This window comes from Oncorhynchus keta, chromosome 6, assembly GCF_023373465.1.
Source record: "Oncorhynchus keta strain PuntledgeMale-10-30-2019 chromosome 6, Oket_V2, whole genome shotgun sequence".
In the NCBI taxonomy this organism is placed as follows: Eukaryota; Metazoa; Chordata; class Actinopteri; order Salmoniformes; family Salmonidae; genus Oncorhynchus; species Oncorhynchus keta.
Genome location: NC_068426.1, coordinates 31,308,261 through 31,380,349, shown reverse-complemented (window position 1 = coordinate 31,380,349; position 72,089 = coordinate 31,308,261). Strand labels below are relative to the sequence as shown.

Sequence of the window (72,089 nt, the reverse complement as noted above, 5' to 3'; positions counted from 1 at the left end):
AGGCTTGACCTCTGTCATTGCCAACAAAGGGTATATAACAAAAGTATTGAGATAAACTTTTGTGATTGACCAAATACTTATTTTCCACCATAATTTGCAAATAAATTCATAAAAAATCCTACATTGTGATTTTCTGGAGCTTTAGGAAGCTATTGGTCTTTTCAACTACTTGTGTTTTCAAATAAAATATATCTGAATACTTACTTCAAATGTATGTAAATAATTGAGATTTTAAGCAGTATTTGAACTCAGGTCTGAGTGGAACCAGTACTTTTTCTCTAGCCAACATCAGCCAGACAGCTAATTTAAAATCTGGCCACACCTGCATTCACTACATGTAGCTTTTATTCACTGCAGCCTCTGTGTTGTAAATTATCTTTCCTGGCATAGAACCAGGTGCAAATACACTTGCTTTCAAGCCCCAGGGTCCCCAACATTATCTATTGTGATTCTCATTGAGTGCTGTGCCTCAAATCAGGTAATAAACCAGGCCATCCCTGTCCGCCCTGTTCATTTGTCTGTCAAGTTTTACAGTCTGTCTCTGTGCTGCACTAAACCAGTGTCCCTCAACCTCTCAGTATACTATGAGGCTGGGACACAGTATACTGACACAAGCTGGGACTTGTTGTAATGACTGACTGACTGACTGACAGGGAGAGAGAGAACAAGACAGAGAGAGCAAGAGGTCGTGAGTTCATGGGCTCCTGAGTTCTTCTGCAAAAAGATAGAATTGTTGAATAAATGTATATAAACTTACATTTTTTCGCAAAGACTTATAAAGGATACTATCCTCAACATCAAAACCTTCAATCCAAATCAAAATTCCATACCTAAAATTGTGATTTTGGTCAAAAGTACCTGAATGGACTATTACTATCAAGGACAGTCAAGAAAAAAACTTCTAACAAACCAAAACCTGCAAAAGAAACACAGCGGAACCTGGAAATACCATCCAACACAAAACTGAGTGAGTAATATTCAGTCTGAACCTACTTCTGCAGCCAAAAAGTAAAAGACAATCTCTAGGTAATTGAATTACAGTGAGGGAAAAAAGTATTTGATGCCCTGCTGATTTTGTACGTTTGCCCACTGACAAAGAAATGATCAGTCTATACTTTTAATGGTAGGTTTATTTGAACAGTGAGAGACAGAAAACAAAAAAATCCAGAAAAACACATGTCAAAAATGTTATAAATTGATTTTATATAAAGATTAATAAATAAGGATACAAAGCTGCTAGGACAGAACTGACCTGGCTTCAACTTAAATTAGAACTGAAGTGTGAATCAAATCAAATAGTCTTTGTCACATACACAACAGGTGTAGACCCTACCATGAAATGCTTCTTACAAGCCCTTAAGCCCTTAACCAACAATGCAGTTCAAGAAATAGAGTTTAGAAAATATTTACTAAATAAACTAAATTATTATTATTTTTAATTAAAACACAACAATGACGAGGCTATATACAGGGGGGACTGGTACCGAGTCATTGTGCGGGGTACAGGTTAGTCGAGGTAATTTGTAAAGTGACTATGCATAGATAATAAACAGCGAGTAGCAGCAGTGTAAAAAACATTTGATGAATTTTTCGGCAGTCATGGCTTGGGCGTACAATCTGTTAATGTTAATTAAAGAGCCTTTTGGTCCTAGACTTGGTGCTCTGGTACAGCTTACTGTGTGGTAGCAGAGAAAATAGTCTATGACTTAGGTGCCTGCCATACCAGGCGGTGATGAAACCGATCAGGATGCTCTCGATGGTGCAGCTTCATAACTTTTTGAGGATCTGGGGACCATTGCCAAATCTTTTCAGTCTACTGAGGGGGGAAAGGTGTGAAGTGAGCCTAACAATGGCAGGAGAGTTTCACCACCCCACTCCCAAATGCAGTGTCCAGTGAAGCCCCCCACGGGTTATCCCTGTGGAGAGGTCATTGCAATACATTACCCCATGGATAGAAAAAATAACACTGCATGAAATAAGTACAAAATAAATCAACTTTTTTTCCCTCACGGACCATCCCCTGGCACGGCACAGTGCTATAAGAGCACGCTACCCCTATGTCAAGAGAGAGGGTATTGGCTAAGGGTGGAAACACAATACGAGACATTAAGGAAACTTAAACAACCTCTGTCAATGTGTACAAGTCTTGGACAGTAATGGTACAGGGCATCCTCATGCAGTCCAAGCAGGACTTTTACGGGATCAAAGAGAGAGCACAGCAGGAAAAGCTCTCTCTCTGTGATGACTCCCCCATCCTGAGTGAGTCTGATCTCTTTAAACTGTCCTGCAGACGAGGATAGTCACCCCCCCCCCCACAGCACTGAACACACCCAAGTCCCAAAACTCCACTACTCCTCCATCCTTGAGAGAGATAAAATCACAGAGCTGGAGAAAGACATGGCGGATCTGAGAGTTAGTCCACACAATCCAGACAGAACAAACCCACAAAACAACACCCCCCAACAAGACTCGGAGGGCATAAGGTGGAGATGGACAGCTATCTGAGAGAGCTGGCTTCTCTACAGACTAAGGTGAGAGAACATGGCACAGAGAACACACTTCCCCCGGAGAAGCCAGCAGAACAGCCAGCCTCAACATCACAATGGGACAGACAACATAGGATACACCAACCAAACAGACCCCCTGTCAGCTCCCCTGATAGCTCTCTTGACAACCGCCAAGCAAAAGCCAGAGATTGTTCTCCTCATTGACTCAAATAGCAAATACATTCAAGTGGATAACCTTTTTCCCAAACACAGTGACTAAACTCTGGTGCCCTAGAGACTAGGGTCCCCCAGCCACATCATCATTCACAAGGGTACAAATGGCACAGCAGACCACAGCATCAACAGCCACACCCCAACTAGCTAAGACCACACCAAGAATACCCTATAGAGGGACCCCATATCAGACCTATACCCCTTCTACCCACCACATACCCCCCACCGCCCCCTGCGGCAAGAACCTCAACATAACAGCAGGACATACTGTATGCCCAGGTTGAGAAGAGCAAAGGGGCCAACCCCCACTATTACACCCGCCCAAGCCCCATCCTGTGACCTAAGAAGTACAGTTGAAGTCGGAAGTTTACATACACTTAGCCAAATACATTTAAAGTCAGTTTTTCACAATTCCTGACATTTAATTCTAGTAAAAATGTCCTGTCTTAGGTCAGTTAGGATCACCACTTTATTGTAAGAATGTGAAATGTCAGAATAATTGTAGAGAATGATTGATTTCAGCTTTTATTTCCTTCATCACATTCCCAGTGGGTTTAAATACAGTCAATTAGTATTTGGTAGCATTGCCTTTAAATTGTTTAACTTGGGTCAAACGTTTCGGGCAGCCTTCCACAATAAGTTGGGTGAATTTTGGCCCATTCCTGATGTAACTGAGCCAAGTTTGTAGGTCTCCTTGCTCGCACACGCCTTTTCAGTTATGCCCACAAATGTTCCTTAGGATTGAGGTCAGGACTTTGTGATGGCCACTCCAATTCCTTGACTCTGTTGTCCTTAAGCCATTTTGCTACAACTTTGGAAGTATGCTTGGGGTCATTGTCCATTTGGAAGACCCATTTGCGACCAAGCTTTAACTTCCTGACTGATGTCTTGAGATGTTGCTTCAATATATAAAGCCCTGCCTTATCTCAGCTCACTGGTCACCAAAGCAACACCCACCCATAGCCCTCGCTCCAGCAGGTATATTTCACTGATCATCCCCAAAGCCAACACTCCCTTTGGGCGCCTTTCCTTCCAGTTCTCTGCTGCCCATGACTGGAACGAACTGCAAAAATCACTGAAGCTGGAGTCTTATATCTCCCTCTCTAAATTTAAGCATCAGCTGTCAGAGGAGCTTACCGATCACTGTACCTGTACACCGCCAATCTGTAAATGGTACACCCTACTACCTCATCCCCATATTAATACTTGCTCTTTTGCAACCCAGTATCTCTACTTGCACATCCATCACTCCAGTGTTAATGCTAAATTGTAATTATTTCACCTCTATGGTCTAATTATTGCCTACCTCCCTACTCTTCTACATTTGCACACACTGTACATATATTTTTTTCAATTGTGTTATTGACTGTACTTTTGTTTGTAACTGTTTATCCTTTTTGGGATAGGGGGCAGCATTTCACTTTTGGATGAATAGCGTGCCCAGAGTGAACTGCCTCCTAATCTGTCCCAGATGCTAATATATGCATATTATTATTAGTATTGGATAGAAAACACTCTGAAGTTTCTAAAACTGTTTGAATGATGTCTGTCAGTATAACAGTACTCATATTGCAGGCAAAACCCTGAGGAAAAATCCAACCAGGAAGAGGGAAATCTGAGGTTTGTAGTTTTTCAACACAGTCCCTATTGAATTCACAGTGAGATATGGATGCAGTTGCACTACCTAGGGCTTCCACGAGATGTCAACCGTCTTTAGAAACTGGTTTCTCATGAGAGATCTTTGAGTCAGTGGTCTGGCAGGGTGTCTCAGGCTTGTGGCGCGTGCTCCCGACAGAGTTTGCTCTCGTTCCACTGATTTTCTTCAGACAATCACATTCTCCGGTTGGAACCTTATTGATGATTTATGTTAAAAACAAAGATTGATTCCATACATCGTTTGGCTCGTTTCTACGACAGAACTTTGTAACAGAACTTTGAGTTTTTGTCTGGACGAAGTGCTCATGAAGATGGGCGGCGAACACACTAACAACAAGTGGCTAAATGATGGACTTTATGGAACTTTATGGAACAAATCAGTAATTTATTGTCGAACTGGGATTTCTGGGAGTGCGTTCTGATGAAGATCATCAAAGGTAAGTGAATATTTAGTGTTTTTTCTAACCTCTGTTGATTCCAAAATGGCGGATATTTCTCTGGCTGTTTTGGGCTCTGAGCGCCGTTCTCAGATTAAGCTTTTTCCGTAAAGTTTTATAAAAAATCTGACACAGCGGTTGCATTAAGGAGAAGTCTCTTTAATTCTGTGAACAACACTTGTATCTTTTATCAATGTTTATTATGAGTGTTCTGCAAAATCACTGGATGTTTTGGAATCAAAACATTACTGCACATAAACACGCCAATGTAAACTGATATTTCTTTATGTAAATATGCACATTATCGAACAAAACATACATGTATTGTGTAACATGATGTCCTATGAGTGTCATCTGATGATAATCATCAAAGGTTAGTGATTCATTTTATCTATATTTCTGATTTTTGTGACTCCTATCTTTGGCTGGAAAAATGGCTGTGTGTTTTTTTGACTTGGCTATGACCTAACATAATCATATGTTGTGCTTTAAAATCGGACATGATGGGTAGAATAACAAGATGTTTATCTTTCATTTGCTGTATTGGAGTTGTTAATGTGTGAAAGTTAAATATATATATATTTTTTAAAATATTTTTGAATTTTGCGTGATGCCTTTTCACCGGAATGTTGTCAAGGGGTTCGTAAGAAAGGTTATGCCCTAGAAAGTTTGTCACACTGCTTGGCTTTATCTTGGCCAGGTTGCAGTTGTAAGTTATTACTTGTTCTCAACTGGCCTACCTAGTTAAATAAAGGTGAAAAAAAATACAAATAAATAAATAAATATATATAAAATAATCGGACTAAGCTTGTTGTCATTGCAGGCAATCTCAACGCTGTGCGTTACAGGGAAGACATCCGCCTCCCTCATGTGGTACCCTTCCTGTAGCCTCACCCTGACATGACCCTCCAGCATGACAATGCCACCATCCATACTGCTCATTCTGTGCATGATTTCCTGCAAGACAGGAATGTCAGTGTTCTGCCATAGCCAGTGAAGAGCCCGGATCTCAATCGCATTCAACATGTCTGGGACCTGTGAATCAGAGGGTGAGGGCCATTTCCCACAGACATGTCCGGGAACTTGCAGCTGCCTTGGAGGAAGAGTGGGGTAACATCTCACAGCAATTACTGGCAAATCTGGTGCAGTCCATGAGGAGGAGATGCACTGCAGAACTTAATGCAGCTGGTGGCCACACCAGATACGGACTGTTGCTTTTGATTTTGACCCCCCTTTCTTGATTTTGACATTATTCCATGTCTGTGGAACTTGTTCAGTTTATGTCTCAGTTGATGAATCTTATGCTCATTCAAATATTTACACATTAAGTTTGCTGAAAATAAACGCAGTTGACATTGAGAGGACGTTTCATTTTTTTGCTGAGTTTACCAATAAATAAATATTCTTACTAGCTTGACATTAGCATTTTGTCAGGTCTTTGTGCCATACAATACCTATGCATTGATGAATACCTGATGTTAGGGAAAGTAGGCTGGTGTTCCGTCAATATTTTCCCTCCAAAATGCACAGGTTTGGGGTCAAGTTCTTTGTCATGTGCGACGTGAAGGCAGGATTTGCCCAGGACATTATTGTTTACACAGGGTCCACCACTGGCATCAAACATTGAGGGGCTTGGGGTGTCCGGGTCCGTGGTGATGACCATGCTGGCTCCTCATCTCAGCAAAGGACACACTTTTTATGTGGACAAATCTTACAGCAGCCCCACACTCTTCAGCATCTGCTCTCCAACAGCACAGCGGCCTGTGGCACAGTCAGGTCAACATGAAGAGGATGCCGGGAATTCGAATGCTTTAAGATGCAGAGAGGGGAGATGGAGTTCAAGGAGAACGGCCAAAAGCTGGCAGTAAAGTGGCATGACAAACGAGACGTCCTCTCCACTGTCCATACAGCAACCATGTCGGCCACGGGGAAGGTGGACGACCTGACTGGGAGAGAGAAACATCTAACCAGATTGTGTGCTTGACTATAACCTCAAAATGGGGGCAGTGGATAAGGCGGACATGATAACCAGCTTTGTGGAATGCACTCGGAAAACGACCAAGTGATTTAAGAAGATCTTTTTCCATCTGATCGACACTATTCACTTGGCAGGTAAGTTAAGAACAAATGTATATTTTCAATGATGGCTTAGGAACAGGGGGTTAACTGCCTTGTTCAGGGGTAGTATGACATACTTTTACCTTGTCAGCTTGGGGATTTGATCTTTCAACCTTTCGGGTTACTAGTCCAACCCTTTAACCACTAGGCTACCCTGCTGCCCTCAATGGCCACATAGTTCACCGCCAACTAACAGGTGAGATGATTACTGAGCAAGGTATTTTTTGTAATTGGGCCTACATGCAAATCACATACAGAAACTATTAACATAAGGCATTTACTTTGATAGAAACGCAGCCTGGATTTGAACCAGGGTGTCTAGTGATGCCACAGAGTGTGATCGCTGTGCCTTAGACGGCTGCGCCACTTGTGAGGCATATGGCCAGGGTAGCTTCAAAATACAAGACAAGCTAATACTTCTGACACAATTACCATTGTTTTACAGAGCTAGTAGAAGAATGTAGCTAGCTACATAAGCACGATTGAATATAACACCATAAAGGTTATGAAATGAGTAACGTAACCTTGCGTGTCCGCAGTTATAAAGAATATACACAAATATACTATGCTCCATACATAGTGAGCTACAGTAGAGACGGCATACAGAAACTTTTATAACATAATAAGGCACTTTGATAAATGCACAGATTTCCAAAGTTATTATTGGGAACGAAAACAACCATGACTGCGATGCGGGCAACAGACAAAAAGGTGAAGACGTGTGCAGATCCTGTTCTGACGGGACATGCGCAAATGTCTGCAGACTTGAACTGCAAAAACAGTTGCGAAGTGCTTGGGTATTTTGTCCGGGTCAGAAATGTTGAAAGAAAATTGTCCGCAAAAGTAAAAATGAGTACTTTTATGTGAATGAATGAGGAGGCGGAACACACCTCAATTCAAAAATGTTCTTAGAAAATAAAAACTTTGAAAACAGCCTATAAAAACAGTGCCTTGGTTTGAGGGCAGCGTGGATTAAATGTACTGTTGCATAACAATCACATTCTGGAATGGAGAGAACATTCTAACACCACGTGCATAAAAATAACTCACGCTGGGGTGACCGTTAAAGATATTTGGAACGCACACAGAAAAAGGATAAGCAGCTCTATGGAGTGTACTCCAATCTCCGCTGTGGAGCTTTGCAGCCCCTTCAGGGTTGTCTTTGGTCTCTTTGTCGCCTCTCTGATTAATGCCCTCCTTACCTCTCTGATTAATGCCCTCCTTGCCTGGTCTGTGAGTTTTGGTGGGCAGCCCTCTCTTGGCAGGTTTTTTGTGGTACCATATTCTTTCGCAATTTATATAATGGATTGAATGGTGCTCTGTGGGATGTTCAACATTTCAGATTTTTTTCTTATATAACCAAACCCTGATCTGTACTTCTCCACAACTTTTGTTTGGAGAGCTCCTTGGTCTTCAGGGTGCCACCTGCTTAGTGTTACCCCTTGCTTAGTGGTGGTGCAGACTCTGTGGCCTTTCAGAAAAGGTGTGTGTATATATACTGAGATCATGTGACAGATCATGTGACACTTAGATTCCACACAGGTGGACTTTGTTTAAATAATTATGTGACTTCTGAAGGTGTGAAGTGGTTGCACCAGATCTTATTTAGGGGCTTCATAGCAAAGGGGGTGAATACATATGCACGCATCACTTTTCCATTTGTGCATGTCCATTACATGAAATCCAAAGAAAAAATCCATTTAAATTACAGGTTGTAATGCAACAACATAGGAAAAACGACAAGGGTGAAGAATACTTTTGCAAGGCACTGTATTGAGAAAGACTGCCATAGGCAGACCTGGCTCTCAAGAGAAGACAGGCTATGTGCACAATGCCCACAAAATGAGGTGGAAACTGAATTGCACTTCCTAACCTCATGCCAAATATATGACCACAGTAGAGACACATATTTCATTCAGATTACACAGACCCACACATAATTTGAAAACAAACCCAATTTTGATAAACTCCCATATCTGTTGGGTGAAATACCACAGTGTGCAATCACAGCAGCAAGATGTGTGATCTGTTGCCACAAGAAAAGGGCATCCAGTGAAGAACACCATTGTAAATACAACCAATATTTCTGTTTATTCATATTCACTATTCTACTTTAACTATTTGCACATAATATGCCATTTGAAATGACTTTATTATTTTGCAACTTTTGTCAGTGTATTGTTTATTGTACATTTTTTGATTGCCAAAGCAAGTGAAATAGAGAAATAAACAATGTAAACATATGGTTCCCATTCCAATAAAGCCCTTATATTGAAACATTTAAATTGAGAAAGAGACTGGAGCGAGAGCGAGTGTAAAGAAAGAGAAAGTGTAACGAGAACTAGATCATGTCAGGTCTAAAATCGTCATCTCTCCTCCTCCTGCTCCCTTGTTCCTCTGTGGATGAGCCATTCTCCTGTGTCTCTCTAGAGCCAACCTTACAAGACTTGTCATGATACGGCCACAGAGTTTAGAAGGCAAATCAAAACAGAGAAAGGCAGGGTAGAATACTGTAACCTGAGGTAGTGGTTGTTTTTAAAGTCACCAAGCTCAGGATAACATAACAACCTAACCAGCTCTGCATTGGTGAGTAAAATGGTCAGAGTGAGCTGTTCCTCTCATTTGTGTCTGGAAGAAGCTAGCCAATTTTAGCCAGTTAGCTTGGGTGCTTGACTGCTGCTGTTAGGTCAGAACGATCCGATCAACCCTACTTGTCAAACAGGGCATCCAGTGTGCGCTCTGAACTCTCCGAGAGCGAAACACTGTGAATTTACAACTGGACAATCTGACAACGTTCTGAGTTTCCGAACGCCCAGAGCACACTGAGCGCACTCTGGCACTCCAGATTGAATTTGCGAACACACCGATTATTAAAAAAGAGCCTTTAGTCTTGAAATATTTTGTTGTTTAGTACATGGCCTCACATGTAAATCCTTAAAGTGATGGGTGGGGCTATGACTTAAGAGGGTTTAAGGATTCACATGTGAGGCCATGTGCTAAACAGAGTTAGTATGGTAGTGCACTAAACAACCAAAGATTTCAAGTTGATACGACTATCGACATGTCTGTAGAGGCAATGGACAATACAATGTAAAGGTGCAAAATGCAGAAATCTTTCTGCAATTTCCTGGCTGCTAAAATTCTAATATATTTCCTAATTTTAGTTTATATATATTTTCAATAACCAAACATACAGCATTTTCAGCTGTTTGATGTACAAAACCTGGTGTACAAAACCTGATAGCAAAAGACACAAAAACAAAACGGAAGAACGGTAAGCATAGAAATAGTACACATAGAACAGGTGTACCATTTCTTAGACTTGCTTTCAATGCAAACGACTTATCCATATCTCAATGTAAATTCGTTCTGGTCTCCCAAAAAGTTACGCATTGCAGCTTTAAGGTTACAAGGCAATATTGACATGAACAAAACATTCATCAATTAATGATCAGAGAGCGAGAGGGAGAGAGAGAAAAGCCTTTGCCTAAAAGGCCATGCCCCAATAGTCCATGGGGAAGAAAAAGAGATCACCAGAGCAGGACAGGAACAAAAGAGAAGAGCAATGCATCTGAGACCCTTTTATAATCACTCTCCTCTCCTTCTCATCTTTTCTCCCTTTTCTGTCCACTCTCAGCAGCCACGTCCTCGCCCCACCGCCCTCTCTTCTGTATAAAATGATCTGCATCTTCCTTATAGTGTATGCAAATGTCCTATTCAGCAGCACGCTGTTGAGCCTGACAGCATGGCAGTCATGGCAGGCCTTTCCTGTTGCCTGTGGGGAGAAGAGGAAGAGCTTCTTTGGAAATTCTGACAGGCTGAACCACTAGTCAATAGTCTAGGTCTGCTCTGTGCCGCATACTGTCTCTGCAAACACCAGGAGAGAGCACTCCCTTACAGAAAAAAAACATGTCAGATTGAATGTTTTCACATCTTGAGCTTAAATTTCACGTGAAAAAATGTACACGTGTATAAAATGTTGAGTTCACATGTTAACACCACCTTTTCACGTGAGGAGAATAACATGTTTTCACCCCACGTGAATTGGAGTTTCAATTTGTGAAAATTTGCGGTTTCACATGTTAAAAACTTTCACGTGTTTGTTTTTCTCCTTACAAAAAGATGGTGTTCACATATTGCAGTAGCAATGGTTGCACCAACGGAATTAAATTGACCACTTCTCAAAATAACAAATGCAGGACAAGGGAATGGTTTTGCGGAAACAGTGGACAGAATAAATGTATTTCCGGATCACATTAAAAGGGAATCATAGTTCTCCTGTATAAAGTTCACTTCCTGCTAAAGGGGTAATCCTTACTTGCTACATCAGAACCCAAGATATGAGCGTGTTTTACTCTGTTTGTAAACAAAGTAAATGCAAACAACCACTGTATAGTCTAAAAACATGGTTACAACTATAATGTTGATATGAAAGAGAGTCAATCCTTGCATCCATAGCGTAGTCTATGGATTTGAGATTGATTGCATTTCTCCAGCCCCATCCCTCAGCTTTTTACTGAAAGTGTGGCGGGGAATACACTTTGTTAATGTTTCAATTCAGGATTGCCACTTTCAAAACCTTTTTAATAGTGTGAACATATCACATCTGAAAAATCTTTTTTTTTTTTTTGATAATAATTCACATGAACAGATTTCGGACACATCTGTGACGTTTCATATGAATTTTTCAAATGACTCAGATGTGGTTTCCAAACATTTCACATGTGATGTTATACGTTTCCCACGGGAGAAGCCATCGTCTTGACCATTCAACCAAGCGGGCCAACACACATTTTGAATTGCAGGCGGGGCTACCTCATCACGTAACCATGAGCAACCATGACCAAATCATGTCCTCTACACTTTCACATGTGCATTTTCACATTTTAATGCCTAGTAGGGCTGTCAAACGATCAAAAAATGTAATCAAGTTTTATCGTAGGATTTGCTGTAATCAGTATTCATCACAAATTCTTAAGTTGCTCAAATTTAAGATTTGTTTATACAAAAAGAATGACAAGAACATTGCCATTTTATTTTGTCCAAAGTAACGGTTAGCAAAATCAGGTGAATTGATAAACACACTTTCTTCAACCTCAAAGTCAAGTTGTCGCCTTGTTGTTTTTTGTGTATTTTGAACTCTTTCAGGCAATGCCCACCTAAAAAATGTGCACAAAAGTTACAAAAAGTTAACTTGAGTTAAAACTTCTTAGGGCTAGGCCCCTTTTTTCTCAATTTCCACCGGACTGACTTGCCCAAAGTTACCTGCCTGTTGCTCAGGCCCTGAAGCCAGGATATGCATATAATTGGTACCATTGGAAGGAAAACACTTTGAAGTTTGTAGGAGACTATAGCACAATAGATATGGTCGGAGAAAATCCAAAAGAATCCAATTATTTTTTATTTCTTTTGAGAGCCCATGCACTTACAATGGAAAGTATAGGGCCACACTGAATTTGTAAGTCGCTCTGGATAAGAGCGTCTGCTAAATGACTTAAATGTAATGTAATGTAATGAATTCTAACTCCCAGGATGCAATTCCTATGGCTTCCACAGAGTGTCAGCAGTCTATGTTCAAGGTTTCAGGCTTGTATCTTCCAAACTAATAAGAAACATCAGTTTTAGTATAGGGACACAGTCTTGGAAGATCGTGTTTGGGCGTACGATGAAGACAAGACACACCTGCTACAATCGGTTTCCTATTGAACATACTTCTTTCCGTAAGAATTATTATAGTTTTATTACATTTTAGGGTATCTAAGGACAGAATAGAAACATATTTTGACTTTTTGAACCAAAGTTTAGGGGTAGATATTCGGATTCCTTTCTCTGCAAGTTGAATGAGTGGATTACTCAAATCGATGGTGCCAATTAAATGGACTTTTTGGGATATAAAGAAGGATTTTATCTAACAAAATTACACTGCATGTTATAGCTGGGACCCTTCTGATGACAAATCAGAGGAAGATTTTCAAAAAGTAAGTGAATATTTAATCGCTATTTGTGAATTTATGAAACCTGTGCCGGTGGAAAAATATTTCGATTAGTGCGTCGTCCTCAATCAATCGCATGGCATGCTTTCGCTGTAATGGCTACTGTAAATCACATAGTGCAGTTCGATTAACAAGAACTTAAGCTTTCAACCGATATTAGACACTTGTATGTACTTAAATGTTTAATATAAAAAATGTTCATGATTATTTATTTGAATCGCGCGCCCTCCAGTACACCAGAAGTTGTCCCACTAGCGGGACGCCTATCCCTTAGTTAACTGATTAACTCTGACATTGCTAATTTTAACATGTTAAAAATGATAAATAAGGAAAGACTGAGTGCTAGCTTCTGTTCTTTTCACTGGGCTTCATCCAAAGATCACTGAACAATGTATGAAGAAGAGAAGTGTCTGCCTGCAGCAGCAACACTGATTTTTTTTAACACTTCAATTATTTTACTTAGATAGACTAAGTTACCTTTTAACAGATTGGCATTACAGAATTGCCAATTCCATATGTGTATATATATATACAGTGGGGACAACAAGTATTTGATACACTGCCGATTTTGCAGGTTTTCCTACTTAAAAAGCATGTAGAGGTCTGTAATTTTTTTATCATAGGTACACTTCAACTGTGAGAGATGGAATCTAAAACAAAAATCCAGAAAATCACATTGTATGATTTTTAAGTAATTAATTTGCATTTTATTGCATGACATAAGTATTTGATCACCTACCAACCAGTAAGAATTCCGGCTCTCACAGACCTGTTAGTTTTTCTTTAAGAAGCCCACCTGTCTCCACTAATTACCTGTATTAACTGCACCTGTTTGAACTCGTTACCTGTATAAAAGACACCTGTCCACACACTCAATCAAACAGACGCCAACCTCTCCACAATGGCCAAGACCAGAGAGCTGTGTAAGGACATCAGGGTTAAATTGTAGACCTGCACAAGGCTGGGATGGGCTACAGGACAATAGGCAAGCAGCTTGGTGAGAAGGCAACAACTGTTGGCGCAATTATTAGAAAATTGAAGAAGTTCAAGATGATGGTCAATCACCCTCTGTCTGGGGCTCCATGCAATTCCAAGATCTCACCTCGTGGGGCATCAATGACCATGAGGAAGGTGAGGGATCAGCCCAGAACTACACGGCAGGACCTGGTCAATGACCTGAAGAGAGCTAGGACCACAGTCTCAAAGAAAACCATTAGTAACACATTACGCCGTCATGGATTAAAATCCTGCAGCGCACGCAAGGTCCCCCTGCTCAAGCCAGTGCATGTCCAGGCCCGTCTGAAGTTTGCCAATGACCATCTGGAAGATCCAGAGGAGGAATGGGAGAAGGTCATGTGGTCTGATGAGACAAAAATAGAGCTTTTTGGTCTAAACTCCACTCGCCGTGTTTGGAGGAAGAAGAAGGATGAGTACAACCCCAAGAACATCATCCCAACCGTGAAGCATGGAAGTGGAAACATTATTCTTTGGGGATGCTTTTCTGCAAAGGGGACAGGACGACTGCACCGTATTGAGGGGAGGATGGATGGGGCCATGTATCGCGAGATCTTGGCCAACAATCTCCTTCCCTCAGTAAGAGCATTGAAGATGGGTCGTGGCTGGGTCTTCCAGCATGACAACGACACAGATTTTTGTTTTAGATTCCGTCTCTCACAGTTGAAGTGTACCTATCATAAAAAAGTACAGACCTCTACATGCTTTGTAAGTAGGAAAACCTGCAAAATCAGCAGTGTATCAAATACTTGTTCTCCCCAATGTATATATATTAGTTTTTTATTTTTATTTTTACGTTTATCCGTTATTTATCCATTAATTTACCCTTAACTCAAACATTCAGAATTAGTGCCTAAACTTACCCCCTTAATTTGACATTTGGAGAAATTGAATGATACAGAGAAGCAGGAGCAACAAAAACACAGAAATTTGATGTTTGGAACAACTTCAAAATGTGACATTTGGAGAATGTGGATGAACATCAAATTCTGCAGTGAGACTGTGAGAACTTGTTGAGATTTTCACATGTGGAGTTTCTTAGATGTGAAACTGCTAATTTGATATTCATATGTGATTGATTTTCACACGAACTTGCAATTTGACATGTGCATGTGAGATTTTCACACGTGAAACTGCATATCCAAATAAGGAGGAAGGGAATGAGCAGAGATAGAGAGGAAGTTGAAGACAGAGAGAGCAGACAGACTAAGAGAGTGATATTGAGACTGTGGAAGTATGAAAGAGAGAAAAGGAGTGGGAGGATTAGAAATTGAAGGAGAAAGAAAGACAGAGGAATAATCAGGCCAATTCCCTCTGTTCTACCCCTGGAGGAGTCGTGTGTGTGTGTGTGTGTGTGTGTGTGTGTGTGTGTGTGTGTGTGTGTGTGTGTGTGTGTGTGTGTGTGTGTGTGTGTGTGTGTGTGTGTGTGTGCGTGTGCGTGTGCGTGCGTGTGTGTGATTAATGATTAATGCAATCTTATGATGAATTTAGAATGAATAATTAATTTTTTTCCTCCTCTGCCTACAAACCCAGTCAAGAAAATAACAGTAAATTATATTTAAATTGACAGATTATGCCTAATATTTAGATCTCCAGAAAACAACCTCAATGCAGATTATATTGCACGTACTGAGACAGAATTTGTATTGCACTCCAAAAGCAGATGTTGGTGTTCTTCTAATGCATGAACAGACACAGAAACGCATGCACGCACACTTGCACATGCAGAAACATACAACGTGACACCTGATTTACCAGACTGTACTTATCAATGTTTTGACACCCATCAATATTTTGACAGTAAGGGGGTGTACGATATTTATAATAAGGGTGACATGGAGAAAATCGGACCTCTCTGAAATTAAAATGGATGGCCCTCTCTTTAGCAAAATATACGCTAGAGGTATCAAAACAGAAAATGTATTTTTGGGGGATGAAACATTGAATATGGCCTTACTGCTAATAGTGCATAGAAACACATTGAATAACAGATTCAAATATGGAGAAATGAATTGTAAAAAAAAATCGAAAGGAAGTTTGTTTTAAAGTGTATTTCCTTTACCTGAGAGCTATTATTTGTATATATTTTTTTACCCATATTTAACAGGCTTGTTTTGGCATTAAACTATTTCCATACATACTTCAATTTTTTTTTAAATGGTACTGGTCTACCTTCAGACGAGGCTTGTGGGCGTCGTAGAGCCAAAACAACCGACATGTACCTTAGGACGATGTCTCGTGGTCTGACAAACACTGCCATATCTCGGCCATGCGGAAGGCCCCTCATTGGCGGATGTGGTTGACTGATACGCAGGCAATGCAAAAAAACATACACAGTACTAGTCAAAATTTTGGACACACCTACTCATTCAAGGGCTTTCTTTAGTTTTACTATTTTCTACATTCTAAACCATGAAATAACACATATGGAATTATGTAGTAACCAAAAATCTGTTAAACAAACCAAAATATATTTTGATTCTTCAAAGTAGCAATCCTTCAAAGTAGCCACCCTTTGCCTTGATGACAGTTTTGCACACTCTTGGCATTCTCTCAACCAGCTTCACCTGGAATGCTTATCCAATAGTCTTGAAGGAGTTCCCACATACTGTATGTTGAGCACTTGTTGGCTACTTTTCCTTCACTCTGCGGCCCAACTCATCTCAATTGGATTGAGGCCGGGCGATTGTGGAGGCCAGGTCTGATGCATCACTCTCCTTATTGGTCAAATAGCCCTTACACAGCCTGTAGGTGAATTCTCTTCATTAATTCTCTTTATTACTCTTGTTCCTCTAAGAAATATAGCCCAAGACACCAGCACCTACACTCCTTAAAAACCCACTATCCCATTCCACTACTTTGACCCTAACTGGCCCTGCACCACGCCAATGGCCTGGGAGGACAGAACACCACCCCTCAACACACCCTATAACTCTTCTGATTGTAATATCCAAATATCTCGTATATCCAAATATATATCTGTAGCTGCCACCACATCTATTTCATGTGATTTACGTTCCATTTCTTTGGTACAGTTAATAACCATTGCTGTGAACGCTAAGAAGACAACCTTTACTGAAGCATAAATCACTCGTTGGCCTATCCCTTTGTTCTGGCACAAATCTACTACTCACTGGATTCCTCTCAGGATCCCCCACCCTTGACCCATCCTCCTCTACTTTCTTCATTGCCTCACCATACGACACCTTCTGCACTATTCTGACTCTGGCCACTTCAACCCACCTGTCTCACACCAGACACATCCGATGCCCAGTAACATGGGCACCCTTACATTTAATACACAAAACTTTATCCACCCGAAACTACACACTCCTCTGTCCCATGCCCTCCTGCACACTATCCACATCTTGGAATCTCCTTCCTACACACAACCCTAAACCTTCCACCTGAGATGACACGGTGGATTCGGCACATAAGCTCTAACAGGATAACTGTTGTAATCTAACTTTGTCAGCTAGAGACCCCCGAGTGCAGCATTCTCACTAATGGGTGCAACAAATATCTTCTTACAAGGCACGGCTCAAAATATGTTTATGAGCCAGAGATTATTTCACGGCCCACAACATTTTCACACTATGAACCATAATTCAGGGTATGCTGCTGTCAATATACAGCAAAACGGGTCATACAGTACTAAGCTGTAAAATTATATTATACAATTTTATAGCAGTGTAGTGGAATGCCATTGAACCCCCATAATGTATTGCTTTTTACAGTACTGAACTGTAATATAACATTACAGGAGCTAACTGTTAGTTTTGCTGTAAATTTACAGCAATTTGTTAGTGTAGGCCTATGCCGTACCCTATAATTCCCTCTCAATTCGATGTCCTAACTTTATCTTAACAGCCCTTCACTAACAAGGAGGTAGGCTATATAAAGAATGCATGGTGAGGGGAGTAATTGGCCGACAAATGTGTATATAGCAGCCTATAGCCTAATTTTGTCTGTCAAACAGGTAGGCCCCCCTCTTATTTCTTAAATAGGAAGAAATAGGCTCCAAAACAAAGCCCTCTTGTTAGTCAAGTTCAATAAAGTAAAGATGGTTGAAAGGAAGTATGCTTACTCAAATGTGCCTACTTTCAGCACCATGAGCTGTCCATTTCCGATTGTGCCGCAACTGCTTCTTCAAGTTTCAGCATCACAATGTAAGGTACTTGAATCTGGTTTATTGTGAGGTCAATAGGACTAGCCCAAATCCTTTGACTCTCCTCCTACACAGGTAGCACATAGGCAGCACAAAAAAAAGATTTTGGTCATCAAGAGCTTTATTTACACCATCCCAGCAGCCATCTTAGAAATCTAACTTTGCCCTGTGCTTCTCCAAGCATGCACATCGTGGCCTATAGCCTACAGGCTATGGATCATTTGATTGAGAACACACTAAATAGTCTATAGGCACACTTGATATAGCGCGCCCAGCAGAGAATCAGCGATGAGGGCCGGCATCGGGCACACATCGATATACTGCATTTAAGTGATAATGCATGAGACACCTGCGTTTGGAGGATACATTGGCATGGGTGTTGTTAGGCCTGAGACAAAGTCGTGCCAATATATGCTCGGCTTCGGTGTTCGGAGCATAAATTGATTGACATATTTTCATAAACATTTTTTATTCATTTATTCATACCATTTCATCCTTCCACAAACTGTAGTCTTGACACATCTAGGGAATCTACCCAAGTTGGCTGGTCATTCATTCTAAATGTTCCATTGCTATACTGTCTGGCAACGTTCTTATCCCTTGCTTGCTAGCTAGCCAACTACAGCTAATTTACAGTCAAATCAAAAAAGTGCAACAAGAATAACAGCAAAATAGCTGCATTTGCATTTGTTTAAGCTGTTTTCTAGAGACATTTATTTGGGTACATCCATAACAATGAGCTAATGAGGCATGATTTCACCTGGCATAGAAAATATGCTCACTTGTCAGTGTTACGCCCCTGAAAACAGGGGAGAAATAATCACGAGCGTGATACTGTGTTGTATTCTCAATTCAACTTTTAGTTCAATGAGAAAAGACCACGATTTCCCCAGGAATATGGGTGGAGACCAGAGCAATCGATCTCCGGCCCATAGATTAAGAGCATTTCGTAGATCACAGATTAACACTTTTAGGCACCACAAAATAAAGTAATCAATATAATGTTTACACATTACTCTCACAATTCGTACCCTTTGTACGCTTGACGGATTTGAACTTTAACACAATTATATGAATGTTATCAATCTCTATCAACTAATACTGGATGCATCTTTTTAAACTTAGATGTTTTAAGATCCTCACATACTATGAACTTACTAATACTTTTTAACGTATAACAGGCTATGAATATTTCCTTTAACCTGTCACACTCTCCCCCGAAAAAATAAATGTTGTCCCAACATTACCAACAGTCCGTATGAACTGGACCTAGAAAATCCTTTTATGTAAGGTAATACTTGAGCAGAGGTCAAGGGTCACAGTTCAAATATAACTAACAAGTTATATTCACAGTCCATATCTGTTGACCAGTTATATAACATAAGCAGTATTTTCTCATACTATTGATCAACAGTCCATCAATTTTATTGATCTATATGCATAGTCTGCAAATGGTCTCTTTTTACAGTCTGTGAAATCAGACAGTAGTCCATGGTCAAACATGTCAACTCTGTAGCCTCATGTTTGCTGAAGCCCATACATGTAAGGTGGCTGAAAGTAACATTGCTGTCCTGGTGCAGAGTAGACAGGGAACAACTGTGGCTGTGGCTGGATACTGGAGCAGGAAGGGATACCAAGCTGATCATAGGTGATACGTCTTGGAGGGTGTCTCTCTCTTTGTGGCAGCTGGTAGGCTGGTTCCTCAGGTTCAGCAGCATCAGTTAATGAAGGAAAGGCACTTGGTGGACGATCATCAGGCAAATTTTCAGCAGGCAAGTTCATCTCCTCAGCAGGCAGGTCTTTAACTGTTGTAGTCTCCTCCAGACGCTTTTCAACAAGAGGCTGTGCTGGTAGCGTATCAGGGACGGTCTGTTTCACTGTTGGGGGCCTGTGTTCCCACTCTCTCGCTGGTTTAGCATTCCTCTCCTCAGGTACTGTAGGAGATGTGGGAACCTGTAGCGGATCATGATGAAGGTCATATTCATCCCCGCTGTCTTCATCAGAATCTAGAGGCTGTGATGCAGGCTGGTGTCTCCTCGTTTTCTGACTTTTGTCCACTTTGGTCATTTCTGGTTGTGTCTCAAAAGGTAAGTGGTCACAGGACATGAGCAGGTTTCTGTGCAGGACCCTGGAGCGTGCCCTACTCCTTTCTGGTCTCAATTCATAAATCGGCAGGGCTGAACCCATTTGTCTCACCACTGTGTGAATTGTATCTTCCCAATAGTTACAGAGTTTTCCTGGTCCTCCTCTTGGTGTCAGGTTCTTAATCAGAACTCGCTCGCCAGGCTGTAGCACTGAACTCCTAACTTTAGTGTCATAGTACTTCTTACTTCTTTCAGCGGCTTTCTGAGCATTTTCATTTGCAATGGCGTATGCTTCTTCCATCCCTCGTTTCCAGTTCTCCACGTAGTCTCGCTGGTTACTGGAACCTGCCTCTGTGCACAATCCAAAGAGCATATCAACTGGAAGCCTGGGTGATCTCCCAAACAGAAGATAAAATGGTGAATAGCCAGTCACTTCGCAACAGGTGCAGTTATAGGCATAAACCATGCCTCATCAGTGACTCTACATCCAGTGGCATCCTTGACAAAGCATCTGCATCACCGTTCTCTCTGCCTGGCCTGTACTTTCACTGCGTATTCATCTGTCTGTTCTGCGCTTAACAGCCTGTATAAAAGCTCTCACCTTGTTTCTTTTGAAGCTTGGGAAAGCTGTTTTTACTGTACTGTATCGTTTTGTCTTTTCGGTCATTGTCAGGATGTGCTCGATAACATTGAAACCTATGATGGGATGAGATAGGTGACAGCCTTTCATTACCAGCACCGGGATGATCAGTTCCTTTGTTTGGTCAGTTTCAGAGGCTAGCCGAAAAGTTGTTTCAATCCATCCCAAGTACGGCATTTCAGTCCCATTTGCTGCAGTCAACCTTAGATCATCAGGTGATCATCAGGTGAGTCCAGGATTTCTGAAACATCTCTCAGCCTTGCGTTTGGGAGAGATTCCTCTTTCCATCGTTCATCAATGACCGATACCTGAGAGCCTGTGTCCCATAGAGCTTGGAGGTTTGGAGGTGGTGGCGATTCAGGTGACACTCAATAAGGCACTGTCTGCCGACTAGCGAGGTGACCTTACGGGGGTGGCAACCTTGAGCTAGGGATGGTAAGGAGTGGGCATTTTCCTCTGTGCAGGAAAACCTTTCACTGCTAGAGTCAATTTTCAGGTGAGTGCATTTTTCCTTATGTTTAGTCCAATGTTGGTTTTGACATACTTTGGAACAGTACAGTGTCTCTTTACATGATGAACATTGTTTCAGGTTCTCAAATGAATCTTCTCTGGCACAATTTGCACATTTCTGGGACTTTTTGGTAGCTACCGTTAACACTCGTTACGCCCCTGAAAACAGGGGAGAAATCATCACGAGAGTGATACGGTGTTGTATTCTCAATTCAACTTTTAGTTCAATGAGAAAAGACAGCGATTTCTCCAGGAATATGGGTGGAGACCAGAGCAATCGATCTCCGGCTCATAGATTAAGAGCATTTCGTAGATCACAGATTAACACTTTTAGGCACCACAAAAGTAATCAATATAATGTTTACACATTACTCTCACAATTCGTACCCTTTGTACGTTTGACGGATTTGAACTTTAACACAATTATATGAATGTTATCAATCTCTATCAACTAATACTGAATGCATCTTTTTAAACTTAGATGTTTTAAGATCCTCACATACTATGAACTTACTAATACTTTTTAATGTATAACAGGCTATGAATATTTCCTTTAACCTGTCACTTCAGGACAGAGGAGCTAGCCAACAACACAATCACTTAATACGTAAGCTGGAAAGACTGCAAACTAACTGTACTTCATTTAGTCATTACATTTTTTTAATTGATATTTCCTTGTACGCATCCATAAAAATGATGATTTTGACTGGTTGAGAAATGCTGCCTGCCTGCCTGTCTGTCTTGTCCCGATGACCGACACGTTCATTACCAGAGGTGGGACCAAGTCATTGTAAGTCTCAAGTCTTAGCACTCAAGTCCCAACTCAAGACAGGTAAGTCCGACTCAAGTCTCAACTCAAGTTTCAAGTCCTAAACAAGTCATAATGTGCTCTTCACCAAATATAATACCATTTCATATTTAAAACCTCTTACAGCTACCCCCTACTTTTTTCAATTTCCGCCTGAAGACATACCCAAATCGAACTGCCTGTAGCTCAGGCCCAGGACCAAGGATATGCATATTCTTGATTTAATTTGAAAGAAAACACTCTGAAGTTTGTGTAAATGTGAATTGAATGTAGGAGAATATAACACAATAGATCTGGTTTAGATAATACAATGAAAAAAAACATACGTTTTTTCATTTTTATTGTTGTATCATCATCTTTAAAATGAAGACGACAAAACAAACATTCACATAGGATGATGGGGACAATTTCAGGGAAAAACATAAGAGGGCAACATAACTTGTGCAAAGTTTCAGAATGATAACTTCAAAATGATTGTGCTACATGACATGTATCATGAAGTCACCCAGGTGTCCCACACAAGTAGCCCAAATGGTGACGTTATACATTTTGAATGGAAAACTATATACAAAATCCCCCCCAAATATATTTACATTTACAAAATAACACTTTCAATATTTGGAAGACCCTCAGTCCTCTACACAATATTGTGCTGCTGATACCAGGTGCCATGGCAGTCACCAAGCATGTGGTGCAGGTGATGGGGGACTTCATTTTGCAAAGAACACAGCGATGCCTCCATGCTGTGCCCTTTTGGCCCTGAGGCACATCCATGCCTGCAGAAATAAATTTGGGCAGATGAACACCACTTGGCAGGAGCTGGATGAACCAGCTTCAGTGGGGGATGGACACCTTGTAACTGGGGGCTCCCATTCAGAGTCAGTGTCACTGTGAAAGAAAATGTTCAGTTAGAATAGTTTCACATATGAGCCCTGTATCAACAGGTAGGTAAGGTAAGGTTGAATATATTATTATAGACCTGCTAGATCTACTGTCTCATTTATATTATGACAGACCAGTTTGATCTACTGTCTATTTTATATTATAACATTTCAGCTAGATCTACTGTCTCTATTATATTATGACAGACCAGGTAGATCTACTGTCTTTATTATATTACAACATACCAGCTGTATCTACTGTCTCCATTTCACTTTGGCCATTGTTGCGGGCCTGCCCTCCCCTCAACTGCCTCAAATAGACTATTTCATGTGGGGATGGGGTGGGGCGGCAGACACACGCATCTCACATTTCATTACATTACATTTTTTTATATTGCTACTAAAATTTAAAAAAATCACAAATAATATTTTATATTATTAATTTCAAACAACGGCATTAGCATGAGAAGAATTTACCAGTCCAAAACGATGTCCTCTCCATTCAGAAAATATTTCTCCATTTGGGAATCCCTAAATGAATCGTCCTCCAACAATCTCTGTCTCACTTTTCCAATCAATTTCTTCTAAAATTGTGTGTACATCTGTATATCTAGACTTAGATTTAGCTTTCCCTGACTTAATCGCCATACTGATTGACACATAAACATGACATATTGCTGTTTACCTCAGCTCATTGGCTATCTACCCAGCTAGATTTCAAGACGACCAGTGGTCATTGGGTTAAAATACAGTCAATCAACGAGACAGCGGTCATATCATTGGTGTAAAATGATGTCATTACTTGTTGTCTTCAAATCGGTATCTTACAGTCAATACGTCCCGCAAAATGACCCATCAGGCTTGGTTGTGTTACAAACAAACCAGTTGATTGCAATGAAACCAAACATGACTGGAAAAGTCAAATGTATCGTCAAAAATGGAATGAGACGAAATTCACAACACAAGCGGTTCACAAAATGTTTCGTGTTAGGCTATAAAAATGGATATTATCAAACAAAAGACCATTCATTGTGTAACAATGAGCATTGGGATTGCAAACAGAGGAAGAACGTCAAAGGTAAACAATACATTTTATTGCAGTTTGTGATTTTATTACGCCTGTGCTGGTTGAAATAGTAGATTTTTATGGGGCTCTATACTCAGATAATCGCATCGTATTATTTCACGGTAAATCCCTTTTTAAATAAGACAGCGCAGTTGGTTTAGCAAGATTCTAGGCTTTCGAAATATGTGAGACACTTGTATTTTCATGAATGTTTAATATCACTATTTATGGAGCGATCACCGTATGTTGTCGAATTTCATCCCGCTAACTAACGGGTTCGGTGCGCAGAGAGGTTAACAACATGAATGGTTTAAAAATATAAAATATTACTATAAAATAAATATTATAAAATAATATAAAAATATAATTATTACTTTCCAAATAAACGTTATTTCCATGGAAATACCTGGGTAGCCATGAGAAAGATCCTCCCCCCAATAGTGATCGACTATCGGGCGATGTAGGCTTGTACACAATCGCCCAACCTTAACACACACACACTCTCTCTGTGTGGTTACAGTAGGCTAACGTATGTCAATGGTTTTAGGAACAGCACTAACACCATGCAGGATTTAGGCTACCAACTGCCTCGCCAGTTGTAGCTCAATCTTGGATGCAATGATCACGTTCCTGCACTGACTGACTGTGGAGGCTCATTGATTTAACGTTAAGTTAGCCTATATGATACACTAGTAAAGCAATAAAATATATAGCTGTCGGCTATATCAGCCACGACTTACCATTCTTTGTGTAGCTTCAAATGTCGAACAAAGTCGGAAATAGTTGCACCCGTCGGAAATAATCATTTGGGGTATCAACTTTCCAAGGGCTCCATCTGAATCCCCCCTATGGAACAGCTGGACATCAAATTTGAATATTGAAACAATGTTGCAAATGTTGAAGAGACATAGAGCAAGGTTTATACAAATCTCAACTGTTGAAATGTAAGATAATGTCTAGATACTTTTTATAGTGGAGATCAAGTTTATAAATTGCTTGGCTGGGCTGATGAGACAGTCGATTGCGCAGTCAGATGGAACAGAGTAAATAGGCATTTTAACATCATAGATTTAGCTGTTGGTAACTTGTGGAATGGACACGGGCTGGAATGCGGTTTTAACCCATCAGCATTCAGGGTTATACCCACCCGTTGTAATAAGCTTAATAAGCAACTCATTCTAAAACTGAGATATATAGATATTTCTTCAATTACAAATTACAAGACCCTCCCCTAGACTAGACATCAAAAATATTTACTCTATCCTTCCCTTGACTGGAATTGAAAAAGCATGACCCTCCCCTATTTTCTTCCAGGTACCCATTCTGTATATATATGTGTGTGTGTGTGTGTGTGTGTGTGTGTGTGTGTGTGTGTGTGTGTGTGTGTGTGTGTGTGTGTGTGTGTGTGTGTGTGTGTGTGTGTGTGTGTGTGTGTGTGTGTGTGTGTGTGTGTGTGTGTGTGTGTGTGTGTTGTCGTGGAAGGATCAGAATTTGTTGGTAACATTTGTAAGATGTTTAATGTTCATCAAATGTGTGTAAGTTACTTCTCATAAGAATGTATTTTTGTTGTACTATAGTGGTGGCCATTGGCAGTTATCTGTTCTATGTCAGGACTAAGTTGCATGGGCCACAGAGAGGGGAGAGGTCAAAGTGTCATCGTGTGTAAACATATCTTTTACTCCCTACCTTTCCCATTCTGGGGAAAGAAGGGTTGCAGTGTCTGGAATCATTCTATGCTCCCTCTAATCTTGTTTCTATCTTAACCTATAGCCTAACCTTTTTCTCTCCGTGAGTTTGTCCAGGAGTTTGTATTTTGAGTGGGTTGTATCTAAATGACAATTTGATATATGCCTGTTGATATGGAGGATTTGGTTTATGGTTCTGGGGTTTGGGAAAGGAGACAAAGCTGAACGATGAATTATGTCTATGCTGTCTGACTATGTGTGTCTTTGCTATTAAAGGAACTCAGTTGCATTGTAAGGGGGCTCTCAGAAAATTCACTGGGAGACACTGAATTTATCTGAGAGTCACAGGATTGTGATAGAGCTCGTATAATTAAAGATGGACTTTTATAACTAACTCTGACGTGTGTGTGTGGTTTGCTCCCATGATTTGGTAAATAGAGGAAATTTCCACGACAGTGTGTGTGTGTGTGTGTACGCATGAGTGCATGTGTGAGAGTGTACCGTGTGTGTGGTCAAACATCTGTGTGTGTTTTTATGAAGGCTTCTCTTCACACTCACAGGGAAGCTCCATAGCCATATTCACGCCGCTGGATGGGTAAACCACGTCATTAAAAGTTCGAGGCGCATCAGATAGCTGTCAGAACACATGCCAATTGGGAGCCACTTTGGGTGTCAGTCTGGCGGGTAGCGAGGAGAAGGGAAAGACGAGAACCAGAGAAGAGATAATAGGGGGAGCAGGGAAAGAAGGGAGAACCCTGCTGACAGAGCCAAACTGTTAGGCTCGTCTGACACAAAACATGGGGCCTCTCAGCTGGATCAAAGACAAACCTTCTATGTTTGATCAACGATTAACAAGCCATTGTTTGAACCACATGGATGGACTGATATGGGAGTGTAGAGAATTGTTTTTTACCTTGTGTAACTGACCGGGTTCAATGGCAAGAATCCTTTGCGCTGAGATTAAAGCTAGAGTCCTTAATTTGAACAATAACAAACCTGCCTCTGTGTGTGGGTGCATGCGTGCGTGACTGATATAGCAAGAGTTCCAATTGGTTTGTGTGTGCGTGAGAGGGAGCACACAGAGAGTTGCTGAGTGTGTTACTGATACAGCAACAGTTCATTTTGGCTTCAATTCCCCTCACACTTGTTGTTCCCATTACCTTCTTCCAGCCCTTGGGGGTGTCACACAAATCAGTATGAAGGCCTGCCATCATTTCAAATGCACATGTTTGTGTAGTGTGAGCGCGAGCTAGAGACACAGATAACGTCCCAAATGGCACCCTGTTCCCTATATGGTGCAATACTTTCGACAAGAGACCTATGGGCTCTAGTCAAAAGTAGTGTACTATATAGGGAATAGGGTGCCATTTGTGACAGATACACACTCTGAGATACCGAGAGGAGCAGTCTGGTCTTATAGACTAGAAGTAACACAGTAAATCTAAATCTGGGACACTCAAATTAGTATGATATGTTACGTTTGATATGGTTTCATAAAACAGAAGGTTACTTATGAAAAACACAGGATGGAGACATGGAAGGGTGGGCCTATAATGTGAACGTCTAACAACTCAACGGTTGCGTGTTTGAATCTCATCACGGACAACTTTAGCTAATTCTCAAATTTGCTAAAGTTGAAAATGTACCACTTTTTAGCTACCTTGCAACTACTTAGCATGTTAGCTAACTCTAACCTTAACCATTTCAGCTAACCATTCCCCTAATCCTCATTTTAACCCATTAACAATTTAACCTAACTCCTAACCCCTAGCCGAGCTATTATCCCTGGCGACCTAGCTAACGTTAGCTACAACAAATTGTAATTCGTAACATATCATATGTTTAGCAAATTCATAGCAAATCTGTAACATATCATACAAATTGTAATTCATAACATCACAAATGGAGTGTCTGGGATTTACGTACAGATAATACAAAATGTTCTGAGACCAAGTTGAGAGGAGAGGGTTTAATTATTAATACACAACTGGGACGCAGCAGTCATACCCCACAGCAAGGTAGCTGGGTTTAAATTAAAAACTACAACAACAGAATAGAAATCAATCAATTGCTGCAATAAATGAGTCAAAAGTGCCCCTGTACTCACACCCCTAGCCCCTACCTGTCTGTCTCGTGTCTTTCACTCCCTTCCTCACTTTTCTTTCTACCAGTGGAGGCTGCTGAGGGGAGGATGGCTCATAATAATGAATGGAACGGAGCAAATGGAATGGCATAAAACCATGTGTTTGATGTATTTTATACCATTCCACTGATTCTGCTCGAGCCATCACCAGGGGTCCGTCCTCCCCAATTAAGGTGCCACCAACCTATTTTGTTTTCTGCCTACCGTTCAATCTATTTTCTATATTTTCCTCTGTAATGTCATCATTTATTTCCCTATAGCACTGCCTCTTTTCTACACTTCTTCAGGGGTGGCAGCGTAGCCTAGTGGTTAGAGCGTTGGACTAGTACCAGAAGGTTTCGAGTTCAAACCCCTGAGCTGACAAGGTACAAATCTGTCGTTCTGCCACTGAACAGGCAGTTAACCCACAGTTCCCAGGCCGTCATTGAAAATAAGAATGTGTTCTTTACTGACTTGCCTGGTTAAATAAAAGTTTAAAAAAATAAATAAATAAAAAGTGTAAGCGTTAGATATACCGTAGGCAGACATTTCATGGTTTGTTTTGATTCCACAGTGTTCTCTCTGTTCAGGGACTAGCAGATACACAGCGCAATACTTTCGATCTTCCCTCAAGATGGCTGCCAACTAGTTACTATAACATGGCTTCTTCCTTCTCCTTTTATTTGTTCAATTTTAGAGACTCTTCTAATTATTTACAAACAGTAAGTGTGTTCCACAGAGAGCTTCAAATTGATATAGAATGTGGCATTAAAGTTGAATGATATCCTGTGCTGGATTGTGAGGAAAGTGCTAATATAGTCAGGTCCATAATTATTTGCCCCGTTGATAAAGATAATAAAAAATGACTGTATGAAATAAATAAGACAAATACTGAGCAAAATTGAATGCTTAACATTTTTGGTAAATTAAATTATTTTATACTAATACAGTTACTCATAAAAATAGATTTAGTGGTCAACGTTATTGGCACTCCTGTTTTTAGTACTCCAGCACCCTACCTTTGCAAGGATAACAACATTGAGCTTTTTTCTATAATGTATTATGAGATTGGAGAACACGTTGGGAAGGATGTTAGACCATTCCTCCATACATAATCTTTCCAGATCAGATAACCTTCATCTACGCTTATAGCCTGCCCTCAAGTCCGGAGACTGAGATGGCCATTTCAAAATGTTGATTTTGTGGTCAGTTAACCATTTCTTTGTGGATTTTGACACTGGTGTGCATGGCCAAAAACCTCTATTTTCATGTCATCTGACCAAAGCACCGGTACTAATCCAAGTGCCAATGTTGTTTATAGAACTCCAGGCTGTGCTATGGTCAGTTGACATGAAAATAGAGTTATTTGGCCACGCGCACGAGTGGTGGGTTTGGCGTCGAAAAATGGAAGCATATGCAGAAAAATGCCATGTACCTACGGTAAAATAACGTGGTGCATCTGCAGACAAATGATATCAAGGAGCTGGAATGTTCTGTGTTGAGGAATGTGTTCTCCAATCTCAAAACATTTCAGAGAAAGACTCATCCTCACAATTCTTTCAATTATTTATTTTATATAGACTTTTTTACTTATCTTTATCAAAGGTGGCAATAATTATGGATCCCACTATATATCCTCTGTTGGAAATGTCAGCCTTTTTACCCTGTGCCAACGCTTCGTCAAGACCACCATATTACCATGGTGTGTTAAAGAACCCAACTGATGCCCAGTTTACACGGAACAGCCCTCATTCCAGGAAAAGGTTTTTAGATTACAGTAAATTAGTAAAAGGTCCATTTATTTATTTAATTTTTGTTACTCATTGAGTTTAAAATATTCAAGTTGAAATTAAATCCATCTTTTAGAAAAAATCTAAATAAGAAACAATTAAAACGATAGGCAATCAATTCAAATAAAGTAAACAAAATGGTCATCCAAATTTAAAAAAAGACAGAAATCAAAATCAATCAATCGATTAAAAAGGATTCAGGAAAAAATCTGTCAGTCAGTCCACAATGTGTCTGTGTCTTTGTGTTGGGGAGGGGTGGCGTCTGGGCTGAAAGTTGTTGAAAAGAGGTGACAGTTGTGGTTGGTATATGCGGTGTCCAGAGTTTGTGCTGGTGTTGTGGCTGGGACCAGGAAAACCTGGGTTAGTATTTCTGTTGGGGCCGGGACTTGAAGTTGTGCTGGGACCGGGACTGAACGCCAGGGGTTGGTGCTAGGTCTGGTGCTGCGGACCGGGACAAACAGGAACGGGGATCTGGGGCTTCTGAAGGTGCTGGGTTGGGATCTGGGTCTGTAGAGGGGAGTAAGGACAACATGAGGAGCAATCCGGCACACAAGGAAGCCCCAGACCCAGTGGTAGGACTCCCCTGTAGTCTGCTCTCTCCTGGTTAAGATCTGGGCCTACCTCCACGTCTCATCTGGGGGTCTGGTGCTGACAAATGGGATCTGGATTGGTGCTGGGACTAGTGTTGGATCTGCAGAGGGGAGGAAGGACAACCTGAGGAGCCAGCAATCGTACCTGGATGCCCAAGACCATGAGGTCAGTTATGGTACTCCCCAGTGGCCTGCTCGCTCTGGGCATAGGTCTAGATCTTTGGTCCTTCCTCAGCGCCACTTCTGGCTTGATGAAGAATGGTTCCTGGTTCAGGTCTGGTTCTGTGAGAGGGACAAGTGTAGCAGGAGGAAGGGAGAAAGGGATGGAGATGGATTAAGGGGGTGGTGATGGGTATGTCCATCGGTCTGGTGTTGGAGGAGGAGCGATGCGGTGGCAGAGGGAACAGACAGGGCCCAGATCCACCTGGCAATTGAAAACTCACAAACAGTTGATAGGTGTGTTCACTGCGAGTGCTTCCTTGGGGGCAGTTTTCTGAGCATACCTTGTGCCATTTATAGATGGATTCCTTAGCAGGGAGGTAACAATGAACAGCTGTCAGAGAAAAGCCCTTCTGTTTGGAGTTGTGTTGTCAGGGTCATGATGATGGGTTATTGCGGGATAGGGGGTCCAGGTCTGATAATTTATTTGCAGATGTTGATGACCTCTAGCAGGTATTTTATGTTGGGTGGTTCTTGGCTGCCTGCTGGCACGATGTACTGTCTTGGGGATGCTGGGAGGGGTGAAGGGAGTTTGAAGTGTCCGGGGGTCTGGACTGAGGCTGGCTGGTTTACTGCTGTGCGGGATCAGGGGCAGGGCTAAGGGGGGTGGATCTCGGTTGCTAAGGAGCAGGGTGGAACAGTCAGGGGCAGTAGGGTGTATGGTAGGAGGATCAAGGGAAGTTGGTGGTGGGAGTGGAGAATCAGGGACAGTAAGAGGCTGGGAGAGAAAGTCATGGACTGGAGGGTGGCTAGAAGGAGGAGATGGTTTCTCGGAGGGGATAGGGGGTTTTGCAGGTCGTGTTTGTTGGTACAAGACCAAGTGCATATTATGGAAAGAACAGCTCAAATAAGCGAAGAAACGACAGTCCATCATAACTTTAAGACATGACGATCAGTCAATATGGAAAATTTAAAGAACTTTGAAAGTTTCTTCAAGTGCTGTCGCAAAAACCAGAAAGCACAATGATGATACTGGCTCTAATGAGGACCGCCACAGGAATGGAAGACCCAGAGTTACCTCTGCTGCAGAGGATACGTTCATTAGTCACCAGCCTCAGAAATTGCAGCCCAAATAAATATTTCAAGGAGTTCAAGTAAAAGACACATCTCAACATCAACTGTTCAGAGGAGACTGCGTGAATCTGGCCATCATGAAGGAATCGTGCAAAGCAATTACTTAAGGACACCAATAAGAAGACGAGACTTGCTTGGGTCAAGAAACACGAGCAATGGACATTAGACTGGTGGAAATTTGTCCTCTGGTCCAAATTTGATATTTTTGGTTCCAACCGCAGTGTGGGTGAATGGATGATCTCTGCATGTGTATTTCCCACCGTAACACATGGAGAAGGAGGTGTTATGGTGTGGGGGTGCTTTGCCGGTGACACTGTCTGTGATTTTATTTGGAATTCAAGGCACACTTAACCAGCATGCCTACCACCACGTTCTGCAGCGATATACAACCCTTCTGGTTTGGGCTTAGTGGGACTATCATTTGTTTTTCAACAGGACAATAACCCAACACACCTCAATGCTGTGTGAGGGCTATTTTAACAATAAGGAGAGTGATGGAGTGCTGCATCAGATGACCTGGCCTCCACAATAACCCAACCTCTACCAAATTGAGATGGTTTGGGATGAGTCTGACCGCAGAATGAAGGAAAAGCAGCCAACAAGTGCTCAGCATATGTGGGAACTCCTTCAAGACTTTTGTAAAAGCATTCCAGATGAAGCTTGTTGAGATAATTCCAAGAGTGTGCAAAGCTGTCATCAAGGCAAAGTGTTGCTATTTGAAGGATCTCAAGTAAAAAATCTATTTTGATTGTTCAACACTTTTTTGGTTAGTACATGATTCCATATGTGTTATTTCATGGTTTTGATGTCTTGACTATTATTATACAATGCAGAAAATAGTAAAAAATAAAGAAAAACTCTTGAATGAGTAGGTGTTCTAAAACGTTTTACTGGTAGTGTATGGGGCAACATACCTCCACTACATATGGATCAATGTGAATATGAATGCGTCTCTCTATGCATATAGGGTGTTGGCAGTCTCTGGAATCGCCCAGGGATGAGGTTTGGTTAATCCAGTTTTAACCTGGATTATTACTTAATTAATCTGATAATGTCTGAAATGTAACAAGCAGTTTGTGGATTGAAGGGATTTGGATTTTTATTTAGTCAAGACACCTGTAATATGGGCTATTCCGAACATGAATATTAATTATATTTCCATTCATGTTCAACGTCAAAGCCATATCCTTACCCACATAGGGAATCAAATTCTATGACATTTCTGTGACATTGTTTCAATTATTTTTCCTGTTGACTCAGACTCTACTCTCCCATCTACCTCTCTTTTATTCATCCCTGCTACTCTAATGGATTTCTCCTGTTGGTACCCTTTATTATGCAAATGCATTTTATTTTTCCATCCCTTGCCTCTAATTCCTGATGAAATTAATCAATGCACTTAGGGTGTAGTTAAAATGAGCCGACACAGAATTATGACACACCGCAGAGCCAACAATCCTTTCAATTAAACACAGAGAAAACACAGCCAGTCTGGGTAATTAGCCACCTGCTAACACTCACATGAATGAACCTACACGTGCACACAAGCACACACACGCAAAAACGGTCCTTCCATCACCTACTGCAATGTTACGATTAAGGTGTTTGCTGCACCAGTGTCAGGGCCTGTTACACAAACAGAACGACACAAATGCGATGACTGTAAGGACACGAAAAGAGCACTGCCGGTGTCGCAGGGAATACAAAATACTGTATCAGAAGAGAAGGAGAGAGAGCACATCAAATATTTATGTTTTTCATGGCAGCATATGCTGTAATGAAATATTCAGAGATGCATGTGGATTGGGGGGGATGCAGGGTCCATAGATGGGTTCTTATGGTTTAGATGCCCTATTCTACACTTTGCAGTGCAAGCTTGGAAGGGGGATGGAGAGAGAGAGATAGGGGGACAGGGGAGGTACAGTAGAGAGAGGTGAAAGGGAATATAGCTGTTATGTGGGAGTAGTAAAGGAATATGCAATAGACAGATTCAGAACATTATGTGGTATCAATGACATGCATATCTGATAAACTCAGCCTTGGACATGCTGCATGGAGGCATGAGGACTGCAGATATGGCCAGGGAAATAAATTGCTATTTCCGTACTGTGAGACGCCTAAGAGAGCGCTACAGGGAGGGGAGACAGGACGAACAGCTGATCGTCCTCGTAGTGGCAGACCACGTGTAACAACACCTGCACAGGATCGGTACATCCGAACATCACACCTGAGGGACAGGTACAGGATGGAAACAACAACTGCCCGAGTTACACCAGGAACGCAAAATCCCTCCATCAGTGCTCAAACTGTCCGCAATAGGCTGAGAGAGGCTGGACTGAGAGTTTGTAGACCTGTTGTAAGGCAGGTCCTCACCAGACATCACAACATCTCTGGACTCTTCACTGAAGAGTCACGGTTTTGTCTCACCAGGGGCGATGGTCGGATTTGCGTATACCGTCAAAGGAATGCCGGTTACACTGAGGCCTGTACTCTGGAGCTGGATCGATTTGGAGGTGGAGGTCCGTCATGGTCTGGGCGATGTGTCACAGCATCATCGGACTGATCTTGTTGTCATTGCAGGCAATCTCAACGCTGTGCATTACAGGGAAGACATCCTCCTCCTTCATGTGGTACCCTTCCTGCAGGCTCATCCTGACATGACCCTCCAGCATGACAATGCCACCAGCCATACTGCTCGTTCTGTGCGTGATTTCCTGCAAGACAGGAATGTCAGTGTTCTGCCATGGCCAGCGAAGAGCCCGGAACTCAATCCCATTGAGCATGTCTGTGACCTGTTGGATCAGAGGATGAGGGCTAGGGCCATTCCCCCCAGATGTCCGGGAACTTGCAGGTGCCTTGGTGGAAGAGTGGGGTAACATCTCACAGCAAGAACTGGCAAAACTGGTGCAGTCCATGAGGAGGAAATACACTGCAGTACTTAATGCAGCTGGTGGCCACACCAGATTCTGTTACTTTTGCATTCACCTTATGACATCCAGTAGAAGAATCACTTTACAATAGTGCATCTAAATCTTAAAGGGGGGTGAGAAGGATTAAAGAGGTGGGGTTTCAGGTGTCTCCGGAAGGTGGTGATTGACTCCGCTGTCCTGGCGTCGTGAGGGAGTTTGTTCCACCATTGGGGGGCCAGAGCAGTGAACAGTTTTGACTGGGCTGAGCGGGAACTGTACTTCCTCAGTGGTAGGGAGGCGAGCAGGCCAGAGGTGGATGAACGCAGTGCCCTTGTTTGGGTGTAGGGCCTGATCAGAGCCTGGAGGTACTGAGGTGCCGTTCCCCTCACAGCTCCGTAGGCAAGCACCATGGTCTTGTAGCGGATGCGAGCTTCAACTGGAAGCCAGTGGAGAGAGCGGAGGAGCGGGGTGACGTGAGAGAACTTGGGAAGGTTGAACACCAGACGGGCTGCGGCGTTCTGGATGAGTTGTAGGGGTTTAATGGCACAGGCAGGGAGCCCAGCCAACAGCGAGTTGCAGTAATCCAGACGGGAGATGACAAGTGCCTGGATTAGGACCTGCGCCGCTTCCTGTGTGAGGCAGGGTCGTACTCTGCGGATGTTGTAGAGCATGAACCTACAGGAACGGGCCACCGCCTTGATGTTAGTTGAGAACGACAGGGTGTTGTCCAGGATCACGCCAAGGTTCTTAGCGCTCTGGGAGGAGGACACAATGGAGTTGTCAACCGTGATGGCGAGATCATGGAACGGGCAGTCCTTCCCGGGGAGCAAGAGCAGCTCCGTCTTGCCGAGGTTCAGCTTGAGGTGGTGATCCGTCATCCACACTGATATGTCTGCCAGACATGCAGAGATGCGATTCGCCACCTGGTCATCAGAAGGGGGAAAGGAGAAGATTAATTGTGTGTCGTCTACATAGCAATGATAGGAGAGACCATGTGAGGTTATGACAGAGCCAAGTGACTTGGTGTATAGCGAGAATAGGAGAGGGCCTAGAACAGAGCCCTGGGGGACACCAGTGGTGAGAGCGCGTGGTGAGGAGACAGATTCTCGCCACGCCACCTGGTAGGAGCGACCTGTCAGGTAGGACGCAATCCAAGCGTGGGCCGCGCCGGAGATGCCCAACTCGGAGAGGGTGGAGAGGAGGATCTGATGGTTCACAGTATCGAAGGCAGCCGATAGGTCTAGAAGGATGAGAGCAGAGGAGAGAGAGTTAGCTTTAGCAGTGCGGAGCGCCTATGTGATACAGAGAAGAGCAGTCTCAGTTGAATGACTAGTCATGAAACCTGACTGATTTGGATCAAGAAGGTCATTCAGAGAGAGATAGCGGGAGAGCTGGCCAAGGACGGCACGTTCAAGAGTTTTGGAGAGAAAAGAAAGAAGGGATACTGGTCTGTAGTTGTTGACATCGGAGGGATCGAGTGTAGGTTTTTTCAGAAGGGGTGCAACTCTCGCTCTCTTGAAGACGGAAGGGACGTAGCCAGCGGTCAGGGATGAGTTGATGAGCGAGGTGAGGTAAGGGAGAAGGTCTCCGGAAATGGTCTGGAGAAGAGAGGAGGGGATAGGGTCAAGCGGGCAGGTTGTTGGGCGGCCGGCCGTCACAAGACGCGAGATTTCATCTGGAGAGAGAGGGGAGAAAGAGGTCAGAGCACAGGGTAGGGCAGTGTGAGCAGAACCAGCGGTGCCGTTTGACTTAGCAAACGAGGATCGGATGTCGTCGACCTTCTTTTCAAAATGGTTGACGAAGTCATCTGCAGAGAGGGAGGAGGGGGGAGGAGGATTCAGGAGGGAGGAGAAGGTGGTAAAGAGCTTCCTAGGGTTAGAGGCAGATGCTTGGAATTTAGAGTGGTAGAAAATGGCTTTAGCAGCAGAGACAGAGGAGGAAAATGTAGAGAGGAGGGAGTGAAAGGATGCCAGGTCCGCAGGGAGGCGAGTTTTCCTCCATTTCCGCTCGGCTGCCCGGAGCCCTGTTCTGTGAGCTCGCAATGAGTCGTCGAGCCACGGGGCGGGAGGGGAGGACCGAGCCGGCCTGGAGGATAGGGGACATAGAGAGTCAAAGGATGCAGAAAGGGAGGAGAGGAGGGTTGAGGAGGCAGAATCAGGAGATAGGTTGGAGAAGTTTGAGCAGAGGGAAGAGATGATAGGATGGAAGAGGAGAGAGTAGCGGGGGAGAGAGAGCAAAGTTTGGGACGGCGCGATACCATCCGAGTAGGGGCAGTGTGGGAGGTGTTGGATGAGAGCGAGAGGGAAAAGGATACAAGGTAGTGGTCGGAGACTTGGAGGGGAGTTGCAATGAGGTTAGTGGAAGAACAGCATCTAGTAAAGATGAGGTCGAGCGTATTGCCTGCCTTGTGAGTAGGGGGGGAAGGTGAGAGGGTGAGGTCAAAAGAGGAGAGGAGTGGAAAGAAGGAGGCAGAGAGGAATGAGTCAAAGGTAGACGTGGTGAGGTTAGCAAGAATCTTATTGACTAAAATGATTAAAATGATACAGTACTGCTGAAGTAGGCTAGCTGGCAGTGGCTGCCTTGTTGACTTCGTAGGCTAGCTGGCAGTGGCTGTGTTGTTGACACTACACTAATCAAGTCGTTCCGTTGAGTGTAATAGTTTCTGCAGTGCTGCTATTCGGGGGCTAGCTGGCTAGCTAGCAGTGTTGTTTACGTTACGTTGCGTTAAAAGAACGACAATAGCTGGCTAGCTAACCTATAAAATCGCTCTAGACTACACAATTATCTTTGATACAAAGACGGCTATGTAGCTAGCTATGTAGCTAGCTACGATCAAACAAATCAAACCGTTGTACTGTAATGAAATGAAATAAATGTGATACTACCTGTGAATGCGACCGGGTTGTTGAGTCCTATTCGGTAGATGTTGGCTAGCTGTTGGCTAGCTGTCGGCTAGCTGTTGGCTAGTTGTTGGCTAGCTGTTGGCTAGCTAGCAGAGTCTCCTACGTTAAGGACGACAAATAGCTGGCTAGCTAACCTCGGTAAATTAAGATAAGATAATCACTCTAAGACTACACACTCTAAACTACACAATTATCTTGGATACGAAGACAGCAAAGACAGCTATGTAGCTAGCTAACACTACACTAATCAAGTCGTTCAGTTGAGTGTAATAGTTACTACAGTGCTGCTAATCGGTGGGCGTTTGCTAGCTGGCTAGCTGGCTAGCTGCTGGGCAAATAGCAGTGAAGACTACGTTAGGACGACGAAATACGATAATTATGCAATTATCTTTGATACAAAGACGGCTATGTAGCTAGCTAAGAAGAAATTGCTAAGATTAGACAAGTCAAACCGTTGTACTATAATGAAATGTAATGAAATGTAATGAAAAAGTTATACTACCTGCGGAGCGAAGTGCCGATGCGACCGCTTGCTCCAACCCGGAAGTACATAACTGGTTGACCCTCCTTTGGCAGCAATAACCTCAACCAAACGTGTTCTGCAGTAGTGGATAAGACCTGCACAATGGTCAGAAGGAATTTTTGACCATTCCTCTTTATAAAACTGTTTCAGAACAGCAATAATTTTGGGATGTCTTGTGTGAACTGCTCTCTTGAGGTCATGCCACAGCATCTCAATCGGGTTGAGGTCAGGACTCGTATTTTCCTCTGTTGAAGCCATTCTGTTGTTGATTTACTTCTATGTTTTGGGTCGTGGTCCCGTTGAACTTCAATTGGCGGACAGATAGCCTAACATTCTCCTGAAAAATGTCTTGATGAACTTGGGAATTCCTTTTTCCGTCAATGATAAACCATGATGCCCAAACTATGAAGCTCCCTCCACCAAACTTTACAGTTGGGGTGAGGTTTTGTGTGGGTGTGTGCTGTGCCTTTTTTTTCTCCACACATAGTGTTGTGTGTTCCTTCCAAACAACTCCACTGTAGTTTCATCTGTCCCCAGAATATTTTGCCAGTAGCGCTGTGGAACATCCAGTGCACATTTGCAATGTTTATTTTGGACAGCTGTGGCTTCTTTCGTGGTGTCCTCCCATGAACACCATTCTTGTTAATTGTTTTACGTATAGTAAACTCATCAACAGCGATGTTAGCATGTTCCAGTCTTTAGCTGACACTAGGATTCTTCTTAACCTCATTGAGCATTCTGCGCTGTGCTCTTGCAGTCATCTTTGCAGGATGGCCACTCCTATGGAGAGTAGCAATAGTGCTGACCTTTCTCCATTTATAGACAATGTGTCTTACCGTGAACTGATGAACATCAAGGCTTTTAGAGATACTATTGTAACCCTTTCCAGCTTTATGCAATTCAACTATTCACAATCTTAGGTCTTCTGAGATGTATTTGTTCGAGGCATGGTTCACATCGGGCAATGCTTCTTGTAAATAGCAAACTCAAATTTTGTGAGTGTTTTTATAGGGCAAGGCAGCTCTAACCAACATCTCCAATCTCATCTCATTGATTGAACTCCACACTCCTGACTCCATTACCTTTTGGTGTAGTCATTTGTCCATGGGTTCACCTGCTTTTTCCAACCAATATAAATGATGTATTCAATACAGACAAGAGAAAAACAATCATTTGCACACTGTTTGTCTATTGTTGTGACTTAGATGAAGATCAGATCAAATTTGATGACCAATTCATGCAGAAATCCAGGTAATTCCAAAGGGTTCAGAAACTTTTCCTTCCAACTGTAATTCAAAGGTAATAAAGATAAAACTATTGGAAGACCAAGAGGACGACCCCTCGACTCATGATACTGACTGAGTGTTGATTTTTTTTCTCTCCTTTTTAAAAAAAAACTCTACTCTTACTGTTTTCTCTCAACCTACCTCTTCTGTAATCTCCTAGTTTATGATGTTACAATTTCTATCTTTTCTCTCTCTCGTTTTTCCATCTCTGTTGTCTTCACCTCCCAATCTCTCTCTCATCTGTGTCTGTCTTACTGTCTTGCTCTCTCTACCCCACCTACGCTCCCATCTTCTCTGATTCTCTCGAACCGCCTCCCCCCTCATCCCCCTTGATCTCAAAATAGCCTTTCTTACAAGGGGAGTTAAACAATTAATATTTAATGCAGATATTCTCATCTGCCTCCTCTTATGGACATTCCTCAGTTACATGTACATACAGACAGGACATCATACAGGACGCGATCAGAGAGTCAATTATTATAAAGCCTGATTCATTTCCAAAATTTCCAAAATGCATTAACTATTCTAATTTATGTTAGACAGTGCTGATGAAAGCACTTTCAGGAGATAATGATTTGAATTAACTGTATTTCATCAAGTGTACATTACATTGCATTACATTCTATTGTTGAAAAGCGAGTGTAGTATAGTATCTATTCTACAGTAGGGATAGACAGATACACTTAGATTATATTTGCAGATTACATAAACTAAGATGCAACATATTATTATGACAATACAGTGTGTCACGTCCTGACCTTAGTTCCTTTATTATGTCTCTATTTTTGGCTTGGTCAGGGCGTGAGTTGGGGTGGGCATTCTATGTTTTTGTTCGATGTTTTGTATTTCTGTGTTTGGCCTGGTATGGTTCCCAATCAGAGGCAGCTGTCTATCGTTGTCTCTGATTGAGAACCATACTTTGGTAGCCTGTTCCCACCTGTGTTTGTGGGTAGTTGTTTTCTGTTTTGTGTGTTTTCACCTTACAGAACTGTTTCGTTCACTCTCTCTCTCTGTTTTTTTGGGGGTTATTGCAGTGTTCAGTTTATTTATTAAAATTAATATGGACAGTTACCACGCTGCGTTTTGGTCTGATCCTTCCTATTCCTCATCCGAGGAGGACAACGATCGTTACACAGTGCCTTCGGAAAGTATTCAGATACAGCCTTCTAAAATGTATTAAAAACATTTTTTCAACGATCTACACACAATAGCCCATTTGCTAATAGCGGAAATATCACATTTACATAAGTATTCAGACCCTTTATTCAGTACTTTTGTTCTTGGGTGTGATGCTACAAGGCTGGCATACCTTTATTTGGGGAGTTTCTCCCATTCTTCTCTGCAGATCCTCTCAAGCTCCCAGGTTGGATGTGGAGCATCGCTGCACAGCTTTTTTCAGGTCTCCTCAAAGATGTTCGATCGGGTTCAAATCTGGGCTCTGGCTGTGCAACTCATGAACATTCAGAGACTTGTCCCGAAGCCACTCCTGTGTTATCTTGCCTGTGTGCTTAGGGTTATTGTCCTGTTGGAAGGTTGAACCTTCACCCCAGTTTGAGGTTCTGAGCGCTCTGGAGCAGGTTTTCATCAAGGATCTCTCTGTGCTCCGTTCATCTTTGCCTCGATCCTGACTAGTCTCCAAGTCCCTCACGCTAAAAAACATCTCCACATCATGATGCTACTGCCTCCACCATGCTTCACTCTAGGAATAGTTCCAGGTTTCCTCCAGACATGACTCTTTGATTTCAGGCCATTGTTTCTCATGGTCTGAAAGTCCTTTAGGTGCATTTTGGCATACTCCAAACGGGCTGTCACGTGCCTTTTACTGTTCTAACTTTAATGTGTTACAGAGTTAATGTTTAAGTTAATTAATTGAGCTTTTTCTAAAGATATTTCTTTACAGTTATTTACATATGTAATTGTATTGGTTTGTATTGAATTACGCTTTTTGACTGCAAGTTCCAGAATGCCTTGCGACAGGAATGAGAGAGATAACACGCCAGTTATGTGCAGGTGCAAAGTGATTGAGCTGACTTTCCGATAGCATCTTACCTGCATTGCTCTGTAGAATCTAAAGTTGTTAAATGTAACATGTACAAGTATTATTAGTAAAATAAGCTTTTATATCAAACCCGACGTCCCGAGTCATTACTTTGAAGACAGTTAATCTAAAATTTACTGAGAAGTGGCTTCCGTCTGGCCACGACCATAAAGGCCTGATTGGTTTAGTGCTGCAGAGATAGATGCTTTTCCTTCTGGAAGGTTCTCCTATCTCCACAGAAGAACTCAGGAGCTCTGTGAGAGTGACCATCTGGTTCTTGATCAGGGCCCTTCTCTCACGATTGCTCAGTTTGGCCAGGCGGCCAGCTCTAAGAAGAGTCTTGGTGGTTCCAAACGTCTTCCTTGTAAGGATGATGAATGCCACTGTGTTTTTGGGAACCTTCAATGCTGGCACCCTTCTCCAGGGCCCTCATTTATCAATGTTACGTATGAACAGAAATGTTCGGAAACCATGTGTGCGATCATTTCTGAGCAAAGTGTGGGACTTATCAATTTGTACTTATACTTGAGAATGTGTGTAAATTTAAGCACACCTATGACCTTGCGTACGCACAGCACCGTGTGGTAGGAAAGTCATACTGCTAATGAAATACCATCCACCAAATGGAGAACGGTTTGACATACTGTCACACCCTGACCTTAGTTATCTTTGTTTTCTTTATTATTTTGGTTAGGTCAGGGTGTGACGAGGGTGATTTGTGTAGTTTTGTATTGTCTAGGGTTTTTTGTATGTTTAGGGGTTGTTGAATATCTAAGTGTTTATATGTCTATGGTTGCCTAGATTGATTCCCAATCAGAGGCAGCTGTTTATCGTTGTCTCTGATTGGGGACCATATTTAGGTAGCCATATTCCTTGGGTATTTCGTGGGTTGATGTCTAGGTGCCTGTCAGTACTCGTGTCGCATAGCTTCACGTTCGTTTTGTTGTTTTGTATAGTTTGTACAGTGTATTCTTATCATGCTGCGCCTTAGTCTCCTCGTTACGACGAACGTAACATATACAGTACTGAACCACATCATAAACTATGAAGATAAAACATGAATAGTTTATTAATGTATTTATTTTATAGACACTTAATCTACTAATAGTTTTCTTAGGGTGCTATCGAACTCATAAACATGAACCCATTTAAGCCTAATTGAATAATAATGGAAATTAGAGAGTGGAATGTAAGGTTGGAGGCAATTTAGTTAAATAATATAAAAGGAATCACTGAGGCTTTGTGGCTTGTCAAAAATGGCAAATCTTGCATTGCTGGAGGACCTGGCACAAGCTGCATTACGCAGGGAGCGTGTTTTCAATGAGCATGCAGATTTTTTGCTGAGAGCGACGCTTGGCTTATTAGATTTTGTTTTCCAAGGCATATTTTATTGTATCTCTGCAACCAACTCTCTCCAGTATTAGAAAGAGAGACGAGAAGCACCAATGCTATCCCAGTGCATACCCAAGTCCTCTCCACCCTGAGATTCGTGGCCACTGGAAAATTCCAACGGGAGGCATTTCACAACCATGTGCCGAATATTGCCTGCAGTCCTTCATGGCATTATTTCATTGACCTCACAATACATGCAGTTTCCGTACAGTTAGCTAGCTAACAGTACAGTTTAACTTGAAATGAAAATACTATGTCAAAATTAGAGTTGAGTCTTTAAGACATGTAGCTAGTTAACTGAACAATAGACCATAATCACAAGTCTTGACATTACTACCCTGCATGAATCTGTAGGTAGTTAACCAACCAGGTTCTATAGCTATAACTAGTCAAGCAAATGTGTCCATGATATGAAGAATAAGATCATACACATAACGTTAGCTAGTGACCCAGCCAGCTAATGTTAGCTGGCGAACAGTACACTTGAAATTAAACCACTTTATCAAATTTGGAAATGGGTAATGTCTGAAAATGCAGCGAGCTAGACTATCTTACCATTATAGATCATGGTTGGACACGTCTCCTGTCTGATGCCATACATGGTTGCCCTTAGTTTCACATGTAATCCAGACTGGTGTTTTCCCCATCTCCTTATCTATCATACTCGAATTCCACTGATTTCAAAACTCGGTCCTCCAGAAAGTGGAGAGCATACACATAATGTTAGCTAGCAAGCCAGCCAGCTAACGTCAGCCAGCTGTTAGCTGTTGGCTTTGTTTATGCAGGTTTACTACGCAATACATAAAAAAAAGCCGCATTTGACACGATTACCTAGACATACTGACAAGCTCCAATAGACAGACGCGTGCTATATGGCAGACCAATCAAAACTCATCTCTCGGCATGTCCAGCCCAGTCATGGCTAGTGGGAAGGTTGCTCACTTTTTCTGTGGCTAAACCAACTGGGCTCGTAATTTAACACTTTTATTCATATTTACAGACGGCATAAACGTTTGATATTAAGGCACATCAAAGTTCACATGTCCGAGAGGCAATTCTGCCAAAAAACATGTTTTGATAAAAACAAAGATTTTTTTATGTTCAAACAGCTCTCCTGTGAAGTCTTGACTTGAGACATCAAATCAAATCAAATTTTTATTTGTCACATACACATGGTTAGCAGATGTTAATGCGAGTGTAGCGAAATGCTTGTGCTTCTAGTTCCGACAATGCAGTGATAACCAACAAGTAATCTAACTAACAATTCCAAAACTACTGTCTTATACACAGTGTAAGGGGATAAAGAATATGTACATAAGGATATATGAATGAGTGATGGTACAGGGCAGCATACAGTAGATGGTATCGAGTACAGTATATACATATGAGATGAGTATGTAAACAAAGTAAACAAAGTGGCATAGTTAAAGTGGCTAGTGATACATGTATTACATAAGGATGCAGTCGATGATATAGAGTACAGTATATACGTATGCATATGAGATGAATAATGTAGGGTAAGTAACATTATATAAGGTAGCATTGTTTAAAGTGGCTAGTGATATATTTACATAATTTCACATCAATTCCCATTATTAAAGTGGCTGGAGTTGGGTCAGTGTCAATGACAGTGTGTTGGCAGCAGCCACTCAATGTTAGTGGTGGCTGTTTAACAGTCTGATGGCCTTGAGATAGAAGATGTTTTTCAGTCTCTCGGTCCCAGCTTTGATGCACATGTACTGACCTCGCCTTCTGGATGATAGCGGGGTGAACAGGCAGTGGCTCGGGTGGTTGATGTCCTTGATGATCTTTATGGCCTTCCTGTAACATCGGGTGGTGTAGGTGTCCTGGAGGGCAGGTAGTTTGCCCCCGGTGATGCATTGTGCAGACCTCACTACCCTCTGGAGAGCCTTACGGTTGAGGGCGGAGCAGTTGCCGTACCAGGTGGTGATACAGCCCGCCAGGATGCTCTCGATTGTGCATCTGTAGAAGTTTGTGAGTGCTTTTGGTGACGAGCCAAATTTCTTCAGCCTCCTGAGGTTGAAGAGGCGCTGCTGCGCCTTCTTCACGACGCTGTCAGTGTGAGTGGACCAATTCAGTTTGTCTGTGATGTGTATGCCGAGGAACTTAAAACTTGCTACCCTCTCCACTACTGTTCCATTGATGTGGATACGGGGGGTGTTCCCTCTGCTGTTTCCTGAAGTCCACAATCATCTCCTTAGTTTTGTTGATGTTGAGTGTGAGGTTATTTTCCTGACACCACACTCCGAGGGCCCTCACCTCCTCTCTGTAGGCCGTCTCGTCGTTGTTGGTAATCAAGCCTACCACTGTTGTGTCGTCCGCAAACTTGATGATTGAGTTGGAGGCGTGCGTGGCCACGCAGTCGTGGGTGAACAGGGAGTACAGGAGAGGGCTCAGAACGCACACTTGTGGGGCCCCCGTGTTGAGGATCAGCGGGGAGGAGATGTTGTTGCCTACCCTCACCACCTGGGGGCGGCCCGTCAGGAAGTCCAGTACCCAGTTGCACAGGGCGGGGTCGAGACCCAGGGTCTCGAGCTTGATGACGAGCTTGGAGGGTACTATGGTGTTGAATGCCGAGCTGTAGTCGATGGACAGCATTCTCACATAGGTATTCCTCTTGTCCAGGTGGGTTAGGGCAGTGTGCAGTGTGGTTGAGATTGCGTCGTCTGTGGACCTATTTGGGCGGTAAGCACATTGGAGTGGGTCTAGGGTGTCAGGTAGGGTGGAGGTGATATGGTCCTTGACTAGTCTCTCAAAGCACTTCATGATGACGGAAGTGAGTGCTACGGGCGGTAGTCGTTTAGCTCAGTTACCTTAGCTTTCTTGGGAACAGGAACAATGGTGGCCCTCTTGAAGCATGTGGGAACAGCAGACTGGTATAGGGATTGATTGAATATGTCCGTAAACACACCGGCCAGCTGGTCTGCGCATGCTCTGAGGGCGCGGCTGGGGATGCCGTCTGGGCCTGCAGCCCTGCGAGGGTTAACACGTTTAAATGTCTTACTCACCTCGGCTGCAGTGAAGGAGAGACCACATGTTTTCGTTGCAGGCTGTGTCAGTGGCACTGTATTGTCCTCAAAGCGGGCAAAAAAGTTATTTAGTCTGCCTGGGAGCAAGACATCCTGGTCCGTGACTGGGCTGGGTTTCTTCTTGTAGTCCGTGATTGACTGTAGACCCTGCCACATGCCTCTTGTGTCTGAGCCGTTGAATTGAGATTCTACTTTGTCTCTGTACTGACGCTTAGCTTGTTAATAGCCTTGCGGAGGGAATAGCTGCATTGTTTATATTCGGTCATGTTACCAGACACCTTGCCCTGATTAAAAGCAGTGGTTTGCGCTTTCTGTTTCACGCGAATGCTGCCATCAATCCACGGTTTCTGGTTAGGGAATGTTTTTATCGTTGCTATGGGAACGACATCTTCAACGCACGTTCTAATGAACTCGCACACCGAATCAGCGTATTCGTCAATTTTATCTGACGCAATACGAAACATGTCCCAGTCCACGTGATGGAAGCAGTCTTGGAGTGTGGAGTCAGCTTGGTCGGACCAGCGTTGGACAGACCTCAGCGTGGGAGCCTCTTGTTTAAGTTTCTGTATGTAGGCAGGGATCAACAAAATGGAGTCGTGGTCAGCTTTTCCGAAAGGGGGGCGGGGCAGGTCCTTATATGCGTTGCGGAAGTTAGAGTAACAATGATCCAAGGTTTTACCACCCCTGGTTGTGCAATCGATATGCTGATAAAATTTAGGGAGTCTTGTTTTCAGATTAGCTTTGTTAAAATCCCCAGCTATAATGAATGCAGACTCCGGATAAATGGTTTCCAGTTTGCAAAGAGTTAAATAAAGTTCGTTCAGAGCCATCGATGTGTCTGCTTGGGGGGGGGATATATACGGCTGTGATTATAATCGAAGAGAATTCTCTTGGTAGATAATGCGGTCTACATTTGATTGTGAGGAATTCTAAATCAGGTGAACAGAAGGATTTGAGTTCCTGTATGTTTCTTTCATCACACCATGTCTCGTTAGTCATGAGGCATATGCCCCCGCCACTCTTCTTACCAGAAAGATGTTTGTTTCTGTCGGCGCGATGCGTGGAGAAACCCGTTGGCTGCACCGCCCCGGATAGCGTCTTCCCAGTGAGCCATGTTTCGGTGAAGCAGAGGACGTTACAGTCTCTGATGTCCCTCTGGAATGCTACCCTTGCTCGGATTTCATCAACCTTGTTGTCAAGAGACTGGACATTGGCAAGAAGAATGCTAGGTAGTGGTGCGCGATGTGCCCGTGTCCTGAGTCTGACCAGAAGACCGCTACGTTTCCCTCTTTTACGAAGTTGTTTTTTTGGGAGGTCGCTGCATGCGATCCATTCCGTTGACCTGTTTGTAAGGAAGAACACAGGATCCGCGTCGCGGAAAACATATTCTTGGTCGTACTGATGGTGAGTTGACGCTGATCTTATATTCAGTAGTTCTTCTCGACTGTATGTAATGAAACCTAAGATGACCTGGGGTACTAATGTAAGAAATAACACGTAAAAAAAACAAAAAACTGCATAGTTTCCTAGGAACGCGAAGCGAGGCGGCCATCTCCGTCGGCGCCGGAAGTAGATTTTCCTAGTTTCCTGAATTGGGTCACATTTGGCATTGTTGAATGTAGTGGCCAAATTGCCAGGTGGGACACATGATTCATTCATTGTGCAGCACAGTTCAGTCGGCCTTAACCTCCAGGAAAGAGCTGGACGCACAAGCCCATGCACGCACGAGAACAACAATGGAGCGCACCATAGGTCTGCTGAAAGGGCTGTGCTTGGCTGGGACATGATACACATTGCAATACCAGCCTAGCAAGGTTTGCCTCTGAAATGACATTCCTTCAAATGGCATTACATGAATGTAATAGAATTTGCAAATTCCTTTTCAGGTTTGCTACAAGGCTTGCAGTGTGCTCTACAACATTGCAATCAAAAATGGCATTCCACTGAATGATCCACCCAGACCCGATGAACCCATGCCTGACAGGGAGTGTTTCCCACCACCCATAGCCCTGGCACTGAGGACAAGAGTCAATATCATACAACGGTTTAATAAGGTATCGGTTTTTCCAAATATCCTAATCAAATTGACAAGGAAAACACATTTACATTGCACCAGAATGTCTCACACGTTTGACACAATCAACAAGTTCTTTCGATGATTGATTTCTCTCTCTCAGGCCGTAGCATACACCCTCCAGCTGCTGTTGGAGTCCAACAATTGATGTATTGATCTCTTCTTGTTGATTCAGGACTGCGTCAGTCAAAACATGCGGCGCAGCTGAAGCGCATGCCAAAGAGGACACCCTTCTTGTAGGCCTGGGGTAGGCTGAGGGGTCAGGCAAGTCACCCACATCTGGGAAGATTTCATGTTTTGTTATTTTTGTTAGATTTATATATATATATATATATATATATATATATATATATATATGTGATGTGGTCCCTGTCTGAATATGGTTGCGAAAATAAAGCTTGACTTACAATCCTTTGGTGTGTCTGGTATTCCTTTTGGGTCTGGAAGAGGGTCTTTAGTATCACCATCACAAATGAAGCCAGATGCTGAGGTCTCTCCAATTATGCTGCCAATGCGTTGGTCCAGAGCAGACAGTGAAGAGTTACTTTTTCAAATCAAACCATTTCTTTTTCATTTCATTAACTGTTCTGCACTCAGATGAGGCATAATTTACCACAGCTCTAACCTGCTCCCAAGCAATATATTTTCTCTTATTTTTCAAGCAATTGCTGAGTGCTCCAAAAAGTATGGCTTGTTTTGCTTCCACTTCAGTGATCAAAAGTTATATTTCTGGGAGCCGAAAAGTCCTTTGTCTTCTTTGATTTCTCCATGTTGGCGGACATAAATTAGTGCTATTTCTTGCAGCTTTAAAGGGAAAGTTTGTGACCATAAATGGTCATTTAGGTTAGGTCATTATGTAAATGAGACTTAATGTGCACTAGAACAGTGTTTTAGAACGTGTCTGATTTATCAAGGCAAGATACTTACAGGTGTGTGTAAATCAGGCGTACGAGCAATATATACCAACTTTTTTGTACTTGCGAACATTCAACATTTTCTTCGTACGAGTTCATTTAGAAGCTTTTCTATGCAACGTTGGGCCCAGATCTTTGCCCCGAAACAATCCTGTCTCGGAGCTCTAGGGACAATTCGTTTGACCTCATAGCTCGGTTCAGCTGTGGGACGTTATATAGACATGTGTGTGCTGTTCCAAATCATGTTCAGTCTAATGAATTTACCACAGGTGGACTCCAATCACGTTCTAGAAACATCTCAAGGATGATCAATGGAAACAGGATTCACCTGAGCTCAATTTCGAGTCTCATACCAAAGGGTCTGAAAACTTAAATAAAGTATGTTTTTTTTATGTTTAGCAAATTTGCTAAAATTTCTAAAAACCTGTTTTAGCTTTGTCATTATGAGGTGTAGATTCCACTCAAACTTCGATAGAGGACCCACTTGGTCACGAAGTAAGGCAGTCTCTCTTGACACTGATAACACACCACACCATTGCGAACACCCACTACACTTTGTTGGTGATATGAGAAAAAACAACTCAAACAGGCTATACTGCAAAACAGTCTTAGAGGACTGCTTAACCTGTGATGCGCTGATCGATTCAGGTTCAACAATTTCCCTCATATCTCAAACTTTGCTGGACGAACTTTACATTCTGCTGGGGACATTTTTTTATGTATTAAGTGTGTATGCTAATTCTGTGTTACCATTTAATTAGCTAGTAAATAAATAATTAAACCAATTTGTGTCTTTCTGAATCATAAGTAAGGCTCAGTTTTTTTCAGATGCAAGGTTACGACTGTTCAGAATGATATGATATGAGGTTATGATGAATAAGTTGGCTGTTTTTAGATGTGTTAGGCAAAGACCTTTTAGAGGTTAATTCGGGATATAGTAACTCTTTAAAGAACCGCATTCGTGGTGCCCCAGATCCAAATTAGTTAATTGTTACGTGATTTATTTAATTGGGTAAAAATTAAACATAGTTAGGTAATTAGATAAATAAGTCTTCAGATTGATGTTAAAGTCAAGTCACGAAAGGGGTATTGTGTGTAGATTGCTGAGAATTGTTTACAATTTAATCCATTTTAGAATAAGTCTGGAACTAAACAAAATTTGGAAAAAGTAAAAGGGTCTGAATACTTTACGAATATCCGAATATCTTACGTGACTTCCTGACCATTTCACTGAGTTTTACATAAATAAAATAAAATGATTTCAAGACAGATGTTCATCTGACAGAGCTACAGTATCTGAGTTTATGAAGGTCAATACTCTTATAGCAGCCAGCGCTCTATCTCACTGAAGTGTCTAGTGTGTGTGTGTGTGTGTGTGAGTGCGTGTGTGTGTGTGTGTGTGTGTGAGTGCAAACTATGCACGATCGTGGTCTGATCCCTGATAAAGTCCCTGATGTGATTGGGGCTTACCCAGTGTTAAATACTGTCTCCGCCCAATTCACAGCAACAATGTCTCCACGTGATTCACAGCTCTCCATTCATACAGCGGGGAGATGGACTTTTACTGCAATAGCCTCTGCAACTACTAGTCTCACCCTGCATATACACACATATGCACAGACATACTCAAGCACCCAGGCATACACACGGAATTTCACAGAACTGCGCCAAATCACTGATTTCCCTACATCTCAAAGAGCTCATATGCTGAGGAGATCCCAGGGCACGAGGACAAAACCACTTAGCTGTGACTCTAACCCCCCAGCCTTACACACACACACTCACACATACACAGACACACGCACCTGGCAGGGTGTGAGGGAAGCTGAGGCTGACAGATTGGGAGGACGGAAGCATCACTGAAGGGTCTCGTCTCTTCACAAAATAAGAATACCAACGTCCAAGTCCCCATCCTCTGCCTCCCTAATCTCTCTCCCTCCTCTCGCTCCCTCTCCACATCTCTCCTCCCAGACCACTCCAGATCCACTTTCAAGGCTTTTAGCAAGCAAAACACCATGGCTGCAAGACACGCACACCACAAAATAACACAGTGCACTGCAGTTAGCTCTGGTGGAAGCAGAATTAGACATATTCTCTCTCTCTTTCTTTCTCTGCAGTTAGTTCTGGTGGAAGCAGCAGAATGAGGCATTTTGGTCTCATGTGCCATCCCCCTCAGAGTGGGGAAGAGAGAGGGAGGAAGAGAGAAAGCAGGCGTGCAGGGAGGGAAAAACAGCGAGACTGGAATAGACAAAAATGTGAATTAATTGAGGGGGGAAAGGAGGGACGGAGCGAAAATGGGCAGCACCAGAGCATGTCAGTGGGAGATGTTGTGCGTGCGTGTAAGTGTTTTCTCATGTCGTGTTTGTGTGAGAATGTATTAATATTTATGATTACTCGGATCCCACCTATTTCTCAATTGTTTTTTTTCGTCACACATTCAGACACACAATGAAGTGGAATTCTCTTCTTTTCAGTCAACTTGAATATGGTAGAGAAGAGATTGCAAGACAGAGAGAAAGTGGGAAAGGGAGAGGGATATACACTGAGTGTACAAAACATCAAGAACACCTGCTCTTTCCATGACAGGTAAATACAGGTGAAATCTATGATCCCTTATTGATGTCACTTGTTAAATCCACTTGAATCCGTGTAGATGAAGGAGAGGAGCCAAGTTAAATAATGATTTTTAAGCCTTGAGATATGGATTGTGTATGTGTGCACTCAGAGGATGAATGGGCAAGACAAAACATGTAAGTAGCTTTTGAGCGGGGTAGTAGGTGCCAGGCGTAACGGTTTGTGTCAAGAACTGCAACGCTGCTGGGTTTTTCACACTCAACAGGTTCCTATGTGTATCAAGAATGGTCCACCACCCAAAGGACATCCAGCCAACTTGACACAACTGTGGGAAGCATTGGAGTCAACATGTCCCAGCATTCCTGTGGAACGCTGTGGAACGCTTTCCACACAGTTCACAGTTCATGCCCAGATGAATTGAGACTGTTCTGAGGTCAAAAGGGGGACCAACTCAATACTAGGAAGGTGTTCCTAATGTTTGGTATACTCAGTGTATATAGAGAGCCATTGGGAGGGACGGCGTTCTTTCCATCTTGAGCTCGTCTGTCAGTTCGCCAGAGAGCCCTGCAATCCCTCCATCTTTCCACCCCCACCTGCTGGGCAAATACTAATCTAATCTGTTTTTGGATAGACACACACTATCTCTTCATTCAACAACTCTCTCTCTCTCCCTGTCTGCATTGACAGAGAAACACACACACACACACACACACACACACACACACACACACACACACACACACACACACACACACACACACACACACACACACACACACACACACACACACACACACACACACACACACACACACACACACACACACACACACACACACACACACACACACTCCTGGCAGGGTGTGAGGGAGTCATGCTGAGGCTGACAGATTGAGAGGTCGGAAGCATCACTACAGGGCTCAAGTCTCTTCACAGGAGAAGTGTGAAGGCTTTTGGACAAAAATGGAATAAGAATACCAATGTCCCAAAGTCCCCATCCTCTCCCTTCCTGCTCTCTTCCATCTCTCTCTCTCTCTCCCTCCCCACTCCACCCTCACTCTCTCCTCCCAGACCACTCCAGATCCACTTTCAGGGCTTTTAGCAAGCAAAACACCATGGCTGCAAACATCGTTATACATTATACAGACACGCACACCACAAAATAACACCAATTGGATCAGTGCACTGGAGTTAGCTCTGGTGTAAGAAGAATTAGACAATCTTGCTCCCACTCTCTCTCTGCAGTTAGTTCTGGGGGAAGCAGAAGAATAAGACATTTTGATGATGGTTGAGCTGGATTATAATCTGTTTATCTGGAATCGATGGTGATGCCTGGTCTAATGTGCCATCTCTCTTCGAGTGGGAGAGGAGTAAAGAGCAGCCAGCAGAGGAAGAAAAACACTGATTTCCTCAGAGAGGGGATAATAGAGGGAGGGAGGAAAGCAGGGAGGGAGGAAGGCAGGGAGGGAGCGAGGGAGGGAGTTGAAACAGAGAGACTGGAATAGGTACAGAGACAAAAGGAGGGATGGGATTTGAGGGGGTGAGGGAGGGAGCAAGTGGTGTGGACATGAAAGAGCGCACTTTTAGCCCCTTTGTAATTTATTAATATTAATCAACAGTATGATACCTTGTAATGTTAATACAGTAAAATTCAGTACATTTGTTTTACAGCACACTAAAACATGTCTGTAATTTCTACAGTAAAACACCATATAAAACATTGTAAAATACCGTAAATGTGTTTGTGTAATAATTATGGTTCATTGTGGTAAAAATGTTGAGGGCAGGGAGTCCCTGGCTCATTAACATATTTTAAGGCGTGCTTTGTAGAATTACGTCTTTTTTTGTACCCATGAGAGGGAATGCTAATTGCTGCCAGTAATTTACTTTTAAAACCGGAGATATTGCATTTTTAGAGTGCCAAAATTCCTCATGAACACTAGCAGCTGCATGGTGAAGTTGTGCCTTGTAAGTGGCTATATATTTCCACCTATTAGTAAGAGTCCTGTTCCAATTTCAGTGATATGTGGCATTAGTTATCTAACAAGTGAATGTAAATAGGGACCAGATCAGAGTGATTGTGGGTCTTAAACCTTCTACTGGGTAAGTATTTACCCATGTCCCTTTGATCTGTTTTGTCCTGTTAATCACGGCCAGTTTGGAAGCCTTGGTCTGGGCCTCTGCAAGTGATATAAAATATTCATTAGTATGCTGTAGTATATAATTACATATTCACTGTTAGCAATTGCTGTAATTTTATTACAATACAATTTAACAGGAAAGCACTGTATTGCTGTTTTGCTGCATATTTGCTAGTGATGAGGAAACTAAGCTTCCTGAAGCACTGAACATTTCCAGCCACAAAAATAAAAATATAATAAAATAAAAGGTTAACTACTCGAAGCTTTGATCAACATCCAAATGATTATAGATCTTCGACCGAAAGCAATAGCATATCAATCAGGTGATTTTTCGACAAAACAAAGCTTCGGAAGTCATTGATCACATCCTTCTGATAAAGTGATACACGCATCAGCACACTGCTTCGAAGTGAACAGCTGAGCGATTTTGACGGATGCCTCGGAGCTCCTGTATCAAACGTGTTAATATTGACAGCAGCGTTCTGTGAATTATGTGGGAGGGAAAGAATCATTGGCTCATTAACATATTTCGAAAGTGGTTTTATTTGCTGCACCAATTAGTGACAGTGCTGGACCAATTGAACTCATAGGTAGTCGTAGTGCCCTATTAATTGAATGGATATAGGGGACAGATCAGAGTGCCAGCAAGTCTTAAACCCTTTACTGGTTTAGCCTGTTACTCCTACCCCCTACTTTTTCGAACATTCTGTTAAAAATCGCGCAACATTTCAGCGCCCTGCTGCTCAGGAATATAGTATATGCATATGATTAGTATGTGTGGATAGAAAACACTCAGACGTTTTTAAAACTGGTTAAATCACGGCTGTAACTATAACAGAACGTGAGTTTCATCGAAAAGCGCAGGAAAATCTGATCACTGAAAATGGAAATATATATCCATCCGCCACTTCAACCCATTGATAAAGGCGAACCACAATAAATGGGGCTGAGGTTGCAATACCTACAGCTTCCACACGATGTCAACAGTCTTGTCATTTGCCTAGGCTTTGTTTCTTGGTTAAACAAAGAAGAGACAAGCCATTTGTTCAAGTCTCCGACCGGATATTTTGGTTGATTTACCCGGACATTATTTCCAGACGGACAGCTAAAGAATATACTTCGCCTCGTGATCAATTTGATCGCTTATTAACGTTTACTAATACCTAAAGTTGCATTACAAAAGTATTTCGAAGTGTTTTGTGAAAGTTTATCGTCAACTTTTTTAATTTAAAAAAATGACGTTACGTTATAAGACGCTATTTTTTTCCGTTTATCACACAGTCTTCATAGATCGATATCTAGGCTATATATGGACCGATTTAATCGAAAAAAAAAAGACCCAATAGTGATTATGGGACATCTAGGAGTGCCAACAAAGAATATGGTCAAAGGTAATGAATGTTTTATATTTTATTTGTGCGGTTTGTGTAGCGACGACTATGCTAATTATTTTGTTTTACGTCCCCTGCGGGTCTTTTGGGGTGTTACATGCTAGGAGATAATAGCTTCTCATGCTTTCGCCGAAAAGCATTTTAAAAATCTGACTCGTTGCCTGGATTCACAACGAGTGTAGCTTTAATTCAATACCCTGCATGTGTATTTTAATGAACGTTTGAGTTTTAACTAGTACTATTAGCATTTAGCGTAGCGCATTTGCATTTCCAGATGTCTAGATGGGACGCCCGCGTGCCAGGTAGGACCAAGAGGTTAAACTAGTTGAGTATCTGGAGCATCAGCATTTGTGGGTTCGATTACAGGCTCAAAATGGACAGAAACAAAGACCTTTCTTCTGAAACTCGTCAGTCCATTCTTGTTCTGAGAAATGAAGGCTATTCCATGCGAGAAATTGCCAAGAAACTGAAGATCTCGTACAACGCTGTGTACTACTCCCTTCACAGATCAGAGCAAACTGGCTCTAACCATAATAGAAAGAGGAGTGGGAGGCTCCGGTGAACAACTGAGCAAGAGGACAAGTAAGTACATTAGTGTGTCTAGTTTGAGAAACAGACACCTCACAAGTCCTCAACTGGCAGCTTCATTAAATAGTACCCGCAAAACACCAGTCTCAACGTCAACAGTGAAGAGGTGACTCCGGGATGCTGACCTTCCAGGCAGAGTTGCAAAGAAAAAGTCATATCTCAGACTGGCAAATAAAAATAAAAGATTAAGATGGGCAAAATAACAGACACTGGACAGAGGAATTCTGCTTAGAAAGCGTCTGAATACGTTCCGAATGGTCTGTATGTTTGTTTTACTGAAATGAAATACTTTGACTCCCGAGCTATTTCTGAAATAAAACAGAACGAAAATAGTAGGCAATCAACAATTGGTGCTTTATGCTGATATCAAAATAATAGGAATAATAAAGTGAAATGTATGATGTGTTTGACGCATAGTTGATGAGGGGGTGCGGATTGGAGAAATGTTCTTAAAATTAAAGACAGATGTAACATGTTTGTTTACCTGATATGAAGTACTTTGTTTGGCTCCTGGGCTTCCTTTCTGAAATAAAAACAGAGAAAGAAAAGTATGTAATCTATAAGGGCATAATGCGAGACCCAAATGCAGACACAGGAGGCAGATGGTAGAGCTCCGTTATTTATTATAACAAAGGCAGGTTGGAGACAGGTGAGAGCTCATGAACCAGGTCAGAGTCCAAAGAGTACCAGACGATAGGCAGTCTCAAGGTCAGGCCAGGCAGGGGTCAGCAACCAGTTCCGAGTCCAAAAACAGTACAAGAGGATAGGCAGGATGGTAGTCAGAACAGGCAGAGTGGTCAGGCAGGCGGGTTCGGAGTGAGGACAAGCAAGGGTCGAAACTAGGAGGACTAGAAGGAAACAGAGACTGTGAAAAATAGGAGCAAAGAAAAATAGGAGCAAGAAAACCGCTGGTTGCATACAACTGGCACAGAGAGACAGGAAACACAGGGAGATACACACAGGGGATAATAAGTGACACCTGGAGGGGGTGGAGACAATCACAAGGACAGATTAACCAGATCAGGGTGTGACAGTAATCAACTTTTGTTATGCTTTGATTTATAATATTGTCTCGCAAAAGCACGATTTGAATTATTACATTACATCAACTTTCCCTAGAAATATACTGCATATTTTGTAATACTTGAAGTTAATAAAAATCTAACCACGTTTTGGAAGGAAAGCGATAACTTGTACACCCGAGTAACATTAAGCCTGTAAATGGCACCAAAGCATAAACCTAGATAATCTTATCTAGCTCCATAGTTTACAATAACCCATTATATCTACTTCCTTGCTTCATTCATGCCATGGTGTCTGCAAACAATATAGCAGATTACATGCACACACCATTCAATCTGATCACCCGCACAAACTAGCTCACTTTGTTGCTTACATGACTTGATCCACCGCTCTGACCAGGCTAAAACCTATCCAAGTCATAAAACTCACCGCATCTGATGATTGCAAAATATCTTCCTCGCTTGGTGATGAGGCAGGCATCTGTAAACTACATGTCCAGTGTTAATAATATATTGAAATGATGACGAAATGTATCCTCCGCTATGGCTTAGTTTTTCCAGCGAAGAATACAGAAAATGTCTATTTTTAAATTAACAAAAAGTATTTAGAATGCCTGCATTTCCCGGCCTTAGCTGTAACACCTACTCCCTCTCTGGCACTCGAGGGTGCCTGACTGCCCTTCATTACGCACACCTGTCACTATCATTACGCAGCTCAGTGCTCACTGGACTCAGCTGGACTCCATTGCCTTGTTGATTACCCCCTCTATATCTGTGTGCTGCTCCGTTTGTTCTCTTTGTCAGCATTGATGTTGTTATACTACATATGCTCATACCCTGTTCTCACTTAGTTTGTTCGCAACTATTGTATCAAATACACCTGACTTCGCGTCTCAGTTTTCCAGCCCTATCTCTCTTTCAGATAATAATGATACAATTATCAATAATACTATAGATACTCGCTGCTACTATTATAGACAGAAAGGATATTTTTCTAAAGCCCCATATGAAGCAGACATTGCGGTCTTGATGCAATGAGTGGTGCAGGGAATAACGTCAAAATGCAACATTCAAATTCCAGAACTGCAGCATAGAATTTTAGTACCGTGTGCAAACAGAACTCGCGCTGTAATTTCCATTATTAATATTTAGAACTTACATGTCAAAAGGTTAAGACCGGACCCAACCGGAGTGGGCGGAGTCCAACACCTCCCCAGCACCATCACACTGGGAAACAACAGAGGCTTCGTCCACTACTACGGCATGCCCACACTATGCAGGAACAACGACCAACGGGGCCATCTGGCCACAGCCTGCACAACCATCATCTGGAAGATCTGTAAAGACAGTCATCTTACCTCTGACTTTACCTCCAAATGCCCCTGAAAACTGCGCAGGAAAAGGGGTCACTTCTTCAGTACCTTCTCCAGTTCATACGCCAGCCAACCCTCAACCGAATCCCAAACCCCAAACCCCAAACCCACCAACACCCCATCACCTCCACCAGGGAGCTGGTTTCGAGAGAGACCATGTAACTGGAAGAAACCTTCGCCTCACAACTCCAGTTCTTAGATGACGATGATCCAAACTGGCCAAAAATTACCAAATGGAAAAGACAAGACCAGAACCAGAAGACCACCCCAGAACCCTACGCCAGCTAACATGACACGCAAAACCCCTATCCCCTCCGAGAAACACAGTTGCAAGCCAGCCTCAGTCCAGACCCACCTTCACCCCTACCAACACCCCTCAGTCTACCACCAAGTCAGTACAGTGGTGCATCAGGCAGTTAGTGGGGAGGCATGTCAAGACCTGTGAACAGCCAAGAACCACCCAACAACACAAACGACCTTGTGCTTCCTGGTGTGTCTGCTCGCTCCTCAGGCTGTCCTTCCTCCCCTCTGCAGATCCAATACTAATCCCAGTTCCAGAACCAGACCCAGTCACAGCACCGGAACACCAGAAGGGGTGTGGAGGAGGGACCAAAGATCAGACCTTCAGCCGGAACGAACAGGCCACAGGGAAGTACCACCATTGACCACTAGGTGTACGGCTCCCTTGTGTGTCTTCTTGCTCCACCTTCCCTCTACAGATCCCGATCCAGTACCAATTCCCGATTCCTGTTTTTCCCAGGTCCCCAAGCCTGGCATCAGACCCAGCACCAACCCCTGGTTCCCAGCCGTGGTTCCAGTACAATTTCAACCTGGCCCTAACACCAACCCAGGTTTTCCTGGTCCCAGCCCTAACAGCAGCACGAACCCTGGACACTGCACCGACCAACCACAACTAGCCCAGACCCCACTGCTTCCCCTCCCCCAAAACAAAGACACTAACACACCATCAACCACTCCACCAGACCAACTATAACTGACTGACTAACTCATTGATGGACTGATTATTGTTCCTTGTTTTTTTATTGATCATATTTTCTTTGTCGTGTTTGTTTATCTTTGATTTGAATGCTTATTGTTCGAATGGCTGTGAATTTGAACTTTAACTTTAAAAAAACTTTGGTGGTTGATTGTTTTGCCAAATCCTTTTGGTCTGGTTTGCCCTGTAATTGTGTCTAGTTGTTTAGGCCTCTAGAAGTACAAGTCGTTAGAAATACGAAATATTAATGAATCTACTGTAATATACAAATACCCATGTAATTAAAGTGAAACACCAATATTACAATTACAGAAGCATTTACTTAAAGTATAATAGTCTAATTTTACAGTATTGGACTGTATAATTGCTATGGTACTACTGTAATTGACAGTTAGAAAGTTACTGTAAAAATTACAGTAACATACTTGGCACTAGCTAAATTTACTCTCACGGGTGCCCAAAAAAGAACTACCTGAAAGCCAAGCCCATACTAAGCCATGCCTCCAGTCTTCCTATCTGATCCAGAGGATCACAGCTCAATAACCCAGCATCAACAACAAGTGACACTCCGCTGTGCTCCAGCAGCACTACATCCCTGGTTTCCATGTCACCTTATGAGTGTCTATGTCCTGTTTTTCCTGTCTTTTTTCCCTCTGATTTCCAGGTCTCTGCCTTTTTCAAGTCTTTGACAAGGCAGTTGCTGTTGTCCAATCAGAGGACAGGGACGAGTGAGTAGGGTTTCACCATGCTATTGTGTGTGTGTGTGCGGGTGCATGCGTGTGATAGCGCTACAGCTGTAATCTGGATGAAGTAGGGCCTGTTTATTAAAGCCCTAAGGCCTGGACATGGCACAGCTAGAGTAACTGGGACAAACCCCTCTAATCTCTCTGTGTGTGTGTGTGTGTGTGTGTGTGTGTGTGTGTGTGTGTGTGTGTGTGTGTGTGTGTGTGTGTGTGTGTGTGTGTGTGTGTGTGTGTGTGTGTGTGTGTGTGTGTGTGTGTGTGTGTGTGTGTGTGTGTAAACAGAGCGGGAAAGAGAGAGATAGAGTTGTTGAATGGAGAGATGGTGTCACTCTCCAGAAAACAGATGAAATAAAATGTATTTTGGCCCAGTTGGTAGGGGTGGAAAGATGGATGGAGGGATTGAGGGATAGCAGGGCTCTCTGGACAACAAATGAACACTGACAGATTAGCTCAAAATGGAAAGAACACCATCCCTCCATCCATGAGCTCTGTCTCTCTTTTTCTCTCTCTCTTTCTATTTATCTCTCTCCCGCTCTCTTACAATCTCTAATCTACTCCACCATAGTCAAGGTGACTGAAAAGCTGTGGTGTAAAGTACTACTTAAGTAGTGTTTTTGGTATCTGTTCTTTACTGTTGACTTTTTTGACCACTTTTACTTTTACAACATTCCTAAAGAAAAATATGTACTTTTTACTCCATACATTTTTCCTGACACTAAAAAGTACTCATTACATTTTGAATGGTTAGCAGGACAGAACATTTTTCTAATTCACACACTTATCAAGAGAACATCCATGGTCCCCGAAAATGGTCTAATTCACACACTTATCAGGAGAACATCTTTGGTCATCCCTACTGCCTCTGACCTGGCGGACTCACTAAACACATGCTTTTTTTGATGTCTGAGTGTTGGAGGGTGCCCCTGGCTATTGGTAAATTAAAAAAGAAAATGATGCCGTCTGGTTTGCATTATACAAGGAATTGTAAAAGATTTATACTTTGCTTTTGATACTTAAGTATAGTTTAGCAATTGCATTTACCTTTGATACTTAAGTATATTTTAACCATATACTTTTAGACTTTTACTCAAGAAGTATTTAACTGGGTGACTTTCACTTTTACTTGAGTCATTTTCGATTAAACTATCTTTACTTTTACTCAAGTATGATAATTGGGTACTTTTTCCACCACTGCTGAAAATAAGATAATTCCATCTGAGTGTGATTTCCCACTTCATCCTGTGTGTCTGAATGTGTGAAGAAAAAAACTATTGAGAAATAGCCGTGATCTGAGATGATAAATATTAATACGTTATCACACACACGCACACTTCCTACTGACATGCTCACTGGTGGTGCACATTTTTTATCTGCTTATTCCCGCACTGTAAAATTCTTCCTGTAAAATGTACAATAACTTACTGGAAAACTGTAAAAATAAAAAAAGTTCCGTATTTTCTACAGTAAATGACTGGCAACACAGTAGCCAGTTGGTTACTGCACATTTACAGTAAAATACTGGCAGCACAGAAGCCAGTAAGTTACTGTAATGAATTTCCTAATCTTCTTCCGAAGAGGAGAGGCGAAACGGATCAGAGGACCAATACGCAGCGTGGTAAGTGTCCATGTTTTTTTTTTTTTTAATACGTTAAGGTACACATGAACAACTGACTACAAAAACAAGAAATGTGAAAAACCCCAAACAGTCCTATCTGGTACAAAGACAGAGACAGGAACAATCACCCACAAACACACAGTGAAACCCAGGCTACCTAAGTATGATTCTCAATCAGAGACAACTAATGACACCTGCCTCTGATTGAGAACCATACTAGGCCGAAACATAGAAATACCCAAATCATAGAAAAACAAACATAGACTGCCCACCCAACTCACGCCCTGACCATACTAACTAAATACAAAACACAGGAAATAAAGGTCAGAACGTGACAGTACCCCCCCCCCAAAGGTGCGGACTCCGGCCGCAAAACCTTGACCTATAGGGGAGGGTCTGGGTGGGCGTCTGTCCGCGGTGGCGGTTCTGGCGCGGGACGCGGACCCCACTTCACAATTGTCTTAGTCCGCCTTATTGTCCGCCTCCGTGGCTTTCTCACCATGGCCACCCTTATCAATGACCCCACTGGACAGAGGGGCAGCTCTGGGCAGAGGGGGACTGGCGCCTCTGGGCAGAGGGGGACTGGCGCCTCTGGGTAGAGGGGGACTGGCGCCTCTGGGCAGAGGGGCTCTGGCGCCTCTGGGCAGAGGGGCTCTGGCGCCTCAGATTCCGGCAGCGGCGCCGGACAGGCGGGACACTCCGGCAGCGGCGCCGGACAGGCGGGACACTCCGGCAGCGGCGCCGGACAGGCGGGACACTCCGGCAGCGGCGCCGGACAGGCGGGACACTCCGGCAGCGGCGCCGGACAGGCGGGACCACCTGCAGGGAGGAGACAGAGAGACAGCCTGGTGCGTGAATAATTTTGCACGCCCCATTTTTTCAGTTTTTGATTTGTTAAAAAGTTTGAAATATCCAATAAATGTCGTTCCACTTCATGATTGTGTCCCACTTGTTGTTGATTCTTCACAAAAAAATACAGATTTATATCTTTATGTTTGAAGCCTGAAATGTGGCAAAAGGTCGCAAAGTTCAAGGGGCCCGAATACTTTCGCAAGGCACTGTATATAACATTTATATTGGTTGCAACAATTTTGTAAAATCATTTAAAATGAAAAACTAAAACTTTGAATCCAGCTTCATTTTGTGTATCCATTCAAAAACCATGTGCCCTAGAATTGGCACATTGAAAATCTCTTCACAACTATGTTTCAATCTATATGTCACAGCAGTCATTGTTTTGTCCTTGAATTAAACTGGTATACTTTTTTATTTATCACAATAAATTTGGAATTTAGTGCTGGGCCGACAGACAAGTTTCTTACAGTCTCCCCTTTCCACTTGCCTATACCATTTTTGCGGTAATTCTGCAATTAGTTGGTTGTAATTTTGAGTAGAGTAGACATTTCCATATATTTTTGTCAGATGCATGTGTGACAGCTCCACCAGTCCTATTTATGATATAATTTACAAAGATTATAACGTTTCTAAGAAAATAAAAAATAGATTACAACTACAGATTTTTTAAATACATTTGTATAATATTTTCTGTAATATTTGTTCTGTCTTTTCTGGTGGATTAAACTGAAATTGCAACCAAGTTTCTATGGCTTGTTTTAAAAATAGCTATATTTTGCAGATAACGTTAAGTGAGAGGTGGTAATCTGAATAAAGGGGAAAAGGTCATTCTTAAACATGGGCTGGGACATTTCTACTAATCTGATAGAGAACCAGTTCAGATTTTATTAGAACTTTTGTTTAAGAAGTCTAATGCTTTAATAATTCATAATTTCTGCCCTCTGAATTCATGTTCATGATGTAAATAGGCTCATTTAATTTTCTCTAGCTTCCCTTTCCAAATAAAACGTAATATATATTGCTCATATAATTTAAAAAACAGGTTGCTAAGTGAAGGCAAAGCCATAAGCAAAAAAAAACAAATAAACTGTCCTCTCACTGTCAACTGCATTTATTTTCAGAAAACATCAAATGTGTAAATATTTGTATGAACATAACAAGATTCAGCAACTGATACATGAACTGAACAAGTTCCACAGACATGTGACTAACAGAAATGGAATGTGTCCCTGAACAAAGGTAACAGTCTGGTGTGTCCACCAGCTGCATTAAGTACTGCAGTTCATCTCCTCCTCATGGAGTGCACCAGATTTGCCAGTTCTTGCTGTGAGATGTTACCCCAGTCTTCCACCAAGGCACCTGCACGTTCCCGGACATTTCTGGGGGGAATGGCCCTAGCCCTCACCCTCCGATCCAACAGTTCCCAGACATGCTCAATGGGATTGAGATCCAGGCTCTTCGCTGCCATGGCAGAACACTGATATTCCTGTCTCGCAGGAAATCACGCACAGAATGAGCAATATGGCTGGTGGCATTGTCATGCTGGAGGGTCATGTCAGGATGAGCCTGCAGGAAGGGTACCACATGAGCGAGGAGGATGTCTTCCCTGTAGCACACAGCGTTGAGATTGCCTGCAATGACAACAAGCTCAGTCCGATGATGATGTAACAGACCGCCCCAGACCATGTCGGACCCTCCACCTCCAAATTGATCCCGCTCCATAGTACAGGCCTCGGTGTAATGCTCATTCCTTTGATGACATACGCGAATCTGACCATCACCCCTGGTGAGACAAAACCGTGACTTGTCAGTGAAGAGCACTTTTTGCCAGTCCTGTCTGGTCCAGCGACGGTGGGTTGTATAGGCGATGTTGTTTCCGGTGATGTCTGGTGAGGAACTGCCTTACGACAGGCCTACAAGCCCTCTGTCCAGCCTCTCTCAGCCTATTGCGGACAGTCTGAGCACTGGTGGAGGGATTGTGCGTTCCTGGAGTAACTCGTGCAGTTGTTGTTGCCATCCTGTCCCGCAGGTGTGATTTTCGGAAGTACCGATCCTGTACATGTGTTGTTACACGTGGTCTGCCACTGTGAAGACGAGCAGCTGATGTCCTGTCTCCCTGTCGTGCTGTCTTAGGTGTCTCACAGTATGGACATTGCAATTTATTGCCCTGGCCACATCTGCAGTCCTCATGTCTCCTTGCAGCATGCCTAAAACACATTCATACAGATGAGCAGGGACCCTGTGCATCTTTCTTGTTTTCAGAGTCAGTAGAAAGGCCTCTTTAGTGTCCTATGTTTTCATAACTGTGACCTTAATTGCCTACCATCTGTAAGCTCTTAGTATCTTAACGACCGTTCCACAGGTGCATGTTCATTAATTGTTTATGGTTCACTGAACAAGCATGGGATACAGTGTTTAATCCCTTTAGAGTGAAGATCTGTGAAGTTATTTGGATTTTTACGAATTATCTTTGAAAGATAGGGTCCTGAAAAAGGAATGTTTCTTTTTTTGCTGAGTTTATATTTTAGGTCATCAACATAGTATTATATTTGCAATGTATTTTGTTCTGGCTTATTACTTTCCATGTTTCATTCTCTGATTACTGAACAATTTTTTTGTGTGTGTATGTGACATTATTATCTAAGCGGGAGACGCAGAGGCACCCTGTCGTGAAGGAGAAGCAGGCCTTTATTCAGACAATTAACCAGCTCCTCTTGGAGGTATAGTTGAAGGAGGTCTGCACTGACGCACATATGCAGATTACGGCCCTAATGAGTAGGTGCTTCAACAAAGTACAGAGTAAGGGGTCTGAATACTGATGTGAATATGGTATTTCAGTTTTCTAAAAACCTGTTTTGCTTTTTCATTATTTGCTGTTGTGTGTAGATTGATGACAAAACATTTTTAAATCCATTTTAGAATAAGGCTGTAACGTAACAAAATGTGGAAAAAGTCAAGGGGTCTAAATACTTTCTGAATGCACATACAGCATTGCAAACTTAATCAATATGGCTGATTATTCTGTGGTATCCGAAAGAGTCATTGATTTTGTCCAACCCTACATTAAGAGATAAAAGCATTACAATGTAAATGAGATGACTGTACTGTTATGCTCGTTAGCGCATGGTTCTGATTTTGACAATGTAATTTAAACAGTTTGGAATGCTCCTTTCCCAGTTATGTAAATTGCATATTTTAATCATGAGCAGTATGATGATTGTGGGCCAATAGCTGCTGATGTTTGTCTTTGTAATCACAAACAATATGCATACCAGGTGTCGTGGCTGAATCAGAATTAGTTAGGTAACATTGATAAATCAGATGTTTTCGTTACATAATAATGCTTATGTGAGATATTTGTCATTAGGATGTCTTCTTTTGGATAATACTGTTGGCAGTTTGCAGTTATCCCTGCTCTGCTAGGGCTTAGTCACTTGGGGCCCAGAGAGGGGAGAGGTCAGGCTTGTCTTCATATGTCAATGTATCTGTTAAACCATGTGAAGGGCTCTACAATGTCTGTACACCAGTCACTCCCTACTTTTCCCATTGGGGGGAGGAGTATGGCAATGTCTGGAACTATTGTATGTCCCCTCTGAGATTGCCCTTATCTTGACCTAGTATATGACCTAAGAGGCTCACTGTCTTTTCTGATCTTGTCCAAGAGGGGGTGGGGGTGTATTTGAGATGGAAGTATCTAGAATTGACAATTGATATATGCCATTGGATGTGGTAATGTTTTGGTTCTAAGTGGTACCAAGAACGAGAATAGAATCTCATCTAAAGAGACCAAACTGAACGATAATTTGTAGCTAATGCTATCTGGATGGGATACTCCTCTCTCAAGTACAATTCTTCCTTTGTGCAGTTTTCCTAAGACTTGTGGTTTGTTTTATTTTTTTATTTCACCTTTATTTAACCAGGTAGGCTAGTTGAGAACAAGTTCTCATTTGCAACTGGGACCTGGCCAAGATAAAGCATAGCAGTGTGAACAGACAACAGAGTTATACATGGAGTAAACAATTAACAAGTCAATAACACAGTAGAAAAAAAGAGAGTCTATATACATTGTGTACAAAAGGCATGAGGAGGTAGGCGAATAATTACAATTTTGCAGATTAACACTGGAGTGATAAATGATCAGATGGTCATGTACAGGTAGAGATATTGGTGTGCAACTAGGGGGTGGACTTTGCTATAAAGGATCTCAGTTGCCATTATGTTGACACTCTCAGAGAAATCATTTATAGACACTGAATTGATCTGAGTCAAAAAGGGCTATTGTGAAGCTCATATAATTAAAGATGGACTTTATAATATAACTCTGACTTGTGTGTGGTTTGCTCTCTCAATGTTTAGTAATACAGGAAATTACCACGACACAGGCACATATTAACCTTTCATTAGTAATGTCGATTTGCTTTGGTGGTGTCTGACTTGTGTACTGGACTTTCTCTCCCTGGCAATGTCTGTGTCACATCTTCCCCTGCCACACCCTCTATTGCTCATCCGGTGTCTCCTTGACCTACTGCCACTCCCCCAGTGCTCTCTCCCTCTCTATGTGAGTGTGTGTGTGATTGTGTGGGCGGAGACAGGTGTGCTGAAGTCAGAGCAGATACCCACCAGCTGCAACCTGTTCCATAATCAAGACCTCTACAAATACAAAGTCCAGCCACTTCCACATGGCCAGATCATAATCTCTGGCCGCTCTGACTCTGGTCCCTGTCTCCTGTCCGACCTCTCCTCAGTCCTCCTACTCTGTCCTGAATTCTCACTCTATGCTCCTTTGGATTCCCCTCCGGACCTGCTTAACCTGTCCCCACACCTCTCGCCCAGCCTCAGCCTCTGCACCTGGTTTCCAGCAACCCGCCTGAGCTTCCCTGGCCTGCACTCAATCTTCTCCCGTGTTTCAATAAATACCTTGGTTACCTCATCCCAGTCTCTTCGTCTGAGTCTGCTCTTGGGCTCACCTGTTCCACTCCGCATGATAGTACGATTTGGCCTAAGACATGGACTCAGCAGACTCCGATCCTCTCCACCAAACCCTCGCCGGCCAAGGCGCCCTGCTCGAGCAACATGTCCAAGCCCTGAAAACCCTTCTGGAGCACATCAAGGAGTTTTCACGGAGCCTGCCTGACCTGCAGGGCCGAAACTTCACCCGGAGTACACAACCAGCCCCTAGTTCGCCTCCTCTGCTCCTTGAGCCGTTCTTTCTGGCCCCGAATGTTACGACGGCAACCTCGGAGCTTGCAGCGTATTTTAGTTACAATATTCGCTGGTATACGAGCAAGAGCCCTACACTTATGCTACCGAACGGGCCAAGTTCCTTCCTGATTGGCAGCCTTTGTGGAGCAGTGTTTTCTTGGGCCACGGCTGTGTGGGTGAAACAGTCCCCTTGTCTGCTCCTCCTATTCCAGCTTCACGGAGGAGAGTCTTCAACCACCCTGTCTGCGGTAAGAGTGCTGCCAAGCAACTCCTGTCCCTCCATCAAAGCTCCCATAGTGTCACTGAGATGGCGATCGAGTTTTGCACCCCGCCACTAAGAGCGGCTGAAATGAGGAGGCCCTTCAGGGGGCATTCCAGAACGCTCCCAACAAAACCAGCAAGGATGAGTTGGTGTCCAGGGATGAGTCTGATGGACTCGAGGAGCTCATCTATCTCGCCATCCTCATCGACAACCGTCTCCGTGAGAATCGGAGAGAGAATGCAGAACCCGAACCCGTACGGCTCGATCGGGCCTGTCTGCAGCGGCAAGTCAGCACTAGGAGCTGCCTATACTGTGGCCAGGTTGGTCATTTTGTCTTCACTTGTTCACTGAAGCCAGCTAAAGGGGGTGGCTCGGCTGTTGTGGGGGATATACTGTTGAGTCAAAGTGCCGTTCCATCTTCTCCCAGACCATTGCTAGATGGCACTCTTGTATGGCAAAGCCAGGCTTTTCTCTTCCTGCCCACATCGACTTGGGTGCCGACGAGAGTTTCCTGGACCGAGGTGTTGTTACCCAGTTGGGTCTGGATACTGTTCCACTCGATTCACCCATCGATGCCAACGCTCTTAATGGACAGCTCGCCTGTGTCAGTGAGAGAACCGTGCCGGTCATCCTGTATCTCTCTGGGAATCACCAGGAAAGGATCAGTCTCCACATAATCGACTGCCCTCGAAGCATCAAACAAGGTTCTAAAGACTGTTGACATCTAGTGGAAGCCTTAGGAAGTGCAATATGACCCAGATAGACACTGTATATTCGATAGGCAAAGAGTTTCACACTTCCTGTTTAGATTTTTCTCAGGTTTTTGCCTGCCATATGAGTTATGTCGTCCAGGGACGGCATGAGAGAGCCCCAGTAAGCCAGTGACTCAGCCCCTGTAATAGGGTTAGAGGCAGAGAATCCCAGTGGAAAGAGGGGAACCGGCCAGGCAGAGACAGCAAGGGCGGTTCGTTGCTCCAGAGCCATTCCGTTCACCTTCCCACTCTTGGGCCAGACTACACTCAATCATATGACCCACTGAAGAGATAGCCACATCAGAGAGGGGGACGAGTAAAAAATGGCATTCAACATATCACTTGGACACTTTGAGTATTTGGTCATGACGTTTGGTCTCGCTAATGCTGCTGATGTTTTCCAGAGCCTGGTAAATGACATTCTGAGGGATGTGAATAGATGCTTCGTTTTTGTCTATGTGGATGACGATTACATTTTTCTAAGGACCCTGAGGCTCACCAGCAATACGTTTGCCAATTTCTCCAACAGCTATTGGAGAATAAGCTTTTTCTTAAGGCTAAGAAATGTGAGTTCCATACATCCCCTGTGTCCTTCCTGAGTTACATAATTGCATAAGGACAGTTATGGATGGACCCTGCCCAGGTCAGCGCAGTCACATAGTGGCCTGTGCCCTCGAATCTGAAGCAGCTACAGCGTTACCTGGGGTTTACCAATTTTTTTACTGACGTTTCATCTGTGATTACAGCCGTTTGGCAGCCCCTCTCACCACTTTCACCTCCACTCCATTCCACTGGTCCCCTGAGGCAGAGACAGCGTTCCAGGAACTCAATCGCTGCTTCACGTCCGCTCCGATCCTCACCCAGCCAGACCCAGAACTCCACTTTGTCGACAAGGTGGACACCCCCACACCGGGGTAGGTGGAGTTCTGTCTCAACGTTCCCCTCTGATCAGAAGCTCTACCCATGTTCTTTCTTGTCCTGCATGCTCTCACCTGCAGAAAGAAATGTTGACATAGGTAACCGGGAACTTCCTGCTGTGAAGCTGGCTCTTGAAGAGTGGCGTCACTGGATGGAGGGCTCATTTCCCGTCTTCATTTTGTGGATGGACCACAAAAACCTGTCCTACATCCAGACCACCAAACGTCTGAACTCCCGGCAGGCCAGGTGGGCATTGTTCTTTGGAAGATTCAACTTCACACTCACTTATCTAAGACTACCAAGCCTGACGCCGGTATTAGAAAGGCTCTGTTTGTTCCAGATTTAGTTCACTCTGAAGTTCTTCAGTGCGCCCATTCTACTCACCACACCTGTCACCCTGGCATAAACTGGACTGTCGCCCTCCTTCCTGCGTCAGCGCTTTTGGTGGCCCACCATGGAGAGAGACGTCAAGGAGTTCGTCTCAGTCTGTTCGGTCTGTGCCCAGAACAAAACCTCCACCAAACCCAATTCCAGTCTGCTTCACCCTCTTCCCATACCCAGTCGCCTCTGGTCACACATAGTTCGTCACTGGCCTCCCCCATCTAACGGTAACTCAGTCATCCTCACCATTATCGACTGATTTTCCAAAGCAGCTCACTTTATTCCCCTCTCCAAGCTTCAAACCTCCAGGGAGACTGTGGACCTGCTGGTATCCCATGTGTTTCGGCTACATGGCATTCCCACTCACATCGTTTCCGACAGGGGACCCCAGTTTACATTCCAGGTATGGAGATCCTTCTGTTCAGCACTTGGTATTAATGTTAGTCTTTCATCTGGATATCACCCCCAGACCAACGGCCAGACCGAACGGGCCAACCAGGAGCTGGAGACTGCCCTACGATGTATGACTTTGGCTAACCCTTCCTCCTGGTGTGCTCAGCTACCCTGGGTGCCCACAACACCCTCATCAACGCCTCATCAGGTATGTCACCTTTTGAGTGTGACTGGGCTATCAACCCCCTTGTTCCCTGCCCAAGCGGTTGAGATCAGTCCATCAGTCCATCACATGCGCCGTTGTCATTGCAACTGGAGGGCCTGGTCTGCCCTTCACCGTGTCTCCGCCAGGACCCAATCCCAAGCTAACTGTCGCCGTGCCTCCAGTCTACACTCCAGGCCAAAGGGTATGGCTCTCGTCGAGGTCCCCAGATTCATTCGTCTCTTTACGATTGATCGTGTCATTAACATCTCTGCTATGCACCTGAAACTCCTAGGCTCTCTTAATTGGCGCCATCGATTTCAGTATTCCACTTGTTCAACATGCAGACAACGGAGTCCAAAAAGCTACCGCTAAACTTCATACAAACAAGTCAAATGATGTTTCGATTGAATCCTCAGGTTCTCTGAAATGTGAATAAACTATAATATTTCATGCGGAAAGTAGTATGTTCAATGGGAAAGCAAAATTAGTAAGTGCGTGCCCTCTCCCTCGCGTGCTGAAAGACTGATATTGTTCCGGTGCTCTCTTCACCAAAACTCAAATTTTTTGATTGTTTTTCAAAAAACACGCTTGAAACCTTGAATAAAGATTGTTGACATCTAGTGGAAGCCAAAGGAATTGCAATCGGGGAGACATAGGACCTATAGAGTTCCATTGCAAAGCCTGGGACCTCAAAAAAATTAATTCTGGTTGGTATTTCTTCTGAGTTTTGCCTGCCATGTCAATTATGTTACAGTCTCAGACATTATTGTAACAGGTTTAGAAACTTCAAAGTGTTTTCTAACCAATGCTACCAACTATATGCATATGGCCTCTGGGCCTGAGTAACAGACAGTTTACATTGGGCACGTCAGGCGGAAATTCAGGAAACTAAACCCTATCCTTAACAAGAGGGGGGGCAACAAACAAACGTGTGAGTCATAAGTGAATAAGGGACGTTTGTGTGGGCAACCTTAAACTTGTGTGAGAAACAATATTTGTGCATTCTTTATCTAGCATATAGAAATCATTATTGTACTTTCGGAATGGTTTTAGAACTATTTACTAAACTACTCTCTTCCTGGACATCTATGCTCCTGAAGGGTTTACCTAACCTATAGGAGGGTAGGTGTTCAGGAATAAGAATGGACTACTCTGGTCTAAGTACAGTATGAAACAAGTCTGGATGATTACACAGATTAGGTCAAATAAAGGTTGATTTACGGAAATTCTAAAAGGATACAAGATAGACTCTATCCTTCTCAAAAATATATATATATATATTTTATAAACTAAGCAATAGCAGTTGTGTAAAAATGCCATAAGACAAAATAACATTCCTATGAAGTACTGAAATGGTAAAGTACTGAACTGCGATTGCCCAGAAGTAGTTAAAAAACGACACAAGCAAAACTATATACAATGATCACCAAATTTAATATTATTCCTAATTGGGATACAAATGAACAACATTGGAGTGTAGTGGACAAGTGAACACGTGTAAACATACTTGGTAATAAATAAATAGAAGAGTGCAGTGTTGAAATTGCAGCAGTTATGTGTTGAAAAATGCAGGATATTTGGGATTCAAGTATTTAGCGGTCTGTGAATTTGGTTCTCTCTGTTAGTACTGTCAGACAGTATATGAAAGAACATTTGTCCATATTGTTACCGTTTTTCTTGGTGCTGGATGTTGATTTTATTGTGCTGTCTGACGGAGTGAGGACATCAGAGCTCTACAGCCTATTAGGAATGAAGTCTGTTTATTGCACTAGGAGATCAGCAAACAAGAGCTTGGGATCACCACTCTGTTCCTTGTCCCAGAGCTCCATACTGCCAAACAACATATTTTCTATATGTTGCGTGTTGGTTCTCCTTGTGGTCTGTGGCTGGATCCTGCAGATCGCCCAATGTCATTTCTAACAATTCGGACTAACCGCAAAATCCCCTACTCCAGACAAAAAGTTCCATGTGTGCCACCCTGCTCACACATCTGTCAGACCCTGGACTCAGGAC

The 72,089-nt window shown here is 42.9% G+C and overlaps 1 long non-coding RNA gene across 1 annotated transcript; it reads right to left on the bottom strand.

The window, feature by feature from the left end:
• Positions 1 to 47,794: 47,794 nt before the first annotated feature.
• Positions 47,795 to 55,882, bottom strand: LOC118385684 (uncharacterized). The gene is made up of 3 exons (XR_004826084.2): positions 55,843 to 55,882; positions 48,158 to 48,255; positions 47,795 to 48,029 (listed from the first exon to the last, which is right to left on the bottom strand). It is a non-coding gene; the product is annotated as an uncharacterized LOC118385684 (long non-coding RNA).
• Positions 55,883 to 72,089: the final 16,207 nt, after the last annotated feature.